This window comes from Felis catus, chromosome F1, assembly GCF_018350175.1.
Source record: "Felis catus isolate Fca126 chromosome F1, F.catus_Fca126_mat1.0, whole genome shotgun sequence".
Classification (NCBI taxonomy): domain Eukaryota; kingdom Metazoa; phylum Chordata; class Mammalia; order Carnivora; family Felidae; genus Felis; species Felis catus.
Window position 1 is genome coordinate 35,583,196 of NC_058384.1, and position 71,359 is coordinate 35,654,554.

The 71,359-nt window shown below is 45.3% G+C and overlaps 2 protein-coding genes and 1 non-coding gene across 3 annotated transcripts; all 3 read right to left on the reverse strand.

The window, feature by feature from the left end:
* Nucleotides 1-5,419: 5,419 nt before the first annotated feature.
* On the reverse strand, nucleotides 5,420-8,636 carry IL20 (interleukin 20). The gene is made up of 5 exons (XM_023247455.2): nucleotides 7,764-8,636; nucleotides 7,421-7,486; nucleotides 7,174-7,326; nucleotides 6,514-6,588; nucleotides 5,420-5,497 (listed from the first exon to the last, which is right to left on the reverse strand). The coding sequence occupies exons 1-5, from the start codon at nucleotides 8,094-8,096 to the stop codon at nucleotides 5,420-5,422; spliced, it is 705 nt and encodes a 234-aa protein (XP_023103223.2). The 5' UTR covers nucleotides 8,097-8,636.
* A 10,511-nt stretch (nucleotides 8,637-19,147) lies between these two features.
* On the reverse strand, nucleotides 19,148-25,565 carry IL19 (interleukin 19). Its single transcript, XM_003999342.3, has 5 exons — nucleotides 25,422-25,565; nucleotides 25,198-25,263; nucleotides 22,335-22,487; nucleotides 21,315-21,389; nucleotides 19,148-19,845 (listed from the first exon to the last, which is right to left on the reverse strand). Exons 1-5 carry the CDS (start codon nucleotides 25,563-25,565, stop codon nucleotides 19,750-19,752), a joined length of 534 nt encoding a protein of 177 aa, XP_003999391.2. The 3' UTR covers nucleotides 19,148-19,749.
* Nucleotides 25,566-41,839: 16,274 nt separating this feature from the next.
* LOC111558480 lies at nucleotides 41,840-41,946 on the reverse strand. The gene has a single exon (XR_002739381.1). It is a non-coding gene; the product is annotated as a U6 spliceosomal RNA (small nuclear RNA).
* Nucleotides 41,947-71,359: the final 29,413 nt, after the last annotated feature.

Sequence of the window (71,359 nt, forward strand, 5' to 3'; positions counted from 1 at the left end):
AGTTTTCAATACAGAAATCTTTCAGATCTTTTGCCTGATTTATCCCTAAGCGTTTCAGATTTTTTTCTGCTCTGGTCACTAGTGTGTATATATGTGTGTGTGTATATTATATACTATTTATATATATTATTATATTATTTTAATATACACACATATGTAATAGATACATACACACATATATTACTTATACATTATTGACTTCTATTATTATTTGTAATATATATATATACATATATATATATAATTTCAAGTTCTAATTGTGTGTTAATGGCATGGGAAATACAATTGATCTTTGTACATTGATCTTATATTCTCCTACCAAAGGAAACTTTATTAGTTCTAGGAGATTCTTGTAGATATATTTCTACCCAGGCAATGCACGTCATCTATGAATAAAGGCCATTTTACTTCATTTCCACTATCGATGACTTATTTCCTCTTGAATTGAATTGAGGTTTAATAATCTTGGAAGTACAGGGACCTGAGTTTTAATGCCAGCTCTGCCATAACTCATTGTGTAAACTTTGGCAAGTCACTTTCCTCTCTGAACCCCAGTCGCCCTGTAAAATGATCTATATCCTCTCCCACTTCTAACATTCAGTCAGACAAATAATGTTTTCTGAAAGGTATTAGCATTTCTAGTTGTAATCCAGGGCTTCCTGCCCCCAGGCTTCTGAGTCCTACCTTCTTCCCGTTAAGCAATTGACTCATCGTGCTCAGGACAGTTGAGTTGAACTGAAGGGTGTCACCTCCTCTCCTCCCAATCTTCCAGTGAAGTAGGGGAGTGGCTGTATTCAGTCATCCTTTTACCATTTGTTCTGCTGCCTCCTATTGGCAAAGCCCAGTCTGTGGGGTGGGTTATGTGTGTTCTAGCAAAAGCTAAAGCATTTAACTCCTGAAAAAAAAAAAAAAAAAAAAAAGGGTGGGAGCCAACACGCATAGAAACAGCAATTTCATTTAGTACTTCTTAAAGTTTTGTCTTTATACACGTTCCAGCCTTTTGTTTTTGAATTCAATCCTCATCAAGGATGTAATGTTATACTGAGATAAGGTAGGCTAAAAAGCTGAAAAGACAGAGTTCTATCCTTCAGGAACTTGAGTCCACCAGGGCGACGGTTCATTCTGTCTACATCCTTTTAGGAGAGGGATGGGCAGACAAAGCTACACTGGACTATGTTGGAGAAGGCCTGGATCTTGAAAATAAAGAATTTGGGCAACTCCAAGCTATGATGGGAATAAGAGATACAGTGGACTTTTTTATTCTTTTGACTTACCCTGCACCTAGATCCCATTTCTAGGTTTGGGAGATATCACTCATTCTGAGAAGGAGCCCACCCCCCAACAGAGGAAAGATTTTCCCAGCCTTCCTGGGAAGGAAGATGCATCCGGGACATCATTCCAGCCTGCCCAATCAGATGTGCTAACCCCAAATTCTGAAGCCAAACCTAGTGATACAGGAACCATGCAAACTCTTTCTGGCAATGAAGGGCAGCTGAAGCTACATCTGATCCCCTGAGTCAGTTGTAGTACATCTGATTTCTAGAATTCAGAATCATCTGTTTCAATTCTTTTCATTTTGCAAATGGAGTGTGGGAATAAATGAAGACCGACCAAATGAAAACAGGGAAAGGTTATTTATTCAGAGCTTGCTATAGCAAAGAAGTCATCTACCATTACTTGTGTTTTGGCACAGATTCACAGGCCTGCATGAGTGGGAAAGCTTTAAAGTAGAAAATAAGGAAGGCTTTGGATATGCTTTGATTGGAATGGGGAAGCTGTTGGTGGGCAGCTAGAAGCTGGAAATCCTATGTGATTACTTAGGAGTGCATATTTAGCTTTTCTGACTCATGCTACGTTGAAAGTGGGAACAAAAAGTAGGGACACTGTCAGTTACCAATCATTCCTGACCATTCGGGGCCAATTGTTACAGGGGTTATGGTTTGGCTTCCATAGATAGACAAATAGTAGTCTGGCTTCATACAAATCCAACTTATAGATAGAAGACTGGCTTCCTGGGCTGGGTACTATCAGAAATGGGTCAGTTTATTGGGCTGCAGATTGTGGATTGGAATTCTATTTTTGCGTATTGTCTAGCCACTCTCCATCTGTGTATTCAGTCTCTCATCGGAATCGGAGGCCCGGAGAGGTAGAGTAACTAGAACTGATAGGTCAACATGAGGTTCAGCACATTTGTCTTGTGACCTCCAAAGGAACTTACATTCTGCTTGTTGAAGAGACAAGGTTTCGATCATGGAAACATGAAGTTCAACACAGATGTCACAAAGAGCAGGAAGTAGCACCAGGAAGTTAAAGTTAGCACTACAGCTTGGCAGCAAGGCTCATCACTTTCCTCTCAAGGCAGAACCACTGCTACAGCCAGAGATTCTGCTAAGTGTGCTCTATTTGCTGGACATTCCATCCAACCAGCAAGGTGAAGTGGTTAAATGCATGATTCTCCAGTCTGCCTACTGTATTCATATTTTACCTCCATCATTGTTAGCTGTGTGAACTCAAGATACTTTACCTTTCTGGTCTTCAGCTTCATCATATGTAAAATGGGAATAATTGACAGCTATCTCATCATGCTCTTACACAAATTAAATGAGTGGGCACTTACAACACAGTTATAACAGCACCTAATATATAATAAGTGTTTGTTCAAGTTAGCTATGACAATCCCGTTTAGTGTTCACACCAACAGTGTGGTAAGCGTGTAACCCACACTTTGCAGAATAAGAAACCAAGGAGAGTTTTGTCACCTGCCCAAGATAGTGATGGTCAGAGTCAAGATTTTTACTCATATCTCTATGAAGTCATAACACGGTTTTCCTTCCTACTGTGCCTCTGAACACAAGATGTCATTGTTGGGAAAGTAAACAGTAGAGTGAGAAGCATATACGGCTGTGGGATCAGAGGGCTCACATTCAACTCTTGGTTCTGCCCCCTTATACAAATTACTTACCATCTTTGAGCACTCTGTCCTTTGAAAACTGGTAATAATACTATCTAACTCATGGGGTTGTCTTAAGAATTAAGCAATGTAATATATGTGAAATTCCCAGTACAGTGCCTGACACATGAGGAGTACTTAATAAATAATAATAATCATCATCATTTTAATTGTTGGAGTTGGAAGTGACCATTATAAACCATTCTTTAGAGTCTGTCCCTCAATGGCCCACCTTTATGAAATTTTCCCTTGAGGTTTTCACAACCTGACTTGACTGCTTCACTGCTGAATTTGCTGTTGTTGGTACTATGACAGGTCAAGAAGAGAAGAGACCAGGGTCCTGTTGAGAAAAGGAATAGACAAAGAGGTAACAAGTCAGTACGAACATGGTACTTTGCAGTCCCCAAAGACCCAGGCTTCCCATGGCCCAGACTACCAGAAGAGTCAGAAATGTCTCCCAGAAAACAAACAGTAGAGAAATTTCATCCTTAGCTGTGGGTCAACCTGTAACGCACCCATCTGGAAGACTCACACCCTTGGCAGATAAAATGACCTCCTCACTGCTTTCCAATGTTTCTTGGAGGTGGTTATCACAATTTTAACACTGAGTTCGGTGCACTTGACTCTTCCTGGAGAGTTGAAGCTAAATTGTTTGTCAGACTGGTCAGAGAAAACCAGGACACATGCAACTAGAAAATATGACAGAAGACAGGTGAGATGGAGCAAAAATCTGATAGCAAATAGGTGATAATTATGTGGAATATGAAGGCAGAAGGTGTCTTGTTTTCAAAGGAACATAAAAAACCCATGTCTTCCATCCTTCTGAAAGGTAGACACTATCATCCTGTTTTCCAGAGGAAGAAACTAAATTCCAAGAAGGTTAAGTTTTACAGCCCAAATCTCTCAGGTAATGAGGGTTGAGTCATGATTTGGATCCAAGAAAAAAGATCTTGGAAAAATACACCTAAATGTTTGAGAGCGGATTCTAGGTGATTTAAACAATCTTCTTTATGTTTCTCTGTATTTGCCAAATTTTCTCTGTTGGGTAGTTGTTACTTGTATGAGAAAAGAAACTAATAAAGTTATTTAAACTTCATCAAGACCCAAGCTGAGGATTGGGAGCGGAAACCCGAGGCCGTGAGGGGAGCTTGCTTTGGGAACCAGGGCATCAGCATTAGTCTGCTTTTCATGAAAGTGGGAAAACTAAACCGCCACTGGGGGTGCAGTTCCAAGCAAGGTGGGGAGGAAGGAGGCAAGAAGCCCCTGCCAGAAGAGCCCAGGGAAGGGCAATATGAAAGGGACCTGAACAGAGCATGCTGACTTAGTAGTTGGTCATAAAGACAAAGACTCGACCCAGAAACGAGCTAGACCCTGGGCGCTGGCCAGAATACAAAGTGGAAGAGCCTCAAGAGAAGGTTCACGAATCTCTCTGGGCAAGGCTCAGTAATTAAACTTTGCACCTGTGTGTTCTTAACCCTTATAATAGAACCTTCTGCCCATGGTAATTTGTGTTGCAATCAAGTCTCCTGACGCAAAACCCAAAGTGAGAAAGAAAAGCAGTTTCACAGAGGACAGTGCTCAAAGCTAACAAGGGGAGGGCAGGGATAACTGAAGCCCTTCACTCAGTCATTGTCCCTTCATGTGGAGGGCAGAGTCATGGCATCAGAGATGTGAATGAATTAAGAATTGAATTGGGCATGCATTCAGTAGGAGGGAAAAGGTCCAGGTTCCCACTGTCATCTTTCTTCTCCAGAGGAGCAAGAAATCCCTAGGTGATTCGAGATTCAAGCTCTCCGCGCCATTGTTTTTGCTCCTGAAGCATTTGCAAACTCCAAGAAGATATTTATCATGCAAAGAAAACTTTATTTGTAGAAGTGCATTTTTGCCATACAAGATTCCGTAGCAAGTATGGGGTTGGGGAGGTGAGTGGAGGTGGTCAGTAATTGTGAGACAAGTCTACAATTTCACATCAGAAATTCTTCTACAGCCCACACTTAGTAGCCATTAGTTCACTTTTAAATATCTCACAGAGTGAGATACACATGTCCTTGATTTAATAAAAATGAATAACACCCTTAGCCACCCCCCTAGAATTTAGAGGGTTTGTTTACTGTGCGAAAACTCATAGTCAGGTGATAAATATAACCCGTGAATTTTTTAAGTCTTGTCTTCACATACAAAAATAAATAAGTTAAATAGCAAAAATAAATAAATATGTTAAGTAATAAATACACCCCACGGTGGAAAAGATCTCATCAAAATCTTATAAAATCATGGTCTCCGTTCAGAGTGGGAACTCCTGGGGACAACCACAATAAGGAGGCAAATAATAAATAAATAAATAATCTCCACAGTGGCCAGCACTACGTTGCACAGCAGCGAGACGGTGGTTGGGGGTCATGCCTTCGCGGGTACCGAGGACTGGGACTCTTGGCCAGCACTATTGCCAGCGGGGTCGTCACCCTCCTCCTAGGCCAGCTCCTCCATCCACTGCAGGAGAATGTCCAGCTCTCCCAAAGCCTTCACCACCGCTGCCTGAGGCGTAAGCTGAAAGACACACACTTCTGTGCTGAGCATCTCATAAAGGGACAACATGTACTCCCGGGTTAATGCTCTCCTTTCACTGGTAGGTCTGCTGGGCATTGCGAGCCCAGTATTCTCTTCAAGATGGAGAGCGTGAAAGACGTGATGGAATCTCAAGATCTCACAAGAGGAAGGAAAATCCTGGAGTCCATGACATAGGGAAACTGAAGCCCAGAAGGTGGCAGAGTTTGGAGTATAACCCAAGCGTCTTGAATCACAGAGATCAAAGTAATTAGACTGTTGGGTTTTTTCTTAAAGATGTGTGTGTGTGTGTGTGTGTGTGTGTGTGTGTGTTAGGAGTTGCATACTGTGCAACTTTAACTGAGCAAATATTTATTGTGTTAAGCACTGGGCTGGCTGAGGATTCAGAGATAAATGGCACAATGCCTACCCACAGGGAATTCAGTCAAGTGAAGGAGACAGAAGCAGACAACTAAAATATAGTGTGGTGGATGGAGGATGGAGTCTCCACAGGATGACGGAAGAGGCATCTACCTCTGAGAGACATAGTACCTTCCTGGAGGTGATGCTTAGGGTGAGTCTTAAAGGATGAGTAGGAATTAGTCAGTGAGGAGTGGACTTCAAGCCTTCCTGGCAGATGTGCAAAGGCACCAAGGTGAGGAACAGCATGGCATGGGCGTGTGTGAAATTGTGACTGTTTTTGAGGGTACGTATAAGTGTGTAATGTTGGAAAACTACTGCTTCTTGTTTGTACAGCTGGAAGGCACAGATGTCTCTGGAGTGACTTGATGGAATTAAGGCCATCCCCTCTTGAATCCCAGAGCGTCTTCCAGAGACAACACCCTTCTAGAGCCTGGATGGGTGTCCCCTGGGTTAAAGCAGAGGGATGGTCCACATGACCTCAGAGGGCAATTGTTGAGGGCTACAGGATTTCTACCGGTATGAATATCTATCCCACCCAGTTGTGATCTCAGTTCTAAAAACACACCCATCCCTACCGAGGCCCAAATTGCATATACCTCTTCGAAGTGACTCAGAATCTGGCTGTATTTCTCCACTGCTTCCTCCCCACAAGGGCATGTCATGTGGGCATGCTGAAAAGAATGCCACAGAATGATGGATTTTATTAAAGATTCTGATTACCTGCCCTCACCACTGCCACGAAGTAAGGAGAATTCTACTCTTTCACCTGCGTTCCTGTACCTACTCCATTCTTATGGAAAGCCTTTTCAGACCTCATCATTTTGGATCAGTAAACTACTCATCAGCCAGAAGAGGAGGCCAGCTTTGTAGGCTCACATAGGGAGCTCTTTGTTGGATACCCAGGTCCTATTCAGACCTTGTCTTGATATTCAGCCCCACGGCCTGCTGAGAGGCTGAGGATACACTAATGTACTGTAGGATCCTTCACCTACAGTGGAAAGCGTAATTCATGGATAATAGATAATTATCATTAACATGAAATAGCATTTTGCAGTTATGTAGACTTTTTGCATAGGGCCTATACCCCAAAGACAGTAAAACTGAGTTCTTATGACCTGTCACATGGTACAATACCGATAATGAGAACGTTTGGTTTCAGTTTTTCTAGCCAGTAAATGGGGATAAGAAAGAGCTTGGTTGCTAAGTCATTGAACTATGTGCGGCGATGGGTCCTTTTACCCAAGACCTTTACTCACGCAGAGCCGGAGGTCCTTCTTGATGGTAAGAAAAGAGTTGGCAAGACTGCTGGTCTTCCGGAGGATATGGTGGTCAGGCGTCTGATAGTTTTTGAAAACCCTGTCCAGGTACAGTCTCAGTACATGGCGGAGGAGGCAGCACTGATCTGCAGGCTACAAAGGAGACTAGTATGTTGGTGGCATCCGGGGTGGTGGAGATGCCTCCAATTTATATTTCCTCCCACAGTTTTATGGGCCAAGCACATACCTTGGTGTCTTGCAAAGACTCAGTCTTCCTCAAGATTCTGATGTCAATGATTTCATCTTTGGCTTGCTAAGTGGAAGAAGGCAAGGCAGGAAAGGACAGGTCAGGGACTGCTGCCGGGTGTTAGACATCAAGACCTCTCTCAACTTTTCCTTGCCACAGCCCAGTGGACGTCTCTTGCCAAAAACACTTTTCAATTTTGAACTACAACTCTTTCTTGGGAATGCATCCTCCTGGTATGGGGTCCCCAGCCTGTCTCTTTTTGTGTCCCAGAGGACAGAGAAGGACAAGTAGAGAAGGAGAGAGGCAGCCACAGGGGCAGGGAGGGGTTGCCTCCTTCGCTTACCACACTGTCCCGTATCTCAGAAAACCCGTTTCGCATTGCCTGAAGGTTTGTGGTGATCACACAACTTCCCAAATGGAGTGTCTTCAGCCCAGCAGAAGGTGTCCAGAAGAGATAAAACACAGCAGAGAGAAGGCAGATGGGAAGACCAGACGCTTTCATCTTGTGCCAGAATCTGAAGACCACGGGAGCTAGGAATTCAAAGGAAAGGGCATGACTTACTGATTTTCCCAATGTCATGTCTGAAGAAGCCAATTCAGTCCAGGGACATGCTTTCCCCAGGTGTCCCCTTGTGAAACTCAATAGCTTTGTCTGGGTTTGGACGGTCTGGCCCATTCATCTAACTTACTAAGAAAAGCTGCTCAGCTGCTGTCCCGGAAGGAGAGACTTCGGCTGCTCGTTCAGGGTCTGTGAGTTGGTGCTACAGGTCCCGACTCCTTTATTCTGTCCCCATCCCAGCCCCATCGTCATTGCCCAGCAGGTAAGGCCTGGAGCAGCAGGCACTTGCAGTGAGTAGACAGAGGATTACATTTCGGGGAAAATGTCAAAACTTGTTTTGCCCAATTGACGTATACAGTCTTCCCTTCCAGAATGCCAGTGTAGCTCACTCTTCTGGTCCCCTTAAGCCCACAGGGGAACTGTGGGAAAACAGAACCTTACAGAAGCTGTTGCTGAGCCACCGAAAACACTTGGGGGAAAATTGTCTGGATTTTATGGCTACCCCCAGGGCAGAAGAGCTTAGCCGTTTGGTATTTGTCTGGGATCGGGTTGGTTATTTCGGGATAGTAGATTTATTTCAGCCCCAAAGGCAAATAGAAAGTCAATGATTTCATAACAATCTTACTGCCAGGGAAAGGCAAGATCTGATGGGCAATCAGCCCAGTTACACCTAGCACTTCTCTCTCCCGAGGTGTCTGTGCTCCACAGCGCCCTCTACAGGAAGACTATAGTCAGGCACACCGGAGAGGGAGGCAAGAGCGGGCTCTTTTCTGGCTCTGCCCAGGTCCCAAAAGAAAGAGAAGAAAGGCAGGAGGGGAACTCATTTCTTCCTGGAATAGACGGCTCCATAGGAGGGCACTTTATAGTGTCTCCTGAGTTTGAAGATAAATTATAATGAGCTGCGATTAGTGTAAGGAGAATGGAGTACTCATCTCAGGCACCGAATGTAAGTGGGCACTAAAAGTCTCAATCAACAAGACAAATAATATTTTCATGCGATATCAAAATTAATGAAAAACATATCCATGATGAACCACATATCAACATTTTAAATAACGAGTGAATCTTCCAGTGCCATGCTGAGACATATTGGCTACAAGTTCCCATCAAAATAGGTTGTCCCTATTTGCTCAGGACTGGGCGGTGGGGGAGGGGGGAAGGGGGTGTCCCAGGACACAAGGATTTTAGTTGTAAAACTGGAAAAGTCACAGGTAAACCTGAATGAGGTAGTCACCCTACGTCTATGTGACTCTGGACAGGTAAACTCACCTCTTTGAGTTTTGTTTTCTTAGCCCCCCCAAATGAAACAATCACACTTACCCCAGAAGCTTGTTTTGACATTTAAAGATAATGATGCATCATTCACAATCCTAAAATATAGCGAGTGATCAATTACTTTTAAATAGAGAATGCTGTTAGCTGCCTTGAGCATAGAGGGTATATAGTAAATATACTTTAAATTCAACAATTCGATTAGCATTTCTTGAGCACCATCTTTTTAAATTATTATTTTAATTAAATTTTTAAAAAATCTTTATTCATTTTTGAGAGATAGAGTGTGAGGAGGGGAGGGGCAGAGAGCGAGGGGGACACAGAATCCGAAGCAGGCTCCAGGCTCTGAGCTGTCAGCACAGAGCCTGACGTGGGGCTCAAACTCATGAACCATGAGATCATGATCCGAGCTGAAGTCGGGCTCCCAACTGACTGAATCACCCAGGCACCCCTATTGAGCACCATCTAAAATATTGTGCTAGGTACTGGTGTGTGAAGATAAACATGATAATTCTCTATCCTCAGGATATTTTGTACTGTTGGAAAGGGCTCCTTTAGACGTGGCCCTGAACACACTTGGGTAAATGATTGGAAGAACCAGGCTGACCTCCAGAACTGTGTGAGTAGTGTAGAGAAAGGGAATTCTCTTACCTGAGCTCAGGAAAGGCTGCTGCTTCTGGTCGCCTAGGAGTCTGTCTCAAGCCAAGAGGCTTCCAGTTTTATATACAGGTCACAGAAAGGAAGTGAACTCCTGCAGGTGAGGGCTGGAACTCCCTTGGAATTTCTCTGGTGGCATCTCACTTCCTCCCATTCTAAGACAGATTAATCTCAGGCTGCATTACCTCAACACTTTCCTCCTAAAGATTCCTTCCTAGGAGACTGCTAGTTATAGTTTTAGACAAAGTTATAGTTTATCTAGTTATAGTTTTTAGCTAAAGGATATGCCTGGGGGCGCCTGGGTGTCTCAGTCAATTAAGCAACCGACTCTTGATTTCAGCTCAGGTCATGATCTCCCCATTCATGGGTTCGAGCCCACATTGGGCACTCTGCTCAAGTGCTGAGCCTGCTTCAGATCCTCTGTCTCCTTCTCTCTGCCCCTCCCCTACTTGTGCGCGCTCTCTCTCTCTCTCTAAATAAATAAATAAATAAATAAACAAATAAATAAATATTTTTTAAAAATTATAAAAAAAAAAAGGGGGATGTGCCTCTTTCTTCGCAGCTGCCTTCCAGAAGGAAGGTAAAATGGTAATCAGGACAGGAAAGATCCCCGAATTACATAACTGGAAGAGAAGTCCAAAAGCTGCTTTTGCTCCTTCATTTTTTTTTTTTACTTCATATTTTGTAAGATTTTATTTTTAAGTAATCTTCACGCCCAACGTGCTGTTCGTGGTGCTCAGACTCACAACCCCAAGATCAAGAGTCTCATGTGTTACCAACTGAGCCAGCCAGGCACCCACCCCCACTTTAAATCCAGTTCTCCTTAACCATGTTTCTCCCCAGCGCAGACACCATGGGCTCACTCCTGCCGTTTCTCCTTTGTTTTTGTTATTTCCACCATTTCCCTTCAACAATGGCTGCCCTTCTTTCCCTCCATTCATCATCAAAGAGTGGATCCCAATTCTTTAGTTTTGAATTATTCCGGGCCGCACCAATCCTTTCCTTCTCAGACTTCCAATCACAGATATATCTTTGGCACATGAGAGAGTCTAATATTGCCGCCCTTTTTCTTCATGAATCTTAGCCTTTTCTCCCTAAGGATACTGGAAGATTTTCTTAGCAACTAATCCATTGGGTAGGACAACACCTCCTGGCAAGATTAAATCAAAGCACCTGGGATTAACTATACACAATCTTTGAAAAATATCAAGATAGTAGAGATTATACTATATTTCTTCTCAGCTCTTAATATCTAAGACTCTCAGATCCTGTACTTGAGTTCAGGGAGTCCATGGTTTACAGGGTGAATTTCCCATATTCTTTCATTTTTCTGGATTTCAGTTTATATATCTGTAAAATGACAGTAATAGAATAGGCAATGTACAAGATCTTTTCCAATTCTGACATTCAACGTTTTATTTATTTTTGGGACAGAGAAAGACAGAGCATGAACGCGGAAGGGGCAGAGAGAGAGGGAGACACAGAATCGGAAGCAGGCTCCGGGCTCCGAGCCATCAGCCCAGAGCCCGACGCGGGGCTGGAACTCACGGACCGCGAGATCGTGACTTGGCTGAAGTCAGACGCTTAACCGACTGCGCCACCCAGGCGCCCCCAATTCTGACATTCAATGTCCCTATGATTCTCTGCTTTTCTACCTTTTGGGTCAGAGCATTCTTTTTAATGTTTTCCAGAATTTCCTTTAAAATGAAGACTCTAACTTTTCGTTGTAATGCTTGATAAATGCTGAAAATATGTGCGAATATCTACTCTAAATGTCTCTTGAACTCATGCCTGTTTTTTCATCATTGATGCTAAATAAACTATTTCTCATGATCATCCATAACCGTGATTAAAGTAATGAGAAACACGGTCTGACAAAAATACTTGAAGTCGAAACCTTCCGATAACATAAGCTGTTCCCATGCCAGTCAATTCCTTTCCTTTAAGCAAGAAGAACCCAATAGCTTTGTTTGAAGTCCCCTGTAATGATTAATTAAACTTACTCATGTGCAATCCCGATCCTACTTTAATAAATGAATCTCTCCTTTTCCTACATTGAAATACTTTCTTCTCTTTAAATCCATTGGCTAGATCCCATTCCGCTCTCTGTACGGACACCAATTCAACTCTCCTCTACAAAACTGTACCTGCCTCACCCTAACCTCTCTCTCCATTCCCATTTCCCAGGGCAAAATTGGTCCCTCACCTGTGGACCTCTGCTTTACTTTGCATATACTTCTTTTGTACTTATCAGAGTTCATTGCAGTTTTTTGGTTGCATATCTAGATCTCTCGCTAGCCTGAGACTTCACGTTCATTTCTGTGGTTCCAAGACTCAACGTTTCCTGGTGGGTGCTCAGTTAATACTTGACTGTTGAATGAACATAACGATTAAAATCATTTTTCCAATGGGCACCTGGGTGACTCAGTTGGTTAAGCGTTGGACTTCGGCTCAGATCATGATCTTGCAGTTTGTGAATTCAAGCCCCTCATCAGAGCTCTGTGCTGATGGCGAGGAGCCAGGAGTCTGCTTCGGATTCTGTGTTTCCTTGTCTCTCTCTCTCTGCCCCTCCCCCTGCCCACACTCTGTCTCTCTCTCTCTCTCTCTCTCTGAAGAGTAAATGAACATTAAAAAAATTTTATAAAATCATTTTTTGGGGGGTGCCTGGGTGGCTCAGTCAGTTAACTGGCCAAGACTCTTGATTTTGGCTCAGGTCATGATCTCACGGTTCGTGAGATCAAGCCCTGCCTGGAGTTTTGCGCAGACAGCACAGAGCCTGCTTGGGAGTCTCTCTCCTTCTCCCTCTGTCCCCTCTCCCTACTCTCAAAAATAAATAAATAGACATTAAAAAAATTTTTTTAATATTTTTTTTCTTTATGTTGTATCCCAAAGCCACAGGATCTTAGGCTTGGCTGAACCTAAAAATGGAGACATACAAAGCAATCAGTCATCACCAAATGGCCTAAAATCAGAGAGAGATAGGAGGATGGGGAGATGAAGGTAAAAGATAAGCCAGTTTGAAGTCAGAAGTAATATTGGTCATGTTAAGGAATTTGGATTGAATCCAATAGCAGAGAGTTATGCAGGCTTTCAGCAAAGAGCCATGTGATTGGATAGGCACACTAGAAAATCCACCTGAGGCCGAGAAGACAGGGAGGACGAATAGGGTCTGAGGAAGGGCTTTCGTGACAGCGAGAACTAGCACAGCAAAGCTCACCACGTCTTTGAACACCAGCAATAGATTGGCCGGCGGGAGCTGGATTCGTGTAGAGGGGCAGGTGGGAGATCAAGTTGGAAATAGCATCAGGGATCTTATGCCAAGGAAAATGAACATGGACCTGGAGTCCAGAAAGCTCTGGCTTTATCTTCAGCCCACCATGTGGTCTTGGGGAAACTGCTTCCCTTCTTTGGACCTCAGTTTCCTCATCTGTAAATTCTGAGGAAATTAATTAAGTGACTTAAGGTCTTTTCAATTCTGCCTTTTGATACTCTAATTCTTTACTCCCCCCCGCCCCCCACTCCCCCCCCCCCCGCAGTAAAGCAATAAGGAGCCCTTTTGAAATGTGAAATGTCTTATGGTGGAGAAAGCGACGCGGTCGTAACTGTACCAACCATGAGAGCTTCAAGGGCGGCAGAGTGCCTGGCACGCTGTTAGTGATGGAACAAAGTAGTTGGGGGATGATACAGCTGTGGTGGAGAAATGGGGGGTACATTTCCTGAGCGCATCAAGCCAACATTGGGAGATAGGGTTTCAAAATCGGGAATCAGCATATAATCAGAGCCAGTGTGATTGTAAAGGTAAGCTGGGCAGAGGAGAGAAAAATGAATCCCTTCTTAGGAAATAAATTCAGCTTCCCAACCAAGCCATTTTGGGGCAGGAAACGACTTTCTAGAAACCAGGACTAAAACCCAGCCGCTCCTTTTTTCCCATGGCAAGTCCTGCGTTCACAGCTCAGGGTTTTTCCTGTCTGCAACAACGTCATAGTTGCCAGCACATGGGCTTCCTGCCAAGTTGCATCACCTTGCACGGAAACGCTGGGTGTTCAGGTTCTGCTGAAGGAAGAACCTTAGCTCCCTGAGTGGGCAAGTAGAGACCCTTCTCACTCCTGGGCCTGCAATGTGGGAGCTTTGCGGGCCTGCAGCCCCTGGTACCTCCCCTGCTACCCCCCTGCCGGATGGAGATGGGCGGGGCAGCTGACGGCTCTCTGAAGGGTACATTTTCAGTTCCCTGTCCTCAGAGCCTACAAAGTGGGTGACGTCATTTCCTTTTCCTGCGTTTTTCCAACATGCTCTGGTTAACCCACTTGACTCGCTGCCACCCTTGCTCTCGAGATTTCCTATGACATAGCTGGGTCCCCAGTATTGGCTAATTCCTCCCAGCCTCTGCCTGCAAAGCGGGAGTCCCTAGGAGAGGCCTCGCTTTGACTGGAATCTGGGGGGGAAAAACTCCAGACGTGGCCTTGATTTAAGTTTCCTCATCTAGAAGACTAGAGACGAACTTCATTCATTGCCTTTTAATTCCCCACGTTGGGGAATCCAGCACTGAGCTGGATGACCCCAAGGTACCCCAGTGAAATGACATGGTCTCTTGGAACCTCCTGTGGGATTCCAGAGCATTGTAGGGGAACAGAGCCTCTAATGTGGGAGATCCTAACGTGGGAGAAGGTGGATGGGGAAAAAACACCTCTTTTCACAAACCTCTAATTAACATTTAACATTTTCTTTGATTAGGAGCATGGGAAACAAATATAAATCACAGTAGTATTAGAAGTACCGGTGACTTTGTCACTGATAGAAATCACAAATATTTTTGTATCACATTAGAGTTGTTTCAGACACTTCAAAATGACATTTATACTCATCACTACTTAGGAATGTCTGTAGTTTGGGGGCGCCTGGGTGGCTCAGTCAGATGAGCACCCAATCCTTGATTTCAGCTCAGGTCATGATCTCACAGTGGTGAAATTGAGCCCCGTGTTGGGGTCTGCTCTGATAGCATGGAGCCTGCTTGGAATTCTGTCTCCCCCCACCCCCTTTCCCCTCCTGTGCTCATGCTCTCTATCTCTAAATAAATAAATAAACAAACAAACAAACAAATAAATAAGAGGGATGTTGGTAGTTTGTAAGCCTGCCTGCTGCTAGATCTTATTAATTAATGCATTAATAAAGAAGCACATTTATTATATATTGCTTATTGTCATTCTAGATTTTGATAGCTGTATTTTAATGTAATTGATTTCTTTTATAATTCCATGTACTTTATTTTATGCATTTAGAAACATTATCCTGAGTAGAGTCCACAAGCTTTGCTGTGTGCCAGAGGGGTCCAAAGCACACAGAAGGTTGAGATCCCCGGCTCTAATGGCAAGAACAAAGGCGCATGGGTATGTCAACCTCACCTTCCCGATTGTGACGTGAAGTGAGAGAAGAAGAAGGCTATTTCTGGAGATGATGGGAGAGACTGCTTGTTGTCAGGAGTTTCTTAGAAAGTTCAGTCTGTGCTCACGATGGGCATTGAGGGTTGGGGGGTAGAGATTCCTTCTTGTCTGAGTTGTTTTCTTGGAGACAGTGTGATTTGAGCAAGACTTTTTTTTTTTTTTTTTTTTTTGCAATGCTTTGAAGAACTGATTTTATGAGCTCTGGGGCTGGAGAAGCTGTGGCAGGAGAAGGACCCTTGCTCCTTACAATGGGGGAGCTAGGACAAAGCTCCTGAAGCAGTGGATGCTTCTGTACCTGAGTGAGGGCACCCCTGTGGGTCTTGGGTGGGCTAAGGGGGCAGGTATTGAAGAAGGTCGAAAAGAGTCAATGCCATGAACTGTGAACATCAGTCTGAGGAAGTGCACTCTGAAACCTTCCATTTCTAATAACCGATGTCTGGTTTCCTTTGGTGACATCTAGGTCAATGTTGCACACATCAGACTTGCTTGCCTATGTATTTCCCTAACATTTGGATTCAAAGTGCTTTTTCAGGCTCTGGTTCCCTACAGAGATGAAGCTCTCTGATATCGAATAACTGTTCCACTGGACATCATGTCGAGCTCCCTGGGTATAATCCCATTTCCTCAACCCAGTCCCTCCAGAGGTCACTGCCAAGGGGCATTGTCTGCACTCTGCCTCAGGAGCATCTCATCCAGAGTTGCACTACGCTCTTCTCGGGCTAGATGTGGGGGATTTGGAGGCATTGAGGAAGTGAAGAAGAGGTTGAATCAGTACTTCTGGAGATCTTTCTCCCTGCTCACAGGACTGCTGGCCCAACAAAACTGAGAACTCCCAGCCCGAGAGGGAAGGTGCTACTTCTGGCCCTGTCAGAGCAGACAGCACCCCACAACCTGCACAGTCAAGACCATGATGCTTGCAGATGAGCAGGGACCCGGGTTAGCAAGATACCCAAAGGGCTGGCCGGTCCAGGAAAGTGACGAGAGACACTGACCTTCTGGCTTCAGGATGTGGAGTTAAAGACCATAAGACAACAATCTGGGCAAAATCAAGACCAAAGCCAGGGAGGCCAGACAAAGGGGAAAACTGACTCCTCGCTCTAGGCTAGAAACAGGAACACCAAACAGATGTGTCCTTAGAGGTCAAGGAAACCCAAGAGTGTCCTAAAGCCAAAAAGCAAAGCCATAAGTTTCTTCCAAGAAGGAGCTGCCTAGACATCTGAGATCGGCTTTGCTCCGTATATATGTATTAATTTACTCAAGGAATGTTTATGTCCTGAGTGCGGCTGTTCACGGCGTAGTTGTCCCTGAAGAGAGCAGTCTGGAGAGAGGAGATGGGCCCTAAGGGATCTCTGACTTGTCAAGACCTGGAAAACCACCCTGGGTCCCAGGGAACACAAATGGAAGTAGGGTGTGGTGGAGAAGAAGGAACAAGAGGAAGACTGCTTTCTGCCCCAAGGGTGGAGCTATGGTTCTTGGGAAGTGGAGCCTAGGCCAGGGCAGAGATAGAACAGCAACAGAGCGTGACCAATGGCTCTTTTGTTGTTTGTAGTCCTCACTGAATGCCAGGCACTGAATACTTCATAAAATGTTAACTCATTCCGTCCTCAGGCAACCCTTGAGGTAGATATGATTATTCTTTTCATTTTCCAAATAAGGAAACTGAGCCACGGAGTCTATTTAGTGCCTAGGAAAGTGACCAGACAGAGGTATCCAGACTAAGAGCATGCTGGGGCAAACGTACTTCCAGGTAAAAGCTAGATCCTGAACCCTCTCCGGGCACGGTGACTGGATCAAACCTTGTGCCTGCCTGGAGGAGGCTTCTTTTATGACACGCGAACCTACGGATGGTGGTTCCATGGCAGAGGTCTGAGGCTGGCTCTCAGAAACAGAACTGGACGTGTAGGCTCTCTCTAGAATGCTCTAGAGCTCGTAACAGCTGCTTAAAAATTTATCCTCCCCCAGCTCCTTGGCCAAACGCAATATGCTGGCCCCTGAACCTACCTCCCGGAATGAGTTTGTCTCTGCCACTGATCACGCATTCATTCCCGGTTGTCTGGGAGATAACATGTGATTTGTATGTACCAGTGATTGAGCTGGGCATGAATGAGGTGAGGTCTGGACCGATCAAGAGAGGGGTCCCACATTGGGGTAAATCTGTGACTGAAGAAAGAGGAGTAAGGGCGAGCCTGCAGGAGGGTATCTGAATAGCAGAGAGATTCAGGAAGACAGCTGGAGCCTGGCCGTCTGCACAGAAACTGCAAGTCATTTCTTGGGGGCTCGGCTGACAGCCTCCTGGAGATGCAGACCCAGAGGAAAACACAGCCTCTCCTCTTGTCTCACTTGCCAGTTTAAAAAAAAACATGTAAGAAGGAGGCTTTCCCGAAATGACAGTGTTTTCTTCACTTCCTCAGACTGATGTTCACAGTTCATGGCATTGACTCTTTTCAACCTTCTTCAATACCTGCCCCCTTACCCCACCCAAGACCCACAGGGGTGCCCTCACTCAGGTACAGAAGCATCCACTGCCCACAAAGTGCAAAGGCCCTAAAATGAGAACATGCCCAGTGTGTCTGAAGAATGCAGAGGAGGCCAGTGTGGCTGGGTGGGAGTGAACCCCAACCAGCACTAGGGACACAGAGGAAACGGAGCTGGGGAGGCAGGGTATACAGACAGTAGGGCTCTCTAGACCATCCTATGGCTCTGGCTTTCGAATGATCACACGCGGTAGATTGTTAAAGCGATCTGGGTCCACCTTCCAGACAACTAAGGACCAAAGAAATTTAGTGACCTGCCCTGGGCAGTTCATGGCAGAAGCCTCGACACCAGATCACTGCTCCTGGTTGGCACTGTTTACACCATGCTGTGTGGCCCCCGCCCTGCTGGGGCTCCTGGGGACCCTTCACCATACTTGGTGCTCTCAGCAACACTTGGAGATTGCTGTCGTGGTCCCCCTTTTACAGAAGAGGACACTGAGACTTAGAGACCTTAAGTAGCTTGTTCGGAGTCACACAGGATTGAAACCAGGTCCGTCCGACTGCAGAGATCCTGCTCTGTGCACTCTAGCATGTTCTGCGAGATCTCTTCCTCAGGAAGAAAGGATGCTTCAGCCGGCCAGTTCCACCATAGACGCTGACCCAGGGTAGTGCATATAAAGTGCTTCTTTCAGCACCTGACATATGGCAGGTGCTCAGTGACGGTTGTTACCGCCATTAGCCATGTGAGGAGTGTCCTTCTAGAAGATGGTGCCCGATACCCCCTGCTCTGGGCTGTACTTGCTGAAATACTTTTTCGCCGGGACAGTCATCCCTCTGTTGGAAACACCTTCTCTCTAGCACAACATATATACCCATGGAGGGTGAATTGAGGGTCAGAAAAGAGGTATCTAGGCTGGGAGCAGTAAGAAAGAAATGACAGAAAGAAATGGGAAGAGAGAGAGAGAGAGAGAGAGGAGAATGGAGCTCAGAAGAGGAGAGATACCAACCTGCTGGTGGTTGGAGCCCCACATCCATCTCCTTGATCATCGGTGGAGGGAGGACAGGTGCTGGATGGAGGCTTCAGAGACCCAGTGTGGAGCCCATCTCTTCACTGACTCACTTTGGGACTCAGTGATTCTTAGCCTTCTCTAGCCTCAGTTTCCCCACCTATGTGCATTCTTTAAGAGCCTTTTCACTTTTTTAAAAGTATTTATTTATTCATTTTGAGAGACAGGGAGAGAGAGAGAGAGAGAGAGAGAGAGAGCTAGCAAGGGAGGGGCAGAGAGAGAGGGAGACAGCGAATCTCAAGCAACACAGAGCCAGATGCGGGGCTCGAACTCGCGAACTGGGAGATGGTGACCTGAGCCATCACTGAACCCACCGAGCCACCCAGGCGCCCCATAAGGCTTCTTTCACTTCTAATCTTCACCACTACGATTCCTTGACTGGCCCTCGACGAATGAGAAGACACTTCCACTAACTGAGAGAGGACGGAGTTTATTCGGGAAAAACCGGTCAGTACAATATGCACTACAAGGTATCGTTCTGTTCCCATCACAGTCATGGGAAAAACAACTGCACAATAAATTAGGGGGAAGCCGGCCCGTCCCCTCCATGGTGGCCCTCGGGACGTTTCGGCAGACCTATTTATCATAAATATGACAGCAGACTACTTGGTTACTTTCAGGTGGGATCAGCAGTCCGGGCCCATCTGGTGGGCCTTGCCAGTGCAAGCAGATCATTGAAACCTAGATTTTTCCCTGCAATACCCCAGCCCCAGGGGAGAGAATTCGAAAGCTCAAGGGAGGTCTTTTCAAAATCACCCTCATCTGCATAAAAACGGGGTCTTCCCCCTTCTCCCTCCCCTCAGAAAGCCTGGCAGTGGGGGGGCGCGCTCCTCCTTGGGCCTTCAGGTTCCCAGGTGGGTCCTCAGGCAGCAGAATTTTCTTGATGATTCTTGTCAAGCCAGGCCAGAAAGACGTCCAGTTCTCCCAGAGACTTAATGGCCGCTGATCGGACCTCCAGCTGCAACCAGGCAAATCATCGTCAGAACTTGCCTTTCTAGGCTTTGTAGTCGGCAACGCTTTCCCCATGTTCCAGGCCCCGTGAGGCTTTCCTTTCACTCACCAATTATACTGGCAGAGCGTTCACACCCCAAATTATTTTTCTAGCAGCCAACCCAAATTGTTTCCCCCAAACAAGCGGTTACATCATGTCAGCAACTTATAAATAAAATGAAAAACTCTTCATTCTTTGCCTTCTGTTTTTCTTTTTCCTGTGGGTTTTTTTTTCATAGAAACACACACACACACACACACACACACACACACAGGCCTTACTGGCCAGTTCTTTTGCTTGTTTTCCTTTTCCCATCAGCTTGCTTTACTTCTCCCTGAGGAAGTCTCAACCCCAGCGGTGCTCTCCCGTGGGTAGGGTAACACGTTGTCCCCATCTGACCTATGAAGGCACCAAAGCCCCTAAGGACAAGTGTCCTCCCCAACGTCACACAGTCGGTAGCAGAACTGGAACTAGAACTCGGGTCTCCTGACCTATTCCGCCCCTTTCCAGCAGACGGCAAGGAGATGCTAAGATCCAAAAGTATATCCTGTGGAGCCAGGGAGCACGGGATCGAGTCCTACCCACCACTTGGCTGCAGTGGTTACATTCGTCAAATTACTTCACCTGTTTGTGCCTCAGCTCCCTCATTTGTCAAATGTAGATAATGGCTCACAGCACAGTTATGAGCAGCCCATGGGTTAGTACCTGTGCTGTATCGGAACAACAGCTGGCTCGTGGTAAGGACAATACAAAGTCTTAGCCATTGTTACAATATTATTCTATGGAGCCTCTCCACCAGGAGGCTGTGAACGGCCTCTCGCCTTCTTGCTCTGACTCAAAGCATTGGCATCATTTGGCAGGGTGGTCGAAATGCAGAATTTCAAGCCTCGTTCCAGACTTCCTAAGCCAGAACCTGTATTTGATTTTGACCAAGTCTCCGGAGGATGCCTGTAAGGAGCACAGGCTGTCCCCTCTATCTCTGTATGAGATGTGCATTCTACGTCTGCGCGTATGGGAGAAGCACTGTTCTTTGTCACCCCCAGAGTGCTGGCGGCAGTCACCTCCCACAGTGCCACCTGGCAGGTAACATGTTCCGTGCACCGCAGCTTCCGGTTCGCTGGGGGTCTTTGATCCCTCTGTGGATCACACCCATCGGAGGTAGTGTGTGCTTTCCCTCAAAACTGAACGCAGGTTAGTTCTGATATGTGAGGTCAGAAGAAGATTGTGGAGGCGTGATGGAGAAGGGGGGCCCAGCAAATCAGCAAAGGGGGTAAGACCAACACACTCTGCTGACACACAGGATGGGGAAGACCAGCAATAAACTCTTGTTGAGTCCATGAGCGACGGGGGGAATGGAGGCCGAAGGGTTGGCCCCCTCCCTGTCAGGGTGTCACGTTCCACCTCCGCCTTCCGCGTCCTCCCCCTCCCATCCTTACCTGATCGTAGTTGTCGTGGACGATTCTGGTGGCGTTGGTGGCTTCCTCCCTGCAGTGACACTGCCTCTGCTTCTGCTGTGATCGAGAGAAGGAAGGACCCATCAGAGGACCTTGCCACCCAGCCTGCTCTTTCCACCTGCTGGGTGACATTCCTCCTTCTCCCCAAGATGGGTCCGGTAGGTAAACTCAGGTGGGAGCAGCAAGGGGGAGTAGAGTCTGTTTATAGAGTCACCCTGCGTTTGCCAGGGCTTTTGCTCTTTTTCTGGGTTTACAGCTCACCCGACGGGAAGGGCCAGGGAAGTAGGCGCCAAATCTGTCTGGTCACCACTCTGTGAACGCAACACCCCACAGGGGAGGCCCTAAATATTTATTGGATTAGCTAAGGAAGTAATTGATGAAACGAATCTTAATGCAAGTACGGCAGGGGTCATGACTTCTTCTCACAATTTTAGAATCCGAGGCACAGAAAGGAGAGGTGATTTGCCACAGAGTCACCGCAGGTGATTGTTGGCAGGGACAGCCCCGGAACCCAGGATTTCTCCTGGTCTAAGTTTTCGTTGGTTCGTTTGGGTTTAGTTTTATTTCTGGTGTTTGTTTTTAACAGATCACAATGAATTTACAGGTAACCCTTGGGGATGGACTATAGGAGGGAACAATGTAGAGGTTAATTGGTATGAAACCCCCAAAGGGTCCCAAACAAAGAAACTACAGAGATAGGGAGATGCTTATGATAAGCCTGGACTCGAGGGCCTGCCTCTCTCACAAGCCAGCCCTGAGACTACTTGAGGAGTACTTTGATATAAGTGGTCACCCCAGGAGGATTATCTGTGAGGAAACAGGGTCTGATGGGGTATCAGCGGGGAGGAAGTCCTGAGGAAGAGATTCTGGACAGTTCTCCCCATGGATGACAGGGCAGGGGATTTCCTTTGGTCCAAGAGCCATGTCAGAGAGCCAACTGGGCCCAGCATGTCCTGGGGCAGACGGGGGACAGATGTTCCGGGTCCTGATGTGGCAACTCACACATGGCTGCAAAGCCTTCTGCATGTAGAGGAAAAAGTTGGCAATGCTGCTGAGTTTTCTCAAGATTTGGGGGTTCAGCTCCTGATGGTCCTTGAATACCTTGTCCATGTAAAATGCCAGGAGGTTCTTGGTCACACAGCATACATCTAAGGGCTGCAGACACAAATTAGAGAAAGTTCCAGAAGCCCTCTTCTCTTACTGTCTTAGGGCCACAGCAACTTTTTGAGTAGGGGCGTCAAGGAATGGAACAGCTAAAAGTCAAGTTTCTCAAATTCCTATTGGTCTCAGAGCGTCCCACTGCTCTTACCACATCAAAGCTACTTGTGACAAGGGCACTGAGGAGAGATTGCGGTTCACCTCCTCTTTCTGATGGCCAGGAAGTACGGTAACAAGTGATGGAACCCAGCCACAGAATTAGGCACCTGCCTTTTGAGAGGATCCATGCCTGAGCAGCTTTCTGGAAAAGTACTTCCTTATGTTCTGCTTCAGTTTGCTCCTCTGTTCCATCTCCCATCCATCAACATGTATATAAATACACACACACACACACACACACACACACACACATATACATACATAACTATCAATAGCTATTGCACACCGGGTGTGCACTGGGCACGCATTCCTACCATTGTAATGACATTGCATTTATCCTGTTCTGCTTCCCCCACCACCCCAATCTGTCCTTTAAAAAAATTTTTTTAATGTTTATTCATTTTTGAGAGAGGGAGAGACAGAGCATGAGCCGGGGAGGGGCAGAGAATGAGGGAGACACAGAATCCCAAGCAGGCTCCGGGCTCGGAGCTGTCAGCACAGAGCCGGACACGGGGCTTGAACTCACAAACCATGAGATCATGACCTACAAACCATGAGATCATGACCTGAGCCGAAGTCGGATGCTCAACTGACTGAGCCACCCAGATGCCCCCTACCCCACCACAGGTCTGTTCTTTTTAAACTGCAGGGATCATTTGAATGGAGCTTAGATTTGCAAGGATGGAAACTGACAGCTGCAGAAATGCACATCTGGGCAGGTGTGCAGCTGGCAGAGTGCATATCTCTCTAAGTGGGGGGGGGGGGTGACGGTGTTGAATTCCTAGGACACAGCTCAGAGCAGCTGGCCAGGCTGAGTTTTCTTCTAGCAATTTATACCCTGCCCTGCGAGTCAGTGAGCTGCTCTGCAGGAGATTTGTAGCTCAGTCTGAGAAGGGAGGAGTGTGCATTTGGAACAGTGCATCTATCTTCATTAGCATTAAAGCGACAAAGCTTCCTTGGCCCCGCAAGCAGCTTTTCCTAGACGACAAGCTCTACTTGCAACGCAAAACCCTTCTCCTCCTTCTCTCCTGCTGGTTCCCTCAACCAAAGGGGCAAAACGTTGCAACACCTTTGTTTGACCAGGGAGAGAAGGAGAAAACATGATAAAGACCTGCCTCCCAATCGACCCCTTTCCTTATGCCAACATCAGCTATTTCTAGACCTTGAGAAGAGAAAGAATCTGGAGACAGAGAGAGCTTGGGGGTTCAACCACTGGCTCAACCACCGACTGGTCATTTTTTTTGCCCAAGTTATCTATCAATTTGCTCATTTGAAAATGTTCGTTTGGAATAGGTGGCCTTTTGGGTCCCTTCCAGCTGGGATATCCTGTGAATCTCTTATACGGTTGACTGGAATAGTATTTAGTAAGTGGCTACATCTGTTTACTACAAATAAGTCAGGCCCAATACTTCCTAGAAGAACCATTTCACTCAGAGAAGCCAAAAAAAAAAAAAAAAAAGTAACTCATTGCAGCTATCTCTCCTTCTCTGGGAGATAAATATCTGAAAAAAACTGGATCTTTCTAGAATGCTTACTAGGACTGGAGGAGCTCTTTTTTTTTAATGTTTATTTATTTATTCTGTTAGAGACAGCATGAGCAGGGGAGGGACAGAGAGAGAGAGGGAGAGAGAAAGGATCCCAAGCAGGTTCTGCACAATCAGCGCAGAACATGGGGCTCGATCCCACAAGACCATGACCTGAGCCAAAATCAAGAGCTGGACACTTAACCAACTGAGCCACCCAGGCGTCCCTGGAGGAGTTCATTTTTAAAGGCACTTCCCAGTGGCTCCTTCTGTAAAGCGAATTCTCACCTCATAAGTCAACTGTTTTGTTAACACACCCTCAAGACCTCTCATCTGGACCGATGGGCTGATCTCCTTACCGCCTTCCCTGCCTCACATTCTCCATTGTAAAGAACATCAGCAGACTGTCTTTCTAAAAGGTCTTGGGGTCATACAGTCTTCAGCTCAAAAACCCACAGTGACTCCCTATTGCCTGCATTATTACAAGGTCGACGCTCAGCCTGACTTTTAAGGTTCTTGGTAAAATGACTCTAGTGTATCTCATCCTCTTCCATTCACCTCATTCACCTGCGTGTCCCTCACGCCACAAACCTGGCTGCCTCACCGTCCCCTGACACACATTCACTGATCTCACACATATTCTCCCTGATCTCCAGACTCCTTTCTCCCTTATCCACTGACCCGCAGCCAACTCATCTTTTAAGTCATTGCTCATTTTCTCACCTTCCCCACGAAACCTCCCAGAATCACCTGAGCCACAGGCAGCCTGTCCCATCTGAGCGTGTGGTACCCCCAATCTCTCTCTAGGTAAGTAATCCTTCTTTGATCCCTCCTACGAGGCTTCCACGTCCCTGAGACACAAGGGTGCCCTAGCGCATCAGCTGGCAAGTGAGCAACCGGGAATATTTAGAGTATTAAATACTGGAGATTAGACAAGAGAAAACAGGGTGGAGATTTCTTTCTCAGCCTGGAGCTACGTCTCCATAAAAATAACAATACAGAGAAAAGCAGATTGGGGCCAATACCTTAATTCTGTGCAGGGTCTCCGATGTGGACAGGATGGTGACATTTTGGAAGGTGTCCTTAGCTTGCTATGGAGAGAAACAGAAGAACAGACACAGCCATGAATATTCCATGTCCCCCCCCCCCCGAGGCACAAAAAATAACAAAAAAGAACTCATTCTTCAAATGAAGATGTAAACCGAGACACACCCCCTTGCCCACACCTTCACCCCGAGCCCATACTCACGATGGCTTTTTTGATTTCTTGGAAACTCTCCACTACGTGGCGCATGTCCATGGAAACCAGACATCTTCTCGGACCTCGGGCATGCACTGAGCACAGGAAGAGGACAGCAGCCACGCGCAAGAGGGAAACACGGTGCGCCTTCATATCCTGCAGGAAAGGATGGAAGTCAACTGCCGAGCTGAGAGTGGAAAGCAGTAGAGGCCCTTGACCGAGCTGTCCTTTGGACCTTGCAAGGCAACCCAGACGGCGACCAAGAAAACAAGACTCACTACCTCAGCCTGGTGGTGTTCACGGTCACGTGTCGCCTCCTCTGGTTTTCTTGAATCGGTTGAATGAGCCCCCACCTTCACCCCAGAAAGCACCCGACAGTGCTCCCTCAAGTCCCAGAGAGTAGATTCGTGTGGATATCACTCCATTATGACTCAACGTGCTCATTTTGTCAACAGTGTTGAAAAGCATTGTTTTTAATAAATTAAATAGGAAAAACAGGGTTGGTGATACGCCCTAGGGATTAGGCAACAGATCTGAGAAACCCTGAAAGCACATTTGGTTTTTTTATGTTTGCTCCCGAAGTAGGCGACACCCTTTTAGTATAAACCCTCGATGTGTATCCGCTTAAAATCATTCGTTTGAAGCCGTCTCTGAAGGTGTCACCTTCTTCTGGAGAACAACCCATTGGCCACCATGAAGCGAGAGAGGAGGCCAAGCTGGGGGCTCCCGCCCTGTCACCCACCGAGCCAGGGGCTGTGAGGGACATGTCTGCAGCTAAGCTAGTCCTCGGCAGGGCCAGGCTCGGACGTGCCGTCTTTCCTCATCCCATCACCCTCCCTGCCTTCCTCCTTCTCTCTGCCTCTGCCCTTAAACCCCTTTCACGGTGTCACCCAGACGCGTTGAGAAAAGTGCACACGATGTGATCGCCCAGCTGGTGGACTCTCTTTCCCTGACCTTCCTCGGCACCGGCCCAGGGCTTCGTCTTAAAGGGGAGCCTCAGGACGCGGCGTGTGACTAGACCCGCGCTGCGCTCCGTGGAGCTGCGTGTGGGCCGGCGTGAGCGTCGCGTGTGGCAGGGCGGGAGACAGGACGCCAGCCGGGGGGACTGCAGAGCCCTCGCACCCAACTCCTCGCCCTGGCTCCCACTGCCACAGCTATGAAGCACATGTGCGTGGGTGCGAGCCTCGGCGGCCCCCACGCCCCGCCGCCCCTCCCCAGTCTTCCTTGGGATGCCTGGGCTCCAGAAGGCCGAGAGACAGCAAGTCTTATTTAGAAAACCATGTGGCCTCCTGTCTTCTCAACTCCACGTTCGGTCATTCCCCGTGAGCGCACGGGTGTCGGATGAGGCCTCACCCAGGGGCAGGCATCGGCCTGAAGGCCTGGATTCCTCTTTTTCCAGCCTCTCTCTGGCAAAACAGGAAAAGAGACCCCCCCCCCCCCCCCACCGCCACTGGCCGGCAAGACTGTAGAGTCCCCCGCAGCTCTAGCTCCTCTCAAGGCAACTAGGATGCTTCTGGAAAGCCAAGTGGCTAGGAGGAGAGCCCAGTTTTTCTCCTGACAAGGCACCTCTCAGAAGCAGGGGAACGTTGTCCGATCACCCCATGCCTGAACCCCGTTGTGCAGAGGAGAAAGATGCCTCCCTTAGCTTGCCTAGGCCATCCGAGACATCTTGGCAGACTCACATCCCAGGAGTATCTGATGTTTCTCGTACGTGCCCCATGTGCTGGGCACTGTGCCAAGCATTTTCCATAATTATCTAATGCTCACAACCACCCTGTGAGGCGGGTTGTCTCCGCCTGCATTCTGTCCAAGAAGAAACTGAGACAGAGGACTGAAGAAAGCTGCCCAAGGTAGGCATCCAGCGACCAGTGGTGGCGTCAGGACTGGAGGACAAGCCAGCTGTCCTCACCACCAGACCATCCCACTTACAGCACCATCCTGTCGGGGCCTCGGCCGGACATCCCGGCCGATCTGCTCACACCAGACAGACAGGAGCACCTTTCCGATGGGCTCCCACTGAACCTCTTTACATTTAAAGAGCTATTTAATACTGCAAAGTCTTAAAAAAAAAACACCAAGTGCCCAGCACAGGCTCCTAGAACAAAAGGTAAATATTAGTTTCCTGCCCCTTCCTTCCCTTCCTTCCTGCCCTCCTTCTTCCCCATTCTCCACCTTTTCTTATTGAGAACAAGGTACCAGAAGGTTTATCCTCTGCACGGAGTAGCCTTCCCCATCCCCCAAAATACCAGGGCCTAGGACGTCACAGGCCAGACACAATGACAACGGGTCACCTCTCTGCAGCAGTGAGGGACGAGGGCTAGGGCGGTTTGGCTAAAAGCCTCCGGTGAGGGCCCAGGGGAACCTCACCTCTCAGTGGGTGCTCCCAGGCTGCTCTTGTGTCTTCTGTCTCGGTGCTCTTTGCCAGTTGGAAAGGGCCGGTCACTTTTATGCAGGTGGATACGAGGAAATGCTGTCAAGGTTTACTGGGTGGGTCCCCCCCTTGGGAAATTGTTTTTTTTTTTTCTCCCTTGTTTCCTTAGCATCTCATTTCCTTAATTGTTCTCTTTTCTTGCTTCCTTGAGATATAGCTGATTAATCGTTATTAAGAAATGCCTCTTTCTTCTGGGTCTTGACAGGCGGCTTCTAGGAAGAATAAACTCCCGATTTCCATGCAAATGAGAATTTCTTGCAATTCTGCGTCCAGGCAGAAAAATCCAAGTTAGGTCACTTTCCTGACTGCTGTGGCATACCACCAACTGTACCCTGCAGGCAAACTCAGGAAAGTTCTCTCCTGATGGCCACACCCTGACAGCAGCCAGTCTCAGGAGACTCTACAGGTGCCCCTGGTCCTGGCTCACTCCATCTGCCAGATGCCTCGTACAGCTGTTGAGCACCTCCTTGTGCTAGACGCTAGCTAAGTGCTCTGCCTGCGTTATCTTGTTTAACTTTATGAGAAACATTTTCTTCCCCTCGGAAATGCAACCGTGTATTTGGACATTACCTCTTCCCTCTTTGTCATTTCCCTTGGAGAGCTGCTTCGTTTTGATTCGTGCAGGGGGAGAAGATGAAGCTAGGACGTAGAGGGGCTGAGCAGCCAGGGGCAGGGTCAAGAACAGAGCCTACAGTCCTTGCCCTTGGAAGAGAAGAGCCTCCATCCAAGTCACTTTATTTGTACACACTCTACACCATGACTTCTCCAAGGACCAGGGTTTGAAGTGATGGTGAGGGAAAGAAGAGATGTAAAAAGTTCCCTCCCCAAACATGAAATCCCAAACCGAGCAGAACTTGTTTCTACCAAATGAGGCAATTCTAGGATGGGGTGCAATGATAAGAGACCCACTGGGCTCCTTGGACAATGGGCTGGAGCAGACCTTGCATGTAGCAGACTGGGGAGTGATGGGCAGACCACTGGCAGAAAAGAAAGAGTCCCTGGCGGAGAAGAAAGAGGGACAGGGAAGCCTGGGGACTTTTTATGGGGTAAGAGCACGGGAAAGGAGTTCTGGGGGCTAAAAATCTTGTTGTCCAACATCTTGGATTCAGTGAAATAATATGTGCTGTAAGAAACAATGGATTCTTGTGGCCACAGTGTGGCTGTAGATTTAAGTCCTGACTTTCCCTCTTCTCTGTTGGACACTAGACAAGCCAGTTGAGACTTTTCTGAAGCTCAATAAAATAGTTAACATAAACTATGAGGATCTAAATGAGCTAATGGACTTGATCGATGGTAAGTCCTCAGTAAATATTATTTATTCTGATGCTGTGTGCCAGGTACCTGGAAAAGGACAAGACACCTTCATTGGGAGTTAATAGGTTTCTCTCTGTTCCTTCCGACAGGGAGAAAGAAGCTCTTCTGAGTCTAGAGCTCTGCCCCCCACACATCCCTGCTTCCCCACAGAAGGGGTGGACAGGAAGGTGGGTGCTGTTTTCCCAGCACAGCTTGAGCTGCCTGGGTCATAGCTCACAGATGGTGACCCAGCTCCACCTTCTAGATGATTGCAAAACTGTCCATGCTGGCTCTCACCCTGTATTCATCCCCTTGTGCTCAGACTGAATGTCCTGACCCAGCTTACATTTCAGGGCAGAGATGTCATATCAGGAAACTTGCGAAGGAAGGAAAAATATGTGATATGTTTATAGCTCCCCTCCGGCACACAGCGTTATCATAGCAGCTAGGACCATTGCTCTGCAGGCAGCCTGGCTCAGGCTGAATGTCAGCATGAAGGCAAGCCAGCTCATCTCTGTGCCTCTGTGTATGCATCTGCAAAGTGGTGTTAATTGTGCCTACTAAATACTCACCACGTGGGCAGGGTGTGGAGATTGAGTGATTAAATATATGAGCCCTTAGCACAGGGTCTGGTACATAATAGGAGATTAAAAAGTGATAACTTTGCCTTTTAATTTTACAGTCCCTTTTTGAGCCCCTAAACTGGGAGTGAAGAGGGACAATAAGAAATTATTTTCCTCCATCTTAAGCCTTGCTGCCTAACAGTTAATACAAAAAGTAAGAATATAGATTGAAATGGAATGGTATCCCTTCCAGGACCGCAGTCAAATTATAGATTTGATCCATAAATCTAGAGCTATGTCTAGCCTTAGACTTGGGTCTTCTAGAACCAGTTGACTCAACCATTGGAATACCAGAGCTCCATTTTCCATTTGGTACATGGGGAAGTAGAAAGCATGTGAAGGAAGGCTTTTGAGCCAGGATGGAGAATGTTCTGAGTTCGACATGTGCTGGGCACAGCTCTCTCATGCCTTCCAATCCCCTGTCCCTACCCACTATCCACTCCAACATCATGAACCATTCATGGTAGTGCAAGGGCGATTTCTTCTCCATAAAAGAGTGCAGTCAGCCCGCTCCTCTGAGTGCTAAGTCCTGGGGCTCAGACAAAAAATGAGCCAAGCATTGCACAACTCCAGAGGGCACCGTGCCCATTGCCTTTTACGGCAGTGAGGCTCCATGGTGTGGCCCTACTGAGTGATCTGGACAAAATGGATTAGGTCTGTATGAATAACTTTGTGCATATCGTTGTGAGGACTTTACCACACTAGAGAGAATGATAGAGAAATGATCTGCCAAAGAAAGAAATGTTGATGTTGATGAATAGATATTCCATCTGGGAAGTAAATAAGAACTTAAACACAGAAAGAATATAAATGCTTAAATGTGTTGATGAATACATTTGGATTGTAAGGATACATTTGGGATTTGTATATAGCTTTGAAGATAAAGCAAAAAAGGATAAATCTCCCAGTTCTTGGGGGCTTTAAACCTAAAAATTTTCTCCTTTGTTTGGGATAGAGAAAGAAGAGTGAGAAACGATAGCAGAGAGCACCCAGCTCAGCATTCCTATTATAGCCATGAACAAATGGAGGCATGAACCAGCCCTCCTGCCACATGCCAAGGAAGTGTCCCTCTGTTCTCAAACCTCCATCTCTTGGCTTCTAGCTCAGTGCCCTTTCTAACCCCATGCTGCCCTCTCATTTTAATAGCAGGTGGAGTGGAATAGAACACAAAGCTATGGGGAACCTCAAGCTTGTTTAGCAGGGGAGGTGATGTAACTCTCCCAAGGCAAGCTGTACAGACTTGCCTTCTCCTAGGAAGTCCATGACCTAAGGAAATTTGAACTGGCTGATCCTGCCTAGTGGGGGAAGGAAGGACAAATTGGGCACCTATGCCACAAACACCTGGCCACGCCTTCTTTTTCACCCGCAGGGCTCTCAGTCAAGTCCTGCTGATCTAGAGCCACCTTATGCCAATGGATTCTATGGGTCAAATGGCATGAAACAACTTCTGTAGAGACTGGAGAGGAGAAACCAAGGATGGGTAATGGAAAGAGTCCAAGCATTGCCTCCCCATTCCTTTCCTGGATCACTGATCTGGTCTCATTCCCAACAACCCATCGTCTCCCAGGCAGCCAGATTTTCTAAAATGCAAACCCAGTCTTGGTGCTGCTCAGTCTAAAACTTCCAGCATGCCTCCCAGGGGCCACCAGGATAAAGGGTAAGCCTCTCTCTATAGAACTTTAGAACTATCACAATCAAGACCTTGTCCACATTTCCAACCTCATCTCTCTTGAGAGCCCCAGACACTTCACTGACTCCTTTCACCTAGAAAGCACTCCCCTTGCTTTTCTGCTTTGCAAATGCTATCCAGCTTTCAAGACTTAACTCTGGGTGACTTCCTGTGTGAAGTCTCTCCCTTCTTCCTTTCCCTCTGCCCCCTTCTCTCCTCCACCCTGCCTACCTCCACCCTGGTTGAGTTGATTCCTCTTTCTTTCATATTCCCACTGGATGGATACGAGATGCCGAGTTAACTTCGAATTTCAGATAAACACATTTCGGTGCTTTTCCGTCTGAAATTCCCAGTTAACTGGGCTCCTGTATTTTTATTTGCTAAATCTGACAACCTTACACTGAACCCTCGATAGATAGATGGTCAACCCCGGCCAGGGCCAGACCCAGTTTGTATGAGGCCTATAGCTCATATGATCAGGGAGGGAGAGTACTTCTGAAGAAAAGAAATTTTAAAATAAAAGTAAAAAACTGAGACAAAAGTGAATCTTTATTTAGAATGGTAAAAGAGGGGCGCCTGGGTGACTCAGTTGAGCATCCAACTTTGGCTCAGGTCATGATCTTGCAGTTAACGAGTTCAAGCCCTGCATCAGGCTCTGCGCTGACAGCTCAGAGCCTGGATCCTGCTTTGGATTCTGTGTCTCCTGCTTTCCCTGCCCCTCCCCTGCTTGCGCACTCTCTCTCTCTCTCCCTCAAAAATAAATAAACATTAAAAATTAAAAAAAAAGAATGACAAGAGAAAAAACAAATTACAAATTTTAAAAGCTGACAAGTACCACATACGACGAAATCCAGGAAGATAACTGAACACTTTTATAAATTAACTATGTAACATCTCTTTGTTTGCTCCTTCCCTGGCAATAATATTTTTTTGATGCTTTTATTTATTTTTGAGAGAGAGAAAGCAAGCAGGGAAGGGACAGAGTGAGAGGAGGACAGAGGATCCGAAGCGGGCTCTGCACTGATAGCAGTGAGCCCAATGCAGGGCTTGAACTCACAAACTGTGAGATCATGACCTGAGCCAAAGTCTAACCCTCAACCACTGAACCATCCAGGCACCCCAACAATGATTTTTTTTTTGAGTGTTATTTTCTATGAAGAGAATAAAAAGATAAGTCTGTATTTCCTCTGATATGGTTGTCCAGAATTGGGTTTTTGTTGATGATAGGTGGAATGCATGATGTATGTGACAGGTTTGTACCCTACAAACATGAAAATTCTGATAATTTCTGTTTTACAAGGTTCCCATCAGAAGATAAAAAAGTATGTGATTCATTTCTAATCATATTTATTATTGAATAAGTATTTCTATGTTGACTTGATTTTAATGCAAACCCAATCTTTGGCTTCCAGTCTGATGGCCGTAAGAATTTTTAATACGCTTCCTTCTGTCTCCATACATCTCAAACCTTGTTTCTCTTCTACTTTTTGCATATTTCCAGTAACAAGAGTCGACACTGTGGGTGGAAGGACTGTCCTGGGTGTTGTTCTCACACCAGGATGGCTAGCAAAATTTTAACCACACACAGATGTGATTAGAAGCCATGGAAATATATATCGCTAAAAGCCAAATGCATCCCCAAATCAACTGCTCCTTAGCCAGATCTCCCACATACTGTGACTTCTCTAACATCACCTGCCAGGAGGGGAAGTCAGAATGAACAAAGACACTGATCTTAACTGATTACAGCTAACATACCTTCCTCTCTTGAATTTTCTAAGACCATACGACATGTGAATACATTGCTAAGACTCCTCCAGAGACTTGGAGGGAGCACATGCAAGGGAGAGATCCAAAGCTTAAACTTCCTTAGCTAAGCAGTAAATCCCCACTGACCACAGACTCTAAGATAATACATTTCATTTATTTGTATGTGGAATTTAATTTTAATTTTTAATCAAAGATTTCTGCGTATATAATTTTAGAAGGCATAACGTGATGAAAACTGCGAACAGTTGCCCCAGCTCTCTCTACCCTCTATTCCTATGCCCTGTAGGCAACACCTGTCAACATTTAGCTTCCTCTTCTGCTACATAGCTCCGTAATTCTAAAGGACACACATTTATCACTATTTCATACTCTTCATTTTAGAAATGATCTATCAGCTAACTACAACAGAAGATAAAAATGTAGTTCTTGTATAGCACCCCATGTAAATATGCTTGCTTCCCTGCCCCATCCCACCAGTATAAACATATCACAATTGCACTTCTTTTGAGGCAACTTGTCACAAAAGTCTACCCAAGGAGGCATGAGCCATTGGGAGAAGGCAAAGTGCTGCTCTCTGGCCCTTCTGTCCCAATTTGCTCCAGGAAGAACCAGAAGACTAGTATCAGATTCAAATGTTTGATGTGCTTTTCATTGCATTACCTTACATTTCTCATGGTCCAAACTCAGAATTCACAGACTGAAGGAGCTAGATTAACAAGAGAAGCTAACAACCATTAAGCACATTTATCACCCCGGGCACGGTATTAAGCACCTATATGCACTATCCCTTTTGAAGTTCTACCTGTTCCACGAGGTCCATGCTATGTTTGTGTGTCTATTGTTTTAGCTGTGGAAGCTGATCCCTGACAAGTGCTTCGCCCAAGGGCAGCTGGGGAGTAGGTGGTGGACTTGAATGCCATTGAGGCAGCACCCCCACTCTTAACCACTGCATTCTACCAGCCATGAAGAAGCATCTGGTCCAGGCTTCTCATTTGCAGATGAGGAAACAGCTGAGGCTCAGAGAAGAAAGAAGTGTCTTGCCTGCTGAAAAGTGGTGGATTGGGGACCCATATCTCTGAACTCTCAGTCCAGTGCTCTTTTCCTTCACATGAACTTTATCACTTATCACTTCTGGCTTCTTCCTACAAATACAGAAACTTCCTACAAAGAAAGAAGAAAGAAAGAAAGAAAGAAAGAAAGAAAGAAAGAAAGAAAGAAAGAAAGAAAGAAAGAAAGGCACCTCTTTCCTCCAAGCAAAGAAAAGCGGAACAGCAAATGGTATACAATATGGCTTGAGAGCACCCTTCCCAACCAACAAATCCAGGCGTGTCAGCAGAAACTGATTCTGTAGAAATCGGATGTGGTTTTTCCCTCATTGGTAAAATGAACCATGTCATCTGAAGACAGCTGTTCCCACAGGCACTGGGAGCCAGGGAGTTCCTGGGGAGAGCTTCTTCTCAGGAGACCTGAGGGGAGGAAGAGGTTGGTCTGGTGGCTGTTGGCTTACTGCATAGTTATAGTTAACAGGCAACAAAGTTAACGAAGTTAACAAAGTTAACGGGCTGATGGATCTGAAATACTCTGAATATAGGTGGGAGAGCAGGCAGGCAGGAAGACCCCAGCCAGTAGCACTCTGTTGTGGTATTATCCCAACTCTTAGGATCCAGTCTATCCAGAAAGCCAGAGGTTTTGCTTAAATTTACTAATCCTAGAGGGTTACTCCAGTGGGTGGGTTAAACCTCCACAGTATTCCAGGTACGGATTCATTCCATTTGGCATGTTGAGTGGGAGCCAGCCGTTGGTATCTCTTAGAAGTGAGCTAGGATTTTCAGCTGAAGGCTCAAATTTAAAGCATGTTGCAATTCCTCCAGAAATCCTCTTGCCCCCCACCCCCCTTCATTCTTTTCTGCTTGGTCTCCTCTCAGCACGGTTTCCTTTATCAGAGGACTGCATTCCAGCTAGCAACTAGATGGTTCTCCTTTGGTAAATCATTCTTTCAGTTAGAGAACATAAGGTCAAGTTCTTGCTTGGGTATAAATTCCATAATGTCAGAGATCTTGTCTGTCTTGTTCATTATTTTGCATCCAAAAAGGAACACGTAGTAGATACTGCATAAATGTCTATTGAATGAGTGAAGGAATGAATGGCAGATAATGGGAACTTCCAAAAGCATACACGATTGCAGAGTTTTTTCGTGTTTCCCCACAGGCATCTATAAGTTAGGGTGAGTTTAATGCAAAGAGCTTGCCCACTAAGTGGGTTGCCCAGTAGGAAAGGGCTCCTGAATTCGTCCCATAGAAACACTTTTCTTTGGTGCCCCTTAGGTAAAGTCCTAACGTAGAAAAATCAGAGAGGTCAGGCCCAAAGGGTTTACATGATTCTCTCCCAGTGTCCATGACAATCAGCCCCTGGGAAGAGGTAGAGACAAGCAACCTTCGCTATGGAAGAGTTGAATTGTATAGTCCTTTCTCTTTCGGTGTGTGCACCTTTCTTGGAGATTAAACCAAATGTGGTACCGGAAGAAAAAAATTGTGAACATGATATTTTACAGATATTAAAGAATTATCAAACAAGAAGAGAAAAAAATTCAATGTAACCAGTTGTATCCAAGTAAAATTAATCGCTTTGTCCAATGCACTTGAAGCACAATAACACTGAAGCACATTGTAAGTGTCAGAGTAACTTGCCATCCCTAAAGCTTGTAGCACCATCAATGTTTAAACACAGAAAAAGTTAATCATGCCCAGACTACAGATCCAAGATGTCTGCTATGTTCCTTTGAGAAATTCATGAAATATATGGAATGAACCCCTCCAATGTACAGAACATACAACCTTTCTGATGTCCACCTATGAACATTCAGAAGTCCATAAACTCTAAATTTTAAACCTTAAAAGACTTGGCTTGGGTCTAATTTTGACAGTTGTTGGCTCTGTAACTTTGGACAAGTGAACCTCTCTGTGCCTCACTTTCCTCATTGGGAGAAATGGGGTTGACCATTCTTGCCCTGTGTTACAAATCATGTGCTGCATACATGTGTAAGGGTTGACAAGGTGCCCAGGGAGGGGCATTCATCTGGAAAGGAAGAATTGCCTTTTCTCTCTACCTATTTATCTAAGAGCAAGCCACAACATGCTCTGTGATGGAAGTCACAGAAACAGAGACACAAGTCCGATACTGGGAGGGAGCCGCCACTTGGCCTCTTGGTTGAGTTCCTTCATGTTAGTCCTACCTGTAGAGGGGTCTTCCCAAGGTGGGGAACTTGAACCATCCCTCCCTCAGGAACAAGCAGGTAAATAATTTCTGGCTCCCATGGGTCTAAAGCCCCACCAAGAGTCAAACAATGCTGAATTATGGAATAAGCCCTGAACTTGGACTGACCAACCATTCCACGTTGCCTGGGACTGAGACTTTTCCTGGGACACGGAATTTTCGGTCTGAAAGATGGAAAAGTCCTGGGCAAACCAACACAAACTGCTCACTCCGAGTCAGATTGAGAAAAACAGGCCAGATCTGAGACCTGGCTCTGTGGCTTGCCCGCTGTACAACCGTGGGCAAGTCCCATAAGGCTGGCTTCTGTTAGCCTCAGTGTTCTCATCTAGAACTTGGGGCAAATGAGGATGAGACTACATAATATATAGGGCCGCTCCTAGCTGAAGGGGGGAACTCAATAGACATTTTCTAATTTGAAAATGCAAGCAACAGAAGCGTGACTCCCTGAGGGGAGCCCATGCTTTGCGCTTCTCCACCAACACTCTTCCCCTTCACCAACGGGAGTCTGTCACCGTTTCACACTCTCCAAAGCATTTTCACATATGGTATTGCTTATATTCCAGATTCTCAGATGTAGGGAAGATGTTCCCATCATCGTTTTCCAGGTGGGAAACTGAGGCTCAGTGACTGGAAGGTCATGCAGCCACGTAGAGTCAGCCCTCCAACATGAGCACCCCAACTCTTAGCCCAGGTGCCTTCCCTCCAGACCACTCTCCTTCCTTCCCCCGCAGGCAGCCCCTAGTGCTTCCCCCAGCCTGGGTGCCGGGTCTTTGGAGACTAACACTCTATGGCCACCAAGTGGCAGTGTCCTGGTGGGCACCAGGAGACATTTCACTCCTCGCCACACATGTTTATGCTCCTTGCTGAGCACCACAAGATTTAGGGCTGAAAATACTCTTTCCCTCTAAACACATGGAGATTCTTTTATTTATTTTTTTAAGTTTCTTTACTTATTTTGAGAGAGAGAGAGCATGAGCAGGGGAAGGAGTGAGAGAGAGAAAGAGAGAGAGAGAGAGAGAGAGAGAGAGAATCCCAAGTAGGCTCTACGATGTCCATACAAAGTCCAATGTGGGGCTTGAACTCACGAACCATGAGAACATGACCTGAGCCGAGATCAGGAGTTGGACTTTTAACCGACAGAGTCACCCAGGTGCCCCCCACAAAGATCCTTTTACAGTCAGATCCTGCTTCAGTCAGATCCTTCTTAAGAAAAGCAGGAGCCTCATCCCCATGGCTTTGTGCTTTAAGAATTCCCTTGTTAGGAAGCAGCTAGTGAGATCTCCAAAGGGCACTGGGGGGCTGAGAGGGTGATGGGCAGGAGTGCAGAAACAGGATCCATTCCCCGAATTACCTACCCACGTGTTTCCTTCAGTCGCTTCTCCGTCTTGTTCCTTCCAGATCTTGTTCGGTGTTAGGTTTGTTTAACAGCATTCTCTCTCTCTCTCTCTCTCTCTCTCTCTCTCTCTCCCTCTTTTTCTTTTTTGTACCGCCTTCAGGATTTTATTAACATGAGTTTTTATTTTATTTTATTTTATTTTATTTTATTTTATTTTAATTTCTTTTAGGGGCGCCTGGGTGGCTCAGTTGGTTAAGTGTCCAACTTCGGCTCAGGTCATGATCTCACAGCTCATGAGTTTGAGCCCCGCGCTGGGCTCTGTGCTGACAGCTCAGAGCCTGGAGCCTGCTTGGGATTCTGTGTCTCCCTCTCCCTCCCTGCCCCTCCCCCTCTGGCTCTGTCTCCCTCAAAAAATAAATAAAAACATTTACAAAATAAATAAAATACAAAATTTCTTTTAATGTTTATTCAGTTTTTGAGAGAGAGAGGTTGTGAGCAGGGGAGGGGCAGAGAGAGAGGGAGGCACTGAATCTGAAGCAGCCTCCAGGCTCTGAGCTCTCAGCACAGAGCCCCATGTGGGGCTTAAACTCACGAATCTCAAGATTCTGACATGAGCTGAGCTGAAGTCAGACGCCTCACTGATTGAGCCACCCAGGTGTCCCTTAACATGAGTTTTTAAAAAAACAAGCATCCTTACCAGTGTGGGCCGGTGAGGGTGGGGAAAGAGGGGATGGGAGAGGAGGGGGAAGACATTCTGCTCTACTGGAAACAAAGCTCTACGAGAAATTTCTCTTTTTTTAACATTAGAAAAGTAATCCTTGCTCTGCTAGGGAAAAATTGTGGAGACAACGGAGAAAAAGAAGGAAAGAAAAGTGGTTTCTCACAGGCCTTCTATCCAGGAATAACCTCGATGTCTGTTGTTTTTTTTTTTTAACTTGGGTCACCGAGAGAAAAATGGAGGGTGCACACAGTGACCTATAACCCTGTGCCCCAACCCCCACAAGGGCCCTAACCTGAGCTCACCTTAGTCACTTATGCAGTCATTCAACAAATACCCACTGGGCCCCTGTCATGTGCCAGGCACTGTGCTAGGTTCTGAGGACACGGTAGCAGACAACACATGCAGCCCTGGCTCCCCACAGGCCTCTCAGTGGTAGAAGAAACAGATGGCTAACCAGTCATTGCCATCACGTTGCCCTTACCACTCAAGAGCTGACCTCTGAGCTAAACACTTTCAATGTATTGTTTTATTTCCTCTTTATAGCCCTGTGAGGAGATACCATTCTCGGCCACATTACACAGATTGAGGGAATTTAGGGGAAAAGAGCTTAAATATTTGGACAAGGGCCATAGAGCTAGTCATGGAAAAGCTGGGGTCTGCACCCACAGCGTCTGACTCTGGCGTGGGGTGAGGATTAGAACAGTGTTGCCCTGGGAGACCCTGTGTGATCAGAGAAGAGCTCCTGAGAAAGTGAGGTTGACCTGAAAACACAAGACAGAAGTACCAAATTCCATTCTTTCCTCCAGATCACCCACCAGACTCTAGCATCCCTCCTCAGCAGTCTCCCTCTATCTTTGCCCTTAGCCTGGTTCTTTAAGACCCTACATCTGCCATTCTCACGTGCCTTCCTTCTCAGCCCTTCTATCCTGGGGTGTTTCCCCATCAACCCTTCTCAGACCCCCTCTCTGCACTCAAGCTTCTTACCCAGGACCCTGCCCTCTTTCCTGTCAGGGTCATCTTGGAAATTCCCCTTTCCTCCCCTCATCCCCAAAATTTCAAGCTTAGCTCGGAATTCTGGCTTTCCCAACACCAAATATTAATCACATTTCAGGCTAAAACTGCCATGCTCAAGTTTCCCCAAATTCCTGGGAGGGTGGGGCAGGAATGGTATGAGGAGGAATCTGGGACTTTTCAGCACTCGGTCACCCCAGAAAGGCAGGGCAAGAGTCAGGCCTGAGGAAACTTGAGGCACCTGGCACTTCTTCCAAAGTGAGGTGCAGACCAAGCCTTCTCCCCAGGGGTAACTGGCTTTCATTCCAGAGGGTCCACTCCACCCCAATGACCCAAAGAGAAGGTGGGTGCTGATTCCAGGGTGGCAGATACCAGGGACATGTGTCACTGACTCGCACCTGCCTCTCCTCAGCGCTGCCAGGCCTGGGGAAGCTCAGAAACACCCGGCAGGTGGAAATGCCCGCATCCACCTGCTGCAATGGAAGCCAGTAGGAGAAAGAAGCCGACGGCACTGGCACAGGGACTAAGCTTTTGCCAAGAGAAAGACACACCCAGACTGTAAGCCTTGAATACTTCCTCTTCCAGAGGATTCCTCTTTCGGGAATTCTAACCTCAGGGAACTCCCAGAGCCTGAGGAGGAAGAGTAACAGGTGGAAAGGTGCTGAAGTCACTCACTCACGGTCTCATTCTAGGGAAACGCTTAATGGAGGAGCAGAAAGAATTTTTAACAAGGTCAGCTCTTCCTCTGAAGACCTGCTTACCGCACATGAGGCACTGCTCAAGAATGCTTTATACACTTGAACTCAACTCATCTTGGGTCCAGGAGAACCTGCTTCACTGAGGCCTTTTACAGGTGCTGGGCCCTGCTGCTAATCTGGTATTTTGACACCATTTTCATTTGCAGAATCTCTTTTATAGTCACATCCTTCACTGATTCAGCATACTGAGCGTTTACCATATCCCACACACTGAGAAGACAAGTTTCTTCTCTTAAAGAGCAGAGAGTCTAGTGGGCGAGACAGGGAAATAAAAGGAATAATCCATTACAGAGGGAGAAGTGCTTTAAAGAAGGGAAACACATGCTGTGGGAATATAATGGAGGGTTACTTAACACAAACTGAAGTGTGTGGGGATAGGGGGTATCAGAGGAGGCTTCCTGGGGGAGGTGACACCTTGACTGAGTCTTCAAGGATGCATAGGAGTTAGTCAAGGAGAGAGAAGAAAAAACCATGTTAGACCGAGACCTGGAGATGCCTGAGAATGGTAAGTCTGGGAAATACCTGTTGATCAACATGGGTAGAGCTTGGAAGTGGGGTGGGGCGGAGGGTGGCAGGATGAAATGAGGCAAGGTTACGAGACCCTCAGAGTTTGTACCAGAGGACCCTCACTGTGCCAGTCCCCAGCTGTCCTTCAAGCCACCCCAGCTGATGCCACATGGAGTGAAAGCACTACTGAGCCCCTTATTGGGCCTGTTGCAACTGAGAAACGGAAACTTTAATTGTAATTAATTGTATTGTATGTACGGACATATATGCTTTCTTTTCTCTTGGGAAAATGGTTGGATCATGTTGTAGATGTCTGTTTAGTTTTTAAAGAATTTTTGGTGAAGAATATGTTCAAATTTTATGCTCTGTTTTTAAGTTGAATCGTTTCTTTTCTGTTTTTTTTAAAAGATTTTATTTTTTAGAAATGTTTATTTATTTTGAGAGAGAGAGAGAGAGAGAGCTCAACACCGAGCCCGATGCTGGGCTCAATTTCACACCTGTGAAATCATGACCTGAAGCTGATATCAAAAGTGGGACACTTAAGGGACTGAGTCACCCAGGCGCCCCCAGTTTTTCTTTCTTTCTTTTTTTAAATATGAATTTATCGTCAAACTGGTTTCCATACAACACCCAGTGCTCATCCCAACAGGTGCCCTCCTCAATGCCCATCACCCACTTTCCCCTCCCTCCCACCCCCTCATCAACCCTCAGTTTATTCTCAGTTTTTTAACAGTCTCTTATGGTTTGGTTCCCTCCCTCTCTAACTTTTTTTTTTTCCTTCCCCTCCCCCATGGTCTTCTGTTAAGTTTCTCAGGATCCACATAAGAGTGAAAACATACGGTATCTGTCTTTCTCTGTATGGCTTATTTCACTTAGCATCACACTCTCCAGTTCCAACCACGTTGCTACAAAAGGCCGTATTTCATTCTTTCGCGTTGCCAAGTAGTATTCCATTGTGTATATAAACCACAATTTCTGTTTTTCTCTTTTAATGTGAACGCTTTATTGCCCTGTGAGGTCATGGCATTAAAAAAAAAAAAAAAGGAACACTTCACAGATTTGCATGTTATCCTTGTGCAAGGGCCCTGTTGATCTTCTTTGTATTGTTCCAATTTTAGTATATGTGCTTCTGAAGCCAGCACAAATTGTTTGTTTCTTAATATAAAATATAGGGGACACTTTATGTTTTCTGGATACAAGTCTTTTATTAGATATGAGCTTTGCAAATATTACCTCCCGTTCTGTGGCTGGTCTTTACATTCATTCTCTTATTAGAAGTCACTTCTGAAAAGCAGAAGTTTTTAATTTTGGCAAAGTCCTATTTATCAACTTATTCTTCTTATGGACTGTGCTCTTGGCATCGTATCTATAGGATCTTGGTTAAGCCAAAATCACAAAGACTTTCTCCTATGTTTTCTTCTAGAAGTTTTATAATTTTAAGTTGTATACTTAAATTTATGATCCATTTTTGTGTATGATGTGTAGTAGGGAACAAAATTTATTATTTATTTATTTATTCAAAATGTTTATTTATTTTGGAGAGAGAGAGATAGAGAGTGAGCAGGGGAGGGACAGAAAAAGAGGGAGACAGAGAACCCAAGGAGGCTCTGCACTGACAGTGATGTGGGGCTTGAACTCACCAATCGTGAGATCATGACCTGAGCCGAAATCAAGATTTGGACGCTTAACCAATTGAGCCACCCAGGTGCTCCTCCCCACCCCCTGAAAAAACAATGGATATCTAATTATTACAGCCCCATTTGCTGAAAAGACTATCCCTTCTTCACGAAAAGACTTTACGTCTTTGTCGAAAATCAGTTATCCATATGTATATAGATGTATTTCTAGACTCCTTAGTCTGTCTCACTGATCTGTTTATCTCTACTTGATTACTATAGCTTTATGATATGTCTTGAAGTCAGGTTATGTTAGTCCTCTACATTTATTCTTTTTCAAAGCCATTTCAGTTACTCTTAGTCCTTTGAATTTCATAAATTTAATTTTAATTTTGTTTATTAAAAAAAATATTTTAAATGCTTATTCATTTTTGAGAAATACAGACAGTACGTGAGTGGGGGAGGGGCAGAGAGAGAGGGAGACACAGAATCTGAAGCAGGCTCTAAGCTCCGAGCTGTGAGCACAGAGCCTGACGCGGGGCTTGAACCCACGAACTGTGAGATCATGACCTGAGCTGAAGACGAATGCTTAACCGACTGAGCCACCCAAGTGTCCCTGAATTTCATAAATCAGCTTGTCAATTTCTATAAAAAGTATCTATTGGAAATTTGGTTAATATTTGTTAATATTTGATCTAAGAATCTATAGGTCAATTTGGGGAGAAATGCTGTATTAATAACACTGAGTCTTCTGATCCACAAACAAGGTACATCTTTCCATTTATTTAGGTCTGCTTTCTAGTTTTCACTGTAGCTTTTCATATCTTTTGTCAAATTTAAACTTTGGTATTTCACATTTTTATGCTATTGTAAATTGCAGTTTTCAACTTCAATTTCTGATTGTTCATTCCTGGTATACAGAAACACAATTGATTTTTGTACATTTAGAAACACAATTTTTTTGTGTATTAATCTTGTATTCTGCAGTCTTGCTTGACTCACCTACTAGTTCCATAGCCTTTTTGTAGATTCTATAGAATTGTCTATGTAGACTATGAATAAAGACAGTTTTACTTCTTCCTTTCCAATCTGGATGCCTTATTTTATTTATGTTTTTGCCTTATTGCAATGGCTAGGATCTCAAATACAATGTTAAAGACATGTGGTGAGAAGGAATATCCTTGTATTGTTTCTGATACTGGGGAGAAAGTATTCAGTCTTTTTTCATTAAGTGTGATGTTAGCTGTAGGTTTTTCATAGGTGGCCTTTAGTAAATTGATGAAATTCTCTTCAAATAATCACTTGGTGCTATAAATTTCACCCTAAGTATTGTTTTATTAGCATTCCACAAATTCTGAGATTTTTTTTTTTTATTCATTCAGTTCAAAACACTTTCTAATCCCTCTTTTGATTTCTTCTTTGATCCAGGGTTTTGTTGTTGTTGTTGTTGTTTTAGAAGTACATGATTTACTTTCCAAATATTTGTGGATTCTTCAGATGTCTTTTTCTTACTGATTTCTAATTTAATTCCATTGTGGTCAGAAAACATATGCATGTGTGTGTGTATGTGATCTTCAATTTGCTTTTGACTAGTATTAGTACAGTATATCTTTTTCCACATTTTTTTTACACTTAACCTATTTGTGTGTTCCTTGTGGACAGCATATGGTTGGTGTTTGTTTGTTTGTTTTAATTTTTTTTAACGTTTATTTATTTTTGAGACAGAGAGAGACAAAGCATGAACGGGGGAGGGTCAGAGAGAGAGGGAGACACAGAATCTCAAACAAGCTCCAGGCTCTGAGCAGTCAGCACAGAGCCCGACACGGGGCTTGAACTCACGGACCGCAAGATCGTGACCTGAGCTGAAGTCGGACGCCCAACCGACTGAGTCACCCAGGCGCCCCTTGTTTGTTTGTTTTAAATCCAATCTGATGAGTACTCCCTTTTAACTGGAGTATTTAGACCATTTACATTTCATGTGGTTATTGATATGGTTGGGTATAAGTCTACCCTTCAGCTATTTGTTTTCTATTTGTACCATCTGTTTGTTTATGCTTTCCCCCCTGTTTTTCTGCCTCCTTTTGATTTCATTGAGTTTATTATTATTATTCCATTTTATCATCTTTGTTGACTTATTACGTGTAAATCTTTGTTTTCTTATGTTAGTTGTTGCCTAGATTTTAGCATACCTCTTTGAGTTATTACATGCTTCCTTCAGATCATATTATATCACTTCATGTAAACTATGAAACCATACAGTAGCAAACTTTGTTTCTCCCTTCCCAGCCTTTATGTGATTATTGTCATGTTTTACCTGCACTGATGTAATGAACTCTAAAATAACATCTTTGCTATTTTGTAAATAGTTATTGTTTAAAGAGAGTCTTAAAAAAATAATCTGATACATTTATTTATGTAGTACCATTTCCATTGCTCCTTATTTCTTTGTGTACATTCAGATTTCCATCTGGAATCGTTTTTCTCCTGCCTAAAAGACTTTAACAGTTCTTGTAATGCAGGTCTTCTGGCAATAAATTCTTCTAACTTTTGCATTTTTGAAAAAAGCTTCATTTTACCTCTGTGTTGAAAAATATTTTCACTGAGTATAGAATTCTAGATTGACGCATATTTTTTTTGCTTTCGGTACTTTAAAGATAATGCTCTGCTGTCTTTTCGCTTGCACTCTTTCCAATGAGTGACCTGCTATCATTTTTATCTTTGTTCCTCTGTACATAATTTGTCTTTTTCTTTTTTTTTTTTACATGGTTCCTTCTAAGCTATGTTTGATTATGGTTTGCCTTGGTGTCAATGTTAAGACTATTTTTCCATAGGATTTATGCTATTCCCATTTTGCTGTCTAATCCCCCAAATCATGTTGATATTCAGGTAGGACTGATGTCACCAAGAAAACCATGTATATAACAATTAAAAAGGGGGTATACTTTTATTTATTTTTTATTTTTTTCAACGTTTTTATTTATTTTTGGGACAGAGAGAGACAGAGCATGAACGGGGGAGGGGCAGAGAGAGAGGGAGACACAGAATCGGAAACAGGCTCCAGGCTCTGAGCAGTCAGCACAGAGCCCGACGCGGGGCTCAAACTCACGGACTGCGAGATCGTGACCTGGCTGAAGTCGGACGCTTAACCGACTGCGCCACCCAGGCGCCCCAAGGGGGTATACTTTTAAAAAAATGTTTTATTTATTTCTTCAAAGTAAGCTCCATGCCCAATGTGGGGCTTGAACTCACGACCCTGAAACCCAGAGTCACATGCTCTACTGACTGAGCCAGCCAGCCATCCTTAAAAAAGGGGCTATACTTTAACCAGTTAACTTACCAGTAGGTAACCAGTTACCTTGGCCAAGTCACCAGTTAACTTGGCCAAGTAGGTATTCTTAATAGTAAAATTTTGATTGCTTCTTCTACTATTACTGTTTTAAAACATGACCCTGCCCCAGATTCTTTGATATTCTTCCCACTGAGAAGAGAGATCTATATCTTTTGTCCTTGGATCTGGGTTCTGTGACCACTTGACTAGTGGATTGCAGCAGAAACAACACTGTACCAATTTCTGGGCTCAGACTTTCAGACCCTGTCAGTTTCTTTTTGTTTCTTAAGATGCCTGTTCTTTGATCCCAGCCACTCTGCCATAAGTAGCCTAAACTGCCTGGAGAGAGGCCCATATGGAGAGAAGGCTCACAGCCCATAGCTTTGGCTGAGCTCCCAGAGAGCCAGCACCAGCCATATGAGTAACACATTTTGAAAGTTGATCTGCCAACCCCAGGCTAGCTGTTATAGCTAGTATGGTGTGGAACAGAAATAAATTGTCTGCACTGAGCCCTGCCCAAACTTCAGATTTGTGAGCAAAATGAAAGCTTATTGTTTTAAGCTTTTATGTTCTTACATGATTTGTTACATAGAAATAGATAAAGAGAACGTCCTCCCTAAAGAACTGGATTCTAAACCAGTGACTCAGACAAGTAGCTTCTGCTCCGATCTACTGCGGTTTTCTCTTTTCCAACTTCTAATCTTTTATATGACCTAAGGTGTTCTGCTCTTTTTTCCTTCTGCTCCAGAATAATCCTGTCCTTCTAGAGAACTCACACAATTTGTAGAAAGCACTTGTTCTTCAAATCTGTGTGTGTTTCAAGTGTATTCTAATTACGGCTCTATTAACTGGTTTCTATACAGCTGTTTCCCTCCATTACACTCCACGGGCTCTGCATGTTCATCATTGTCTCTTGCTAAGTTTTCTCACCAACGCATTCTACATTGTTGTCTATTTTCTCTGACTAAGCAATGTTCTATTTACTGGCTGTAATATTTACCCACGTTAGCTTTTTAAACTCATATTTAGAGTAGGAGTCTTTATTTAAAACTTGCACCAATTCTGCATCACTGAATAAGTTAAGGTTCCCTCAGAAGATCAAAACCGTGCCAGTTATTTGGATCCAGAGAGGCTAATACATATTAATACATCCAAAGATCCTGACTTGATAACTGTATCAGTATGTCTCTCCAGAGAAGCAGAACCAAAACCTCTTAATAGATTTATTTCAAGGAACTGACTTACATAATTATGAGGGCTAGCAGATCTGAAATCTGTAGAGCTGGTCAGCAAGCTGGAAGTTCTCCGGCAAGAGCTAAGGTTGCAGTCGTGAAGCAGAATTTCTTCTGCCTCCAGGAAACCTCAGGCTTTGCTCCTAGAGTCTTTCACCTGAGTGGATGAGGACCACCCACATTATTGAAGGTAATGTCCTTGATCTAAAGGGAACTGATTGTGGATGTCCACCACATCTAGAACATATCCTAACAGCAACACCTGCATTAGTGTTCATCAGATAACTGGGTACTATAGACCAGGCCCAGTTGACACATAAAACTAACCATCACAGTAAACAAAGGGATAAAAGAGAGTTGTAAAATATCATGGAAGTTGCAACTGCAGGGCTCTGAGGAAGCAAAACAAAGATTAAATTGTTAAAACTTAGAAACTTAGTAGATAGGCCATGAGGAACTGAAACTCAGACCTCTGAGTAGGAGGCATCGCTCAGCCAGTATTAGTTGTCTGAGTTCAGAAGAGGGGACTTAGGTCACTGGGACCCAGTTCTTTGTGGAAGGGCAGTGGCTGGCTGTTGTTGGTGTCCCCAAGGAGACACGATAAAGGTGATTCCGTAGGTGTTAGAATAACTGCAAAGCGGATTCAGTTGCCGTTCCAGGGAGAAAACGCTTATGCTACGATGACGAAGTTTTGCTGGGGTAATACTTATAGGAAACACAAGCAGACAAAAAACCCTCAGCAAATACACAGCAAGGAGCACAATTCTTGTTCCTCCTCCAGTCTTGTAGTCTCCATCTAGTGACCAAATGGCAGAGCCAACTGGAAAAGCAAAATATGGCTTTAGGAGTCCCAGCTCTAGGATCCTTGGTGTTCAAGGTTACCAAGGCTGCCAGCATGAGGAAGCAATCCCAGAAGTTCTGAGACTAGATGCCTGCCCACTTCCCCAGACAAAATAAAGTCATTTTCCCATTTTAAAAAACGGTTTGAAACCGAGAGGCAATAACATAATAACTGATACAGTCCATTCCTTTGGCTGGCTATTCAGCATCCATAACACTACTCTACAAATTTTGAACTTTGACATTACCCCAAAAACCTTTGTTCTCCCCCCGAAAGGCAACTTTTCTGCCTACAAACCAAGACAGTGTTGCCTTCTTACCAAATTCAAATCTGTAAAGTCCTGACTACCATTGCACCCCCGTCTCTGAGCAACATTTGTTATTTTTCAAATTCAATTTCATCTGAACATATGTTTTCTAAAAACCCAATTAACTTCCAATAACACTTGAGAAAATAGTAAGGATAAGAAGGAGAGAGAACAATAAAATAATATATGCAATTATATATACACACACATATATACGTAATAAGCAAGTAATTGGGCATGAGGCCACAAATGATGTTTACGACTTCCTTCTTTCACTATCCATTTCATATTTCCTTTGTCTTCATCCAGTACCTCAGATAGTTGGTTTTTTGTTGTTTCTTTGTTTTGTTTTTGTTTTTATCGTGGGGTAATCCATCTTGCCTAAAGGGTCTGAATCATCACTGGATATGCCTTTGGCAGGGGTGGGTGGGAAAATTGTCATCTTCTATTAACTTTTACTGTTGACATGAAAATACTGAGAACTCCCTGGATTCCAAATATAATCCTCCCCATCGAGACGCAGTACCTGATTTTTCTTTGTTAATCAATATCAATCACCCCAGCCAGTAGAGTAACTCTCCTCTTCGCCTGTGGGTTTAGTAGCATGAGGAACACAAAATGATCAGGTGGCAGTCTCATTTTCCAAATCAATGCAGGATTGATATATGCTCTAGAAGAAGCGTTTGATTTTTGGGAGTCAAGACTCCAAACGAACAGAGGTCAGAGTCACAGGGATTGGAAACCAAACGTCTGTGGCAGGCTCTGAGATCTAGTAACGAGAAGAGCCAGTCCGCTTCTACCTCTCATTCCCAGACTCATGTAGATAGGCTATGGGACATTCAGAACTACGTATTTATCTACGATCCTAAGTATAATCTACATCTCTTGAGGAAGAACTCTCCTTTCAGGATATAATCTCTCGACTGGTACCATACCTTCAGTAGGCCATTAAATCTTCCTACAAATCAGCTGCTTCTGGGTAGCGGGGGATGTGGTTATACCAGTGAATTCCATGGGCATGAATCCATTGCTGAAATGACTTTCTTGATCAGAAGCAATCTTGCATACAGTATGCCATATTTTGTAATCGCAGATGATGCTGGCGGAAGATTGTTGGGCAGGAAGCGTGTACTCAGAATACATATCTCCTCCAAGGAGGAGAAAATTTTGCTGTCCTCCATGACAGAAGGGAACAGTCAACTCACCCCTGTGGGCTGGTTGGGCTCATTAGGGAATGGTGTCATATCAGGGGCTTTGCGTAACTGGCAAGTTAGGCATTCAGCAGCATTGCTGGTCAGAAAAAGCTTGATTAGGGCAAGTTCCTGTTGTTGAGCCTACACATACTCCCATCCCTGCCATTACAGCCACTTTATATACAGATCCATTAAACAGGCACTGGAATAACTGGAGAAAGATGTTAACAGAAGTCCACAAGATAGGTCATTTTGTCCCCCTCCAACCAAGGGACTCTTCATCTGTAACTGACTTGGGTCTAGAAATTGGATGAGAGGACACTCAAGTTAAATTTTTGGCCACCAGTCTTTTTATATAGATCAAACAACATTCTGGTAGTCTATCCATCTTTTTCATTCCTAGGTGCACCATGATCAGTTGTCCAACTGAAGATTCCTAGTCTCAAAACAGTTTGAGACTACCACTACGTTCATGTTGTTTTTTATGGTAAATGTCCCCTTGTCTTTGGTGGCTAAGTTCTGTCATTTGGCCTCTGCAGTGTGGGAATCCCTTCATTCCCATTGACATCAGTGGGCCCAATTCAGTGTAGGTATCTTCACCACTATATCTGGCTTAGAGAAAACAGCCACCACTGTAGAGTCTTTTATTTAAAAAAAATTTTTTTAATGTTTTTTATTTATTTTTGAGACAGAGAGAGACAGAGCATGAGCAGGGGAAGGGCAGAGAGAAAGGGAGATACAGAATCTGAAGCAGGCTCCAGACTATGAGCTGTCAGCACAGAGCCCGACGCGGGGCTCAAACTCATGGAGTGTGAGATCATGACCTGAGCTGAAGTCGGACGCCCAATGGACTGAGCCACTCAGGCGCCCCTAGAGTCTTTTAGAGATGCAAGTGCTAATATCAGCAATGCATTTCTCAATGTTTTGTCCTCTGGGCCCTCTGGTTGATGTGCTTGGGGGGTAGGTGTGCAGATCTCATGCGATAAGTTCACTTTATCATTCCTTTCTTCCTGTCCTGAATGCCTTCTTCTACATCATGTCAGGGAAGTTCTAGCATTCCAACCTTATTAAGCACATTCCACCATTGAGTCCAAGGTTCTGTCAGCCAACCAAGAAATTTTTGCCACTTCCAGTTGCAAGAACTAACACGTTAAACAGAGTGTCTGATAAATGCACCCAATAAACATGATCTGATCCAGTTCTATATTCTATCATCCTTGGTCTAGAGCCCATAGAACACACTTCTGCATATATTTCCCAGGTTTCTGCCAATTTGTATTATAAAATCTTGTATCTCTTTTAGCAGATAAATTATTTCCTCTGAGTCAGATTTTGTACTAGTCCCCCCCTAAAGAACGCTATTTGACTCCACTAATAAGTCTAGTGGCAACAAAGAATGGTTGTGATGGGTCTTGAGAAGAAAACCCCTTGAAGGCAACTGCCCCAGGTGAAGTAGCTATAAGGTTTCCAAAAACATGGATGGGATGGTTGATTCCATACCTGGCAATTGCTGAGCTGCAACCCACCAACCACTGATTGATCTGGGGAGATTCCTCTCAATATAGAAACAAAGGGAAGTATCCTGAAAGTCATTTAAAGGAAATATATCCTTCCACCACCCCCATCCCAGTCCTACAGTGACTATATTTTAAAAAATTGAAGTATAGTTGACACGTACTTTTACTTTACTTTCAAGTGCACAACATAGTGATTCAACCAGTCTATACATTACGCTATGCTCACCACACGTGTAGTGTAGCTCTGTCTGTCCCCATATAATGCTATGATAACACCATTGACTATCTTCCCTATGCTGTATATTTTATCACTGCGACTTATTTATTTCACAACTGAAAGCCTATACCTCCCCCTCCCCTTCATCCATTTTACCCATCCTTCCACCTTCCTCCAATCTGGCAGCCATTAGTTTGTTCTCTGAATTTATGGATCTGTTTCTGCTTTTTCTTTATTCACTTTTTTTGTTTTGTTTTGTTTTGTTTTAGATTCCACATATAAATGAAATCATGTTATTTATCTTCCTCTTTCTGACTTATTTTACTTAGCTTAATACCCTCAAGGTCCATCCATGTTGTTGCAAATGGCAAGATCTCATCCTTTTTTATGGCTGAGTAATATTTCATTGTGTGTGCATATATACATACCACAACTTCTTTATCCATTCATCTATCCATGGATACGTGGGTTGCTTCCATATAGCTACTGTATTGGTCTAAAGCAGGTCTCATGTGATGCACCGAGACTCCTATGGTGCCATCTAGTGGCAATTGCTCATTGAACCTTATCTTCTCACACGCTACTTTAAAAAAAATTTTTTTTTCAACGTTTATTTTATCTTTTGGGACAGAGAGAGACAGAGCATGAACGGGGGAGGGGCAGAGAGAGAGGGAGACACAGAATCGGAAACAGGCTCCAGGCTCTGAGCCATCAGCCCAGAGCCCGACGCGGGGCTCGAACTCACGGACCGCGAGATCGTGACCTGGCTGAAGTCGGACGCTTAACCGACTGCGCCACCCAGGCGCCCCTCACACGCTACTTTTAACAGGTGGTAAACAAAACAAAGATTCACGTTTTCTAGTGATTCTCCTAAAAGTAGATACATATTGGGAGGTTGGGAATGGGTAGGTTGCAGAATTTCTCAGAGACAAGGTGAGGCTCACACCCTCCCCACTATACCCACATTCGCCAGGACCAAGTATAACTGACATGACAGATCCCAGAGCTTGCCACATATGGGATCACACATAAAGGTTTTGGGGGTGGGGGTCATTCATCATCCCTTCCTTTCAATGAAAGCAGCCTTAAGATATTGAACTAGCTTGAGGTTAAATAGATACAAAATGGCAGTGACGGGTAATCCAGCCCAGATCTTCTGCCTGAAGATGCTACATCTGTTTCTCTTCTCTATTCCTTGAGATGCCCTGGTCTGCAGGCAGCAGCACCCATGGAGCCAGCTTGAGGGACGTCTTTATCAACATACATAAAGATTGTGTGACTCTTGATCTCCGGGTCATGAGTTCAAGAACCACATTGGGGGTAGAGTTTACTTTTAAAAAAGCACACATAATGATTGTTTTTCAGGAATAGAGAGCAGCTTTGCTTGTTCCCCTAAACGAGACCCTACTCCTGGGTTCATAAGGAGTCATGGAAGTTTGTCTCCAGAACCTTCTGCCTTCCTTTCCTGTCATCCAGGATCGTCATGCACCCTTTCACTCATGATACCCATGCCCCCTGCCTTTCTTTCTTGGGCAGCACCTCTAACACCTGTAGCCTCTTTGTTACATATTTCTTGCCTCTTCCTTATTGTGCCACAAGGTGTCCTTGTTGTCTACAGCCCAAAGGTCCTAGGGCTGATGCAGGTACACATACAGAACACCAAGAGCCTCCAAGGGAAAAGCTTTGTCCTCGTGGCAGCAATTTCTGGATTGCTCTAAATTTTAACCCATGGTGAGTCCTATGGTAGATGGCAACCTTGTTGTATTCCTCACACCCTTACTTCACTACACTCTATCCATCTCAGTTCTAGACCTCTGCTTATTAGTCTTTCCCTAACTTTCCTCTACATCAACACCAACACACACACACACACACACACACACACACACACACACACGTATGCACACACATACACATGAAATGCCCTCTTACCTCTCTTCCTACTCCACTGAGTTCTATCCTTCCTTCAAGGTCACAATCACTGTACATGCACAGCTAATTCTGCTTTCAGAGATTCTACCTCACATCATTTTATATGAATTTTTATGGAACTAACTCAGGAACTGAGAGAACTATATTCTGGACTTGCACATTTAATCTAGAACTTTAAAATCTACCCCCCACCCCCACCCCCACTCCATTGTTTTAACATTGCAGGTCACTGCTTAGACCTGGAAATTCAGTGGTGAACAAAATAGGTCCCTGCCTTCATGGGGTTCACACTCTAGGGCAAGACAGATCTAATACAAGTGAACACAGGTAAATATATAATTACAGGCTGCGATGGTGGTTTGAGATAAGGGTGCCAAGAAAAATAGAAGGAAGTCTATTTATAGATTGGTGAGACCAGAAAACATCTGAGGAAGCAATGTAAATAAACAGACGCAATACAAGAGAAGGAACCAGACAGAGAAAGAATCGAGAGAAGATAGTTACAAGTGGAGGGAACAGCACGTGTGAAGGCTCTGACAGAAGGAGGAGCCTGGCACCCTCCCAGAAAGAACTGATAGGTAGCTATGGGATTGTAGTGCGGTGAGCAAAGGACAGCGTAGCTGAGAATAATGTGCAGAGGCTGAGTCAGGCAAGGCCTCAAAGGCTATGGTAAGGAGATTGAATTTATTCTACATGCCATACAAAACCATAACTTATTTTAAGCAAGGAAGTAACATGAGCTGGTTTATCAGGAGACCGTTGGATGGTATGTAGAGAACGGCTTAGAAGGCTTCAAAGTGGAAGAGGAAGGCAAGTTAAGGGGCCGTGGCAGGGGCGCCTGGGTGGCGCAGTCGGTTAAGCGTCCGACTTCAGCCAGGTCACGATCACGTGGTCCGTGAGTTCGAGCCCTGCGTCAGGCTCTGGGCTGATGGCTCGGAGCCTGGAGCCTGTTTCCGATTCTGTGTCTCCCTCTCTCTCTGCCCCTCCCCCGTTCATGCTCTGTCTCTCTCTGTCCCAAAAATAAACGTTGAAAAAAAAATTAAAAAAAAAAAAGAGGTCGTGGCAATGGTCCACAAAAACAATGATGGTAGCAGTAAAAAACATGGTGGAAACGGACCAATTTCAGAGGTAGAATCACAGGAAGTGGTGATGTTTCATGCCTGCTTTTATCCTTATTGTTCTGGGACAGATTTTTAACCAGCTTGCTCAAGGAGAGTCCTGGGAATTGTGTTTTCTGAATACATATATTACGAGTGACAATTTGGGTGAAAGATTTTTAGGTCACACAACCTCTTTCCTTTGCCATGCAGAAGACTGTGCCTTTGTCTTCCAGGCTGTAGGATTCTGGAGGAGAAATCTCAGGTAAATGTGACTTTTTCTTTTCTTGCTGCATATTTATTTATAGGGTTCGGGTTACCTTTTAGAGATCAGAATTCTGCATGAGTAGGTCTGGGAGTAGTTCTTTTATTAATCCGCCCAACACGATGTTATTTAGCCTAGCCACATCCATTCCCCTTTCTTTTGGTGTTAGCAGCCCCGTCATCCTCCGGGAAACCATCTCTCCCTTCCTTGCAGGTCATGTGGACACTGGATAGAGCTGACAGGCACTCATTCCCTGAGTGAGAGCATACGGCCAATGAAACCAATACCGCCATCCTTCTCAGCTGCCCAAGCTGATTCAATGGTGAGTACCTGACCCAAGCCCAGCCAATCAGAGTCTGAGGATTAAGCCAAGGTTAATGTCACACAGGTATTAGAAAGGAAGAACTCTTTCCTCCCACCGGGCTTGGAAAGCTGGAAGAATATCAGCATGGAGTGACTGGGTGCCACCCCATGGGAACAACCTACCCAAGAATGAAGCCACCCAAGAGAAAGCCAGAGCTGGAGAAGTGGATTCCTAGTGAAACTTTGAGCTTCATTAGGTGAGCCAATAAAACCCCTCTCCTCTTATGCTTATGCCAGTTTGAGCTGGGACCCTGGCACAACCCAAAGGTTCCTGACGAAATACAGCTAGCATATTTAATTTTAAAAACGGGATTTCACTTAAAGCCAATAAATGTCCTATCTATGGCTTCTTCTACAAATAATTTTGTTCATTATTTTAGGAGCTCCTGTTATTTGTGGGTTGGCTTTTTGATATCTGTCTTTCAAAATTATTCTATTCTTTCATTTTCATTTCTTTGTCTTTTGCTTTTGTGTTCTAGGAAATTTATCTTCATCTTATCTGTTACTAATTTACTTCCCTGTAGTGTCCATTTGCATATCATGGCTTCCATTTTAGAGCTTAATTCAATAACCATGTTTTCCAGCCTAATAACATTTTTCTTCCACTTAGATTGTTTCCTTTTTATAATGGCTTGTTTTAGTCACACAGGTGTAATTTTTTTTAGCATCTAGCATATGATGTTCTTTGTTTTTTAATTGTTTTTAATGTTTATTTATTTTTGAGAGAGAGAGAGAGAGACAGAGACAGAGCATGAGTGGGGGAGGGGCAGAGAGAGAGACAGATACAGAATCCAAACAGGCTCCAGGCTCTGAGCTGTCAGCACAGAGCCTGACGCGGGGCTCAAACCCACGAGTTGTGAGATCATGACCTGAGCCGAAGTTGGACGCTTAACCGACTGAACCACCAAGGTGCCCCTGGCGTTATTTGATAAATAAAAAAAAAAGTGAATAGAACTGTCATTTATTTTCTTGATCAATGATTTCCCTTATTATATTATTTAACTCCCCTTAGTCTACTTTGTCTTTATAGCATCTACTACCTGAAATAGAAAATAGATAGACTGTAGATGGATGGATGGATAGACAGATAGATAGATAGATAGATGATAGATAGATAGATAATCTCCCAGGACCTAAAACAATGCTTGGCACAAGTTGGCACTCAAGAACTATTTGTCAGACGTGTGGATGAATGACGTAAGTGCATTCATTTGCTCACAGCATCCCTGAGAAAGTTAACTAGCACAAAAAGATAGGCAACAATCCCGGGTAGCTGAGAGCTATAAGAAATACGTACATGATTAAAATCCAGATAAACTATTCAGATACAGTTATACACTGGAATGTGAGCCAGGTGTGGGCACAGAATATCACTTAGTGCCTTAAATGATCAGAACAGTTTCCACAGAGACACCAAGGATTGAGTGGAATTTAAGGAAGGGATACGATTTGGAAAAGAAAGGGGCTGGTGAAGTTTTCTTCCGAAAAAGGATTCCTCTGGGACTCAGGCCAATGCACCCACTGCAGTCAGTGCCCATTCAGTCCTTCAAAGTCACAACTCCCATAAAGTCATGAAATTTCAGGGCCCAAACAAATAGACGCTTTTAGAGTGAAAAATCCCAGCCCATCTTCTTTTCCTTCACTCCCAAATGAAGGTGCAGAAAGCAGCCGAGACTGGTTGAGAGAGGTTTGTTTGCCAGGGTTCTTCTCTCTTGTGTCTCTGATTCTTGGGTTGTTATGACAGGCATCTCTGATCAGGACCACTTTTAGGCACCAAATCCTCTCCTTATTGGGCCTTATACTATCCCTGGAAAGATGCTGACATCAGTAAAAGCTTACTGAGACTAAAGATGCAGTCTGTGACTCAAATGATGCATACCTGTTGTGATAAATGTGCTTATCATCATTAATTACAATTTGAATGGTGCCTCTAGAATCGTGCAGTGTACAATTGAACAGCTGCCCTGGGCACTCTTGTTATGACTAAAACCTGCCCTAATTCCTTCCATCTCTAGTCACTTTCAGCTTCTCACTACACATATGATTCAAGGCACCCAACCTGGTGGGGACTGTAAGGAGACATAGAAAACAGATGAAAATCAAGAAAAGAACAAGTTGAAATGGTTAACATTGAAGCCAAGGAATGTCTGTGTTGGGAAGAACTTCATTGGCCTCAACTCTCCCAGTGCCGGAGTTCTCTATTGCCATGACTTAGACAGATGTCATCCAGCTCGGCTCCGTGAATTCCAGAGTCTGCGATCGTCTTCTGCAAACTCAGCGGGCAGGTGTAAATGGCAAGCAAGTCATATTTAAATATAATGAAAATCAATGTATGTAATATAGTTAAATTCGTAAATCACTTCCGGATTTCACACAGTTAGATAGGTTCCTGTGCTGCTCTACAAGACAGATGAGAGGGGAACCTTTCTGAGCCTCCTGCCATGAAGGGAAGGGAGAGACAAAGATGACTTGGTATTATAGTGCTCAGACTGGTGTGATTTTTCCCTCTTACCCTGGTGGAGTGGCTCCCAAATGCCGATCCCTAATGCAATGCTGGACTGGCTGCTCCAAAACCCCCAAAGAGCTTGATACAGTTTCCCAGGTCCAACCCCCCCGAGAGCCTGAATTTAGCTGATCAGGGGTGAGGCCTGGGCATCTCTATTTTTTTAAAGCTTCAAATTATTTTGAGGTACATCCAGGCTGAGATTCACTTCCTTAGAGAGCTCAGCCTGGATAACCCCATTCCTGGTGATAAAAAACAAAACAAAACCAAAACCAAAAATGTTATGATCCCTAAAACTCATACGAGCAGATAGTTCTTATATCTTCTGGCAGCGTTTTCTGAAATCATGTTTTTTTTTTTCTTTTACTACTGAAGGCAGTTTGAGTAATGCTTTCCTGCTCTCCCCAACCCAGCTATGCCCCCAAAGCATCACCTGTCACACGCCTGTGACTGGGCCTCTCCATCTCAGCTTGCCCTCTTTGTTGCGGGCCAGCCAAGATGCTGACAGGAACAAAACTGACTTGTTTTTGAGAATAAAGATACAAGCGATGGCTGAGATGACGCACACATGTTCACGGAGGGAGACTCTCACATCCGACCTGCCTTCTTCCGTCCACAGAGAGTCACGTTGCTACTCTAACCACATCACTAATTCCGAAAGACGGGGACTCCTACACACAGCCTCCAGGTCAACGCTCCTGGTTGGGGCAGGCATCTGGAAGACATCCAGTCCCAAGTTCCTAGCACCTCAAGTTATCTCAGCACTAACTGCTAAAGCCCATGGGCGCAACTGCATTGTGGAAAGCAGTATTCTCAATTTGTAGAATCTCTGGGGTGCTTGTTGAAAAATGCCAACCCTCGGGCCCCACAAAAAACCTTCTGAATATCTGAGGTGGGGCCAGGAAACCTGCCTTCTGAACAAGCAAGCCCAGGTAATTCTGAACAAGGCTGATTTTGAACTTCACTCCTTCAGGAAGGATGAAGGAAAAAGGAAAGGAAAAGTATGTAGAAAAAGGGAACAACTTCTTCCCTGCCCTCCCAGGGCCATTACCATCTCATTGTGAGATCTTGGCCAGACATTCCCCTCCCTTTCCTATGCATTGCCTTCCTTAGGAAAAGATCTTACCAAAAGATTGGTCTTTTTTTTTTTTTTTTTTTTTAGGCTAGCTTGTTAACCTTGCATCGGGGTCCAGTTCTAGCCATTTGGGCAGAGGAGACTGAAAAAGGAGAAAGGAAAGTGGGTAGGAATATACAGGGAGAGAAGGACAGTGTTGGAAGAAAAGCCCAAGCTTGAGACATGCCTATGTAAAAAAAAAAAAAAAAAAAAAAAAAAAAAAAAAAAAAAAAGAGGAGGAAGAGGAAGAGAGGAGGAAGTGGAGAAGAAAAGGTAAGACAAAAGAAATCCATACCCCTATTATGCCACTTAGAATCAAATCATTAAGTGACGATTTATCTATTAAGTTCTTTCCCAATGAGCCTGGGTTGTAAAAAATCAAGTCAAAAAAAGTCACAGCTCCATCACTTATTGGGTAGGTGACCTTGGGCAGATGACAGAACCTCTCTGAGATTTAGTTCCCTTATCTGTAAATTGAAGGTAATCACCTTATAAGGCTGACTGTTTATTTTAATGAGGTGATATATTTAACGTGCCTAGAGGTGCCTGGGGGGCTCAGTCAGTTAACCATCCAACTCTTGATTTTGGCTCAGGTCATGATCTCATGGTCGTGAGATTGAGCCCCATGTCAGAGATTGAGCTCTGTGCTGGGAGTGGAGCCTGTTTAAGATTCTCTCTCTCTCTCTGTCTCTCTCTCTCCCTCTCTCTCTCTCTCTCTCCCTCTGCCCCTTCCATGTTTGTATTCCTTCTCTTGAAGAAAAGATAATGGAAATAATTAAAAAATTAAAATCAAATATCTAGCACAGGTGTTGGTCCACGATAGGCCATCAAAACCCCTAGATATTATTAACAATATAACTCTGTAATATACATCTTTCTGCACTTCCCTCCCTTTGTTTCTTTTCACTTACTCCAGGCTCCAACTTGAATTGCTTACTTTTCTCTAAAGCCTTGATAAGCATGGGCTTTAGAGTCTAACAAAATTGGTCTACTCCTGTTGCTATCACCAACTTGAGCTATATGACTTTTGTGGGCCTCCGTCTCTTTGGTGAGGTGAATAGTAGCCACCTCACCAAGTTTCTGTAAAGGCCTAGTGCAACAATGCATGTGAAGGAGCCCAACTCCATGCTTGGCACTTAGTATTCTCTCTCCTTCCTTCTCTCCTCCTTCCCTCCAGGCTCCCGTATTCGTCCATGCTCTCCACCTCAGTGCCTTTGCTCATACTATCTCTTCCATCTGGAATGCCCTTTCCCCACTTTCTGCTTGTTGGAATTCTTCCCAAAGCCATATTCATACTACCCGATCCCAACAGACAAGATGCCCAGATAAACCTCCCTCTATTAGCAAATAGAGCACTCACTGAGGTCAGGCACTGTTGTTAGTGCCTAGGAGTGCAGAGATGATTGAAGTCTAATCCCTGAACTCAAAAAAAAAAAAAAAAATTCAGTTGACTAAACATGAGAACAAAAGTAATATTATGAGGTGAGAGTGGTAATAGAAGTTAAGTCTAAGGTGCTAGGAGAATACAGAAGAAGGGGCTTTGGGGTCAAATGGATCGGGGATGTCTTCACAGAGACAGGACCTTTGGGTTTGATGTGGATGATAAGTGATGTTTGACAGGCACAGAAGAGGAAAAATGTTGTCTAAGACTGTCCTGCAGATATGAACATCTGAGAGAGGCAGGAGGGCCAACATGGCTGAGAAAGGCTCATCTGGAGTAGGGAGAGGATGGACACAGGGCTGGAGAAGTAGGATGGGACCAGGGTATGAACAGTGTTGACTTCCACCTGGGAAAGCTCCCAAGAAGTTGGCTTCCTTCTACCTCTGCTTAGCATCTCAGGGCAGCAGAGAACAGACTTGCAGTCCCATGAGGAACAATATCCCAGGACAAATCAGTCTCTGGAAATCACTCACCTCTAACCCTCATCATATCATCGGCTAAGAGGACATGGGGAATAAGACTGTAACTCAAAAGATGTATGGGTATACAGATCCCTTTCTGCTGGCTTTTTTTTTTTAACTACAAATGTATTTTTCTTTTGATTTCTTAAATTCAATTGCAAAATCTAGAAAATCCCACTCTACTCACGAGGGAGTGAAAGTTGGAAGATTCGGTGCTTTCTGAGGAAGATTGCAATTTGAGAGTGAAAATGTCATCTCACCATTCAGCCATCTCTCTCCATGAGCCAGAGGTCAATGACCGCAGCACTGGTGCAATGCTTCATCTTGGGACCTTCTAGACTATGTTCCTGACCAGGTATTTTTGTTGGTCTCCAGGCTCTGCCTGGCCCCATGCCTAAAGTAGCAATCATTGCCTTCCAGATGCTGACTCTTGATACTTAACTTATGACCTCCTGGGTTTAGCACCCAAGGCCAGGCAAGGTCCCTGGCCAACTTCACCATTATTTTCCCTCATGTTCCTTGTGCTCCAGACACACCGAATGCCTCACCATGTTCTAGACACAGTGGTGGTTTCACAGTGCTTGAAATCTGCTTTGTATGTGCCTATCTGGAAGGCTCTGACCACCATCACTCCCAGCTCCTTTCCCCTGTTCCCAACCCATCAGACACACTCACGTGTATAACTCACATTCTCCCTAGCAAATTTATACTCACCCTTCAAGTTCAGTCATGTGTCACTGATCTCAGTGAAACCACCCTCGGCAACCCCCTTCTCTCCTAGTAGTAAAACGACTCTCTCTTGGAAGTCTTGCAACTCTTCTCTGCCCTGGAATACAGTAACATATCTGAGGACTTCTCGGTGATTCCCAGGGAAGCTGGGCTCCTTGGGGCAGTGCTAGAGACTTACACATCTCTAGCCTAGCACCCAGCATGAAGGTTAGTTCATAGTAAACACTGTTTGTTGATGGTCTCCACCACTAACTTGGAACCTCAGTGGGGTAAGGACTCCCTTTGTCTTGTGTAGTGATATAGCCTCTGCACAGCCAAGACAGTGCTTGGTATGTAGAATGCACTCAATTAAAATTAGTTGAATTAATTAACTGGGTGAATTAATTGTATTTAATGAAATTGTGAGTGAGATTAAATGAAAGACTTGAGCAAGTTAAGTTTCCTGAAAATCGATTTATTTGGAGATTATCATGATTTAAACTACTTATTGATCACATGTTCAATTTTTGGTTTGCACGAGCTGTGAGATATACGAAGATAAATGAACAAGAAAGTTATGGATACGTGGGATGGTGGATAAGATTTTTATAACAGCAATATTGACACAAGGTAAGAAGCAATAAGTTCCATGGGAGAGGGGCAGATAAAGTGCTATGGGAACCCAGGGGAGAGGGGACTTCTCCCATAAGATTAGCTAAGGGTTTTCAGGGAGAACAAACCATTTGACTTGGGACACCATTTATGATGTGTCGCCAGTGTGACCCTGCTCCCCTGGATGTGGCTGATTGGAGGGTGGACACCTGACCTGGACTGAGCCATTAGTCTCTCTCCCAGGAACTGGGATTAGAGACTTCAGAGCATTAATCAATTTTTTCTGATCCTTTGAATTAAAGACAAGAGCCTCTGGCACTGTGTAGTTGCAGTCTTTTACAAACCGCTCAGAATGCAGAAAAATCAGGCCTGGGGAAAGAGCAGAATGCAGGAGTGCTGAGGAAAGCAGAAAAGAGTGGCCATGTGGCCTCAGTGAGTGAGAGACTGAGGCCTGGCTTTCTGATGATTCACGTTCCTGGTACCAGCCCCTCAGTGATCTGCAGCATCTCGGTCCATGAATCTTCTGGAACCCTCCAAGATCCTTGCAGTAAATACCCCTTCTCTGCTTCAGCTAGCTGAACTGTATCATTACAGCCAGCAAACCTTGGTGAAGGCTGGGTAGGTATGAAGAAATGGGCCACGTCCAGGATGAAGGCTAGTGAGGAAAGGATATGAAGGCATAATTTATCGGTCTTCATTTCCACTTCACATTCCCTCATTCCCCTGATTCCCCTCAGTCCAGAGCCCCCTCCGTGTCCTCTAAACCTGTCCCACAATCTAGTAGTGAAGAACCTGTGTGCCTCTAGCTAAAACAGCCCTGGCTGTTTGTGGATGTCTAGAAGCCCAGTTCTATAGACCCCCTGGAATAAACTGGGTATCTTTGGTCCCAGAGAATGACTCTACCTCCAAGGTCCCTGTAGCAAAAGTGACTCACTTGATGGAATAGATCTAAGAAGCGTTGGCACATAGGCATGCTTATGTATGTCCACACACGTGGATGGTCAGGAGCTCATGGACTCGTATGTAAATAGTCACTTTGTATGTCTTTGTGGAATCGTATCGGTGCCTGCAAGCTTCTATCTATGGATAGAAATCATAGAGAGTCATCGTTACAAAGAAAGTACACTAAGCTCCTACCTTCTGGTGGCTTTGAGGTCTACTAAAGTGCACACCCGGCAACCTCTTTACAAAAACTTAACCCAGCTACTCCGAGCTGAATCACACCTTCAATCAAGGCTCATACTGTGTGGGAGGGCTCCAGGAGGAGAGGGTTTCACTGGTGTTTCTCAGGGGGTTGTGGGACTCTGACATTTAGCTGATTAGAGGGGAGGGGAGGGGACAGGTTTGATGGGGTCCTGAATCATATATGGTTGGAAGGGAAGCTCTCTAAGAAAAACATATCTAAATGTGTGTGTAGTTACTAATGTAATACTAGGTACGGGGCTTTGGGTAGGGCTGGTGCCAGTGAGAGACTCTGAAGCTTTAGTTTTATAGCTTCATAGGAAACTGACTTGGGAGTGGGGCCGTGGGAGCTCAAACCTACACTTCACTTTTCTTTCGTCTGTGCTTGTCATTCCCATACAAATTGAAGTCCCTGGAGGACTGTAGTTCTGCAAAAGTGCCACGTTGCTCACAGAGGTGATGTCAGGGCCCTAGTGTGGGCTTGCACAAACCTCCTGCAGGCTGGAGAGGGTGAGCCTCAGTTACACTTGTCCACGTGAAGAACAGGAGCTGAGTAGCTTGAGAGGGAGAGAAACGAGCAGTTGCCACCACTCGCATCCAGCAGTTCCTAAAGTCTCTCATCCCGACCCCTTTAGTTCTTCCTCTCACGGATCTTCCCTCTTACTCTCCAGGTCACACAGTCCCTTCCTTTGGGGAGGGGGAAAGACTCACTTTCGTTTTGTACTGCCACTTCAAGCTGGGGTCTAGGGAAGCACCTTAGCTAAGAACTTGAGCTTGGAGTAGGGCCGCCTGGGCTTGAAGCCCAGCTCCACCACTTAGCTGAGTGACCTTAGGCAAGTTATTTCAGCTTTCTCGCTGACTTCCAGTTTCTTCTCCATAAAACAGATAAAATTAGACCCCACACCATAGGGTTATTGTGCAAATAATTCAAGAGAAATATCTAACACAGTCAATACTCATGAGGTTGACTCCCATGCATTCTAACTGACCAGCACTGTAGGCCAACAGCTGTTGGATTTTAACGCGCTGGTCTCCCCACCTTCATGAGAATCACACCCTCTTGTTGGAGCAATCTCTTCCCTCACCCGTCCCTTTGAGGAACTCAAAGTATTTCTTAGATGTACTGCCTTGGGGCAGTAGACAAGGCAATTGGGATGATTCTCCCCATTTTATAGCCAACTAAGATAAGGCCCAGAGCTTGTAAGGGCAGAGCCAAAGCTTAAGAAAGAGCACAGGCATATCTACAAGTGAAACCAAAGCCCCATGGCCCCTTAATAAAGGTCTCCGAACTGGAAAGCAAGGCAGGACTGCACCTGTGGAAGCTTTGACTCTGCCTGGTACCTTGTTGGGGAGAAAGGAGTAGGCAGCAAGTGATCCATGGGGAAGTCATCTGTCCCCACAACTTATAGCATGTGTGTTTTGCTTCCTCCTTCAATTCCAACACAGCACAACCAAACATAGAAGGTTCTGGTTTCCCTGAGCAGTCAAGAGGTCTGTGGCCCTGATCAGTCCTTAGCTTTGCCACTAACTAGCTCTGAGATTCAGTTCTTTGTTTCTAAAATCAGAGACTGGGCATGATGACATCCAGGTGCTTACCTTGGTGCTTAGCTTAAACCTCTTCAGAAATTGCTCTATCTTAAAGTCATTTGGAAAAAGTCCCAGAATGTTGCACTTCCTATAAACTACTGCATCTTCTCTGGGTTTTCACTGTGTCGCAGAGAGCCCTAGTCCCTGAAGGGCCATGGCCCCAAGTGGCCAGCTGCTGTCTTCCTTTGGCCATGGAACCACTAGTGTTTGTGAGTGATGAGAAGAGATGGGTCTGGACTTGGCAGCAGGAAGTTGGGCTGGGCCTTGAGCAAGGGGGAAAAAAATCAAGAAACCATGGTACTTTAATTTGGAAAGTAATTTTTCAAGTAACTTTTTTAGGCAAATGAGCATAGACATCTGCCCATTCCCATATTGGCAGGAAAAACAGAGTGAGGGGCTCAGAATCAAACTACAGTAGCAGAAATTTAGACATTTGCAAGAATAGCTAAACTGGGTGTGGAATGTTGAAATGGGTGACCACAGGTAAATGCACAACCCCTTTGGTGGCTCTGACTTCCATGTGTTCTGTTTAGGAAAATGTATGACATGACCCCACCCCACCTACCCCCACCATGGATTCCCTCCCTGCCTGAGAATTCTAGAATTCTGCATGGGTTGAGCAAGAAAGCACATAGGGGGACTGACTTGGCAAAAGGAACAGGTTTGGCAATGAATGTGTCACAGTGTGACCCCAGACAAGTTACTTAACTTGACCATGAGAAAATCAAGGATGTTCACATCCTGTCCAGCAACAAAACCTCTGCACTGCAGGGGGTGACCCCGGCCCTTAGAGACTGATTCCAGCATAGGAGTCACAGAAAGTTCTTCTTCCTCAAAGTCTTACCCCAGACGCACCCTTGGCACAAAAAGGCTTTGTGACCTGGGTCATCAGGCAATGCTACCAGCCTCTTGCACTAAGCATCCTTGAGTTTATAGCTCTGAGCTGGACAAACGATGAGGATCCAGAAGAAAAAGATGATGGCCTTCAAGTATTCCTAGAATGGACTCTACCCCCAGGCGCTGCCAGACTAATGGGGATGACAATGAACACATTGAAATAATCCTACAGGAACTCATGGAGAAAAAAAAATACTGAGTGAAAATTAACAGAGCACAAACCACCCACTAGTAAAGGATGAACAATGAGCTGAATTAATCAAAAGAGGCTTCATGGAGAAGATGATTTTTAAGATTGGTAGTAGAAGGAATAATGAGAAGGGAGTCACTGATTCAGACACAGCAAATATGAGTGGGTGATGGGAAATAACCTGAGGGTAGGCTCTGATCCTGGGGTAGGCAAGCACACAGCTATTTATGTTCAGAGGCCATATGAGCACACAGCAAGTTACTCCCAGGCCCTGGGTCTCTCTCCCCATCCATGGCGAGAGAAACAAGGTAAACTAGGTAGTCTTTCCAGCTCTAGCATTTTACATTTTACAATCCTGAAGTATAGGGAAATGTACAAGGGTGATTTGGTTTGGGTAGAGTAGAAAGCAGATGGTAAATAGGAGGAGATAGGTCAGGCTGTTGAGGCATCCAATCTGAGCATAATACAGGTGTATCAGCTTGGGCTGAACAAACTCAAAGCCTACACCTGACCAAGTATCATCCAGGATTGGTCCTTGAATAGCAGCCCCAGAGCAGAAGGCAGACTGTGTAAATGACAGAATAAACCCAGATGGATGAAAAGAAAGTAAAATGTGTCAAGAAAATGGTTAGAGTCTCATCCTAAACAACAATCACCTCTAACAGCAGACCACTGCTCACAGACTGTTGCTGGATGAATAATCCCAGCCCTGGATGCCAGAGCTGTTACTCTAATTCTCAGATTCTTCAGCTGGCCCATGTGTCTGGATCTAGACTGTCCCCCTATGCCTGAGCTGTTTGCAGAGAGAAAAGAGAGTTCTTCCCTGAGCCCCTCCCCCACCAAGAGAGATGCCTAGTCCAGAACAGGACTGGCAGGATGGGGGTAGGGCTTGGGAAGCCTTGAGAGATCTGAAGAGCATAAGATTTTAAGGGCCCTTCATCCTGCCTGTGAAGGATGTACTCACTGGCCTATGTCTTGAGATTCCCAACATTCTCCATCCCACAGCACCTTTGCCAATTCAAAGAGGCACCATGGGAAGAAATAGGTATAGAAAATAAAGGGTATGGCAGGATTACAAAGCAAGGGGCTTGGTACAGGTCATGGTCCAGGGAAATCCCCAAACAGAAGTGCCCCAGCTGGTTTCCCCATCACTTTGGGTAACTTTCCATTGCCACACACCCACCCGTACCCCCAGGTCTCTTCTAAAACACTATTGCTCACTTAGTGACCTGTTGGGAATCATACAAAGCAACGAGCCCAGTTTCCTAAACTTGAGAAACTACAGTCTACATGGAAGACAAAACTTACACCCAGTGTCCTAGAAGGGAGAATCCAGGAGGGGATACAGTGACCAAGGGCCAAACTGAAATCAACAGGCTCAGAAAGGGGTGTATCAGTGAGAACGAAGCCATGGGAGGCAGCTTCCCTGGGGAGACACAACTAGGGCACCATCGCGTGGTAATCAGTGAATGTACAGGAGACAGGAAGGAAGGAAGAATGGTTTAAGAGCAGGGAGCAGAACATTGGGGAATTTGAGGGGACAATCCATAGAGAGAAACCGGAGTGAAATGAACAACCATTTGTTGAGTGCCTACTGTATGCCACTGGCTCTACCAGGCACTTTCTATCTTTTATTTCGTGTTATCCTCCCCCCAAAAGTGACAGTGTCTTTATTTCCATTTTGCAGTTGGGGGAACTGAAGTGTTTGTATGAATTTAGACTTGACCTGGTGGTCCATGAGAAGTGTCTGCCAGTGACTGGGGACTACCTTGATGGTAATGATGCCGGGGTAAGACTGGCTTGGCTGTGGTCTCCCGGGTGATGGAAAACATTGCCTATCTATCACCTAAAGGGTCAAGAGGGGCTATGACCCTGAAGCCCTCTAGATGGCTTTGGGACATTGAGTGATTGATCTCAGACCTGGGGTTTCACCCTCATGACTCAGGTGCACTAAAATTAGCCTCTGCCCCAAGGGCCTTTTACCCACACCTGGTGTCCCACTCTCCTTCCCCTGGTGCTCAGCTTCTCTGTCTTGTGAACAAGCACGCTCCTCCCTGGCCCGGCAATTGGATGAGGTAATTAATCATCACTAACTGTTAATGAGGCCAACGAGGTGTTATCATCACAGCCACCAAATTGCGGCTATGACTAACGGACTGGTGTCAGAGATTCAGAAAGCATTGATAATTATTATAATTATTTTTTCCAGTCTTCATGTTTTTTCCTATTTTTGAGGTCCCAGGTGTGAGCTGGAGAGTAAAGGGAAGACCCAACCTTTCCCAGAACTGAAAAGGCACACCATTTTGTTCAGCCTCCCACCCAGCCTGCGGCGGGACAGGGGAATGCCTGCTGTTGGCTAGGGTCCTGTTTGACTCTCCCAGCAGCACCTTGATGAAGGTCAGCTTCACTGAGCAATCTGGAGGCTGGGGTGAGTCAGGCCAGATGGGGGAATCGGAGGCATTCTACCAGAGCATGGCCGACCAGCCATACAGCTGGGGAATCCCTCAAGGGAACCGTGGACCCGTGCTGACCAAATCCGGCCCGAAGGAAAACCCTGTCTTGCTACATGACTCCTGATTCATGGCTTTCCCCTCCTGGAACTTGGCTCACGTGCTATCCCTGAAGCAGCCATCACCAGCTGCCTCACATTATTTTAAAAATAGCTACCCCCAAACCCCCAATTCCTCAGACAGCAAACTCCACCTGAAATAGAGACACTGAAGTATCAGCAACTATCAAAGTCATCTTCAGGAGGCCTTGTCAGATGCAACCCCAGGACCTCCCCAGCTGATTGTCAGTGGCCTGCTTGGTTGAGTATCCTACAAACACTATCCATAAATGCTTCTAATCCATGCGATTGATCCTGAATGCCATTTGTTCCACGGTTAATAAAATGCAAACCATTCTCGAGGGAGGGACAGAAAAAGGAACAAGGGAACTAACGTTCAGAGGGTACTTTCTTCATTCTGGCTACCATGGGGTGGACTTTAAATACTTCATCTCAGTTCAGGTTCGCACAGCCCTGTGCGATGTAGAATTGTGACTCTGATTGGAAAGAGGCTCAGGGGCTCCTGTTTGGCCAAGGCCACTTAGAAGTTGGCAGAGCTGGAATTAGGACTAAAACGTCTTTGATTCCAAAGCCCCTGGTTTTCCTATATGCCACTGGCTGCTCCAAATCTCTGTTAAGGGACAACAGAGGGTGTGGTCTCCGCAGCCACACTGCTCAGGTTCAAACCCTGCTTCTGATACTTACCAGCCATGTGAGGTTGGATTGGGCACATCCCCTCTCTGACACTCAGTTCCCTCGACTGTGAGATGGGCCAGTGGAGATACCACATCAATTACACAGCTCTGTAATAGGACTGTTGTAAATATTAAAGGAGTTAATACACACACACCTGATACATTCCAAGGGTTAGCTTTTGTTTTGTTGCTATTACTTGAAGAATACGTGATGCATATATTAGGCTCTGTCCTGGAAACAGCTCTTTTTCAAATATTTTTACTTTTTATTTTTATTTTTGAGAGAGAGAGGGAGAGAGACCAAGCAGGGGAGGGGCAGAGAGAGAGAGGAAGAGAGAGAGAGAATCCCAAACAGGCTCCACACCGTCAGCACAAAGCCCGATGCGCAGCTCGAACTCACAAACCATGAGATCATGATCTGAGCTGAAAATCAAGAGTCGGATGCTGAGGCAACTGAGCCATCCAGGCACCCCTATGAAAACAGCTCTTAAAAAGGGAAGGAATATGCATGTGCTGAACCCCAAAGGGGCAATGAGGGCAATCACGTTTTGCCATTACCCAGTTTTTCCTAGGGTGACCCTGTCTGAGAGCATAAACTACTACTAACAAATACAGCCCTTACCATGATGGGGAGGGGGCCGAGGCCATGCCCGGGTTGGAACTGGGGAAGCAGAAGATGGCTTGAGGAATTCAGACCTGTCCCCAAGCTCAGGAATACTCAGCCACATTTATTCAGGGAGTGGGTAGGCAGTTGGTATGCTTGTATGTTATTTCCAGGGTGGACCACTTCTGCTCCTCCCTAGGCTTCCCAGTAGCTTAGGACAAGGAGAAGATATCTCAAACCCAGCACTTGAAGTCACACTATTACTAGGATGGGGTAATTCCAGAGAAGTGAACATCTGCCCATGACAGGCACTATTCATCTGTCGGCTTGGGAAGGACAAGTGAGACGAGAAATCCAATCAATCGGGAAAGGCCCAGAGCCTGCCCCCACCCTGTCCTCAAATGCATGCATGCGTACTCACACACACACACACACACACACACACACGCGCGCGCACAGGGGAGGGGAGGCATTAATGCCCTAGTGTACCTAGACACCCTGTCTGCAACATAACCAGTGAAAACTATAGAAGTTTTCTTGAGAGAGTGGGAGAGGGAAATTGCAGTTATGACCTACTTTTTAGTATTCAGTTGACCAGTCACCTTTGAGAAAATGGTGTTTTTCCAGGGAGTGGGGAAGAGAGCACCTGGTAAGGGTAAAGCTGTGGGTGAAGGAAACCACACTGAGGCTTTAGAAGCCAGACAGCTGATGAGAGGGCCCTGGAGGGCTGCGCCTGGGGTACAGGAAGAGACGGGGCTGGGCACAGTAGGCAGAGAACCAAACTCAGATCCTGGGGACCCTCTGGACTCAGCCAGCGGCAAGGCCCCTGGGAATTTTCCCAGCCTTGCCCCAGTATGAGCAGATGGTGTTCGCTGACTAGCCCTCTCTGTCCGTTCCTACAGCCACATCCCTGGAAACAATCTCCTTCCCAAAGAGGAAGTGAAAGAAGCCACTCTGGGCTTGTGATTGGAACCTGATTATTAGTGGACGTGACAAGCATTGTTCATCCTTCACACGGTGATCAGCAGATGAGACAGTAAATCTGAGCAGTCCCGGGAAAGGCCTACTGTCCACAAATGCCTCACACACACACACGCGCTGCACAAGAGAAGACAACTTAACAAGAAGGAATGAAGAACAACATCAAAGGTCATCGATGAAGTCACCCTAAACGTGCTGGAATTTGTTCTACGAAAAACCCCTATGAACTCCAAGATCTTGCCTGGTGTCCTGCCTGCTCTGCCTTCAGGCTCCAGGCACACGCTAAGGAGATTCTGGGGGCGGCAAAACCCCAGCTCCCTACCTGCGCCTCCAACTGCTGCTGCCCCAGCGGGTCTGGCCATGTCGGGAAGGGAAGGGGGAGGGGGAGGCGAGGAGATGAGGTGTCAGAGGCCCGAGATGGGCTTGTAAACCCCCAGACACCTGCCAGAGGCCTAAACCTGCGTCAGCGTCTGCACTATCAAAAGGAAAGAAAGCAAGTGTGCCGCAACAAAATCACAGTAGCCAGAGTGGAAAATATAGCTCTGACACAGGCCGTTGGCTCTGGGGAAAATTCTGCCGATGAACCACATTGAGAGTCAACGTTATTTATCTTCTATGAGTGCCAAGCTTGGGGAAAATTTTCTCCTCGTGTCCTATTTGGGAAGTGGTGGGTATTTTCCTCTTATCGCATGCCCTTAGGAAGGCCACAGACAGGAAAAGGGGCTAGATATCAGCAGTGATGGAGTCTCAGGGGGCTCGGGTTTCCTTCTGGGACACCGAGAGGATGGGGGGAGGACCACGCCCTTATAGCATCTTTTTTTTTTTTTTTTAATTGAGATATAATTTCTTATTACGTTAGTTTTGGGTGCAATGCCGCCTTTTAACATCTTAAAAGTTCTTGAAGCCACATTGTTCATCTCAGTATGGTGACATGGGCAAAGAAATGGACTAAGTAGCAGGAGACCCAAGTTCTAACTCTGACTCTGCCACTCAGGCAAGTTCTTTAAAGGCTCCGGACTTCAATTTCCTCATCGGTAAAAAGACAGGGTTAATACGGAAACTACCTGAGAAATTAAATTCCCAGATCCCTCCCAGTTCCAACACTATCTGGGACTCTGGGTGCT

What these genes read in the sequence shown, in the direction of transcription:
- IL19 (XM_003999342.3), bottom strand. Translation starts at nt 25,565, where the DNA reads ATGAAGGCGCACCGTGTTTCCCTCTTGCGCGTGGCTGCTGTCCTCTTC. An exon ending in AGACCCTGCACAGAATTAAG is followed by an intron (nt 22,488 to 25,197) that starts GTATTGGCCCCA and finishes TTGTGTCTGCAG; the next exon opens with CCCTTAGATGTATGCTGTGT. An exon ending in AGAAGGCTTTGCAGCCATGT is followed by an intron (nt 21,390 to 22,334) that starts GTGAGTTGCCAC and finishes TCTCGATCACAG; the next exon opens with CAGAAGCAGAGGCAGTGTCA.
- IL20 (XM_023247455.2), bottom strand. Translation starts at nt 8,096, where the DNA reads ATGGGCCAGACCGTCCAAACCCAGACAAAGCTATTGAGTTTCACAAGG. An exon ending in AGTCTTTGCAAGACACCAAG is followed by an intron (nt 7,327 to 7,420) that starts GTATGTGCTTGG and finishes TCTCCTTTGTAG; the next exon opens with CCTGCAGATCAGTGCTGCCT. An exon ending in AGAAGGACCTCCGGCTCTGC is followed by an intron (nt 6,589 to 7,173) that starts GTGAGTAAAGGT and finishes CATTCTTTTCAG; the next exon opens with CATGCCCACATGACATGCCC.